The sequence below is a fragment of the Podarcis muralis genome, chromosome 5 (genome assembly GCF_964188315.1).
Source record: "Podarcis muralis chromosome 5, rPodMur119.hap1.1, whole genome shotgun sequence".
NCBI classification, from domain to species: Eukaryota; Metazoa; Chordata; class Lepidosauria; order Squamata; family Lacertidae; genus Podarcis; species Podarcis muralis.
Window position 1 is genome coordinate 65068738 of NC_135659.1, and position 72089 is coordinate 65140826.

The 72089-nt window shown below is 43.8% G+C and overlaps 2 protein-coding genes across 3 annotated transcripts in view; one reads left to right on the plus strand and one right to left on the minus strand.

Moving 5' to 3' along the window:
• Positions 1 to 14834: 14834 nt before the first annotated feature.
• Positions 14835 to 43004, minus strand: INKA2 (inka box actin regulator 2). 2 transcript variants are annotated; one of them, XM_028734486.2, is made up of 2 exons: positions 42277 to 43004; positions 14835 to 16791 (listed from the first exon to the last, which is right to left on the minus strand). In XM_028734486.2, the coding sequence occupies exons 1-2, from the start codon at positions 42343 to 42345 to the stop codon at positions 15745 to 15747; spliced, it is 1116 nt and encodes a 371-aa protein (XP_028590319.2). In that variant the 5' UTR covers positions 42346 to 43004; the 3' UTR covers positions 14835 to 15744. The 2 variants fall into 2 exon arrangements, with proteins under 2 accessions (XP_028590319.2, XP_077785187.1); XM_077929061.1 differs by lacking the exon at positions 42277 to 43004 and adding an exon at positions 18825 to 18907.
• A 23115-nt stretch (positions 43005 to 66119) lies between these two features.
• Positions 66120 to 72089, plus strand: part of DDX20 (DEAD-box helicase 20) — a 9091-nt gene continuing 3121 nt past the window's right edge. Inside the window, exons 1-8 of the mRNA XM_077929062.1 lie at positions 66120 to 66340; positions 68410 to 68504; positions 68975 to 69143; positions 69376 to 69490; positions 69599 to 69741; positions 70162 to 70300; positions 70793 to 70855; positions 71582 to 71660. Coding sequence (XP_077785188.1) covers positions 66151 to 66340; positions 68410 to 68504; positions 68975 to 69143; positions 69376 to 69490; positions 69599 to 69741; positions 70162 to 70300; positions 70793 to 70855; positions 71582 to 71660 — 993 coding nt within the window. The 5' untranslated portion in view covers positions 66120 to 66150. The remainder of the gene's footprint in view (positions 66341 to 68409; positions 68505 to 68974; positions 69144 to 69375; positions 69491 to 69598; positions 69742 to 70161; positions 70301 to 70792; positions 70856 to 71581; positions 71661 to 72089) is intronic.

Here is a 72089-nt window from a genome sequence, read left to right on the forward strand (position 1 = left end):
TAATTTATACCCCACCCATCTGGCTGGGTTTCCCCAGCCTCTGGGTGGCTCCCAATATAATAATAATAATAATAATAATAATAATAATAATAATAATAATAATAATAATAATGTGATAAAACATCAACATCGAACATTAAAAACTTCCCTAAACAGGGCTGCCATACATTTGAAGTACATTTAAAGTGCCTGGCTTTCCCCAAAGTATCCAGGAAACTGTGGTTTGTTAAGGTGCCGAGAACTGCAGTTCTGTGAGGTGTAAACGACAGCTCCCAGGATTCATTTTGGGAAGCTATGTGCCTTAAATGGATGCTTTGTATGCAGCCCAAGACAACAGTCATAATGGCGACAAGTAGCAGCATATAAAAACTATTTAAAAAACCAGGAAAATTTAGAACTTCTAGAATTTGGCAGGTCAAATGTCTGCCAAAACAGAAACATCTACATGAGGCAGAAGAGAACTATTAGGAACTGATGGGAGCTTGAAGCCCAACAATATCTGGAGGGTCATTGATGGTTTAGGGCTTTAAAAGTAGTAACTACCAGAATTTGTAACCAAGGCTATTGCAAATTAACTGCAGCATCCGGTAAGTAGAGATTGCTCAGCATTGTAGGTCAGTGTTGCAGGTGGTATGGTAGTAAAAGGTAAAGGACCCCTGACAGTTAAGTCCAGTCGCAAACGACTCTGGGGTTGTGGTGCTCATCTCGCTTTACAGGCCGAGGGAGCCAGCGTTTATCCGCGGACAGTTTTTCTGGATCATGTGGCCAGCATGACTAAGCCGCTTCTGACGAAACCAGAGCAGTGCACGGAAACGCCATTTATCTTCCTCCTGGAGCGGTATCTATTTATCACTTTTTGCTGTGCTTTCAAACTACTAGGTTGGCAGGAGCTGGGACCAAGCAATGGGAGCTCACCCCGTCACGGGGATTCGAACCGCCGACCTTCTGATCGGCAAGCCCAAGAGGCTCGGTGGTTTATGCTCTTTGGACTGATGAGAAAAGTTTTATGGGCGTCATTTTTGTGTCCCAATTTCCATCTGTAAAATGTTGATGGCATACAGATGCTCCTGAAATACCAGCTTCAGGACTTTCTGCAAGTCAAATGTTTGCTCATAGCCATGGTATTTGTTTATTCTTCCACTTCACAGGAACTTTTCTCCCACTGACTCATGTGGGATTCTAAAATATTCTCGTGGGTGCTGCTGTGCGGCTGCTCCCGTCGAGACAAAGTATGCTTTCTTGCTTGACTTCACTGCGTGAATAACGTTCAGCTGTGTGTGGGAAAATAAGAGGCAGAGGAGGCGAGAGAGATACATATATTGAGGATGTGGAAGGGGAAGGAGTGTCAGTGCTCTAGGGACTCTTAAGGGAGCAGGTGGGAATGACCTCAGAGAGCCAGGAAGATAGTTGGAAAAAGAAAAAACTCAAAACATAAAACCAAAACATGTTTTTTCTATGTAAAAATATAACTTGCTACAAATCAGATCGTCCATGAACTGTTTCCAAATAAACCACCCATTTTACTACAGTGGTACCTCGTGTTAAGTACTTAATTCGTTCCAGAGGTCCATTCTTAACCTGAAACTGTTCTTAACCTGAGGTACCACTTTAGCTAATGGGGCCTCCCGCTGCCGCTGTGCTGCCGCCACACGATTTCTGTTCTCATCCTGAAGCTCTTAACCCGAAGTACTACAGTGGTGCCTCGCAAGACGAAAAGAATCCGTTCCGCGATTCTCTTCGTCTAGCGGTTTTTTCGTCTTGCGAAGCAACCCTATTAGCGGCTAAGCGGATTAGCGCTATTAGCGGCTTAGCGGCTATTAAAGGATTAGCGGCTAAGCTGCTAAAAGGCTATTAGCGGCTTAGGGGCTTATAAAAAGGGCGGGGGGGGGAGCGAGAAAAAAATCGCAAGACTAGCAAGACGTTTCGTCTTGCGAAGCAAGCCCATAGGGGAAATCGTCTTGCGAAGCAACTCAGAAACGGAAAACCCTTTCGTCTAGCGGGTTTTCCGTCTTGCGAGGCATTCATCTTGCGGGGCACCACTGTATTTCTGGGTTAGCGGAATCTGTAACCTGAAGCATCTGTAACCTGAAGCGTCTGTAACCCGAGGTACCACTGTATTGGGGGGACGAGGGAAGTACCCAACATGTTGCTCTCCAGGCTCCATCAGCCCAAGTCAGGACAGCTCTGGGTTAAACTTTCCTTCCCTGTGTACTGCAGTGAAACGAAACCCAATGAAATGTGTCCTCTTATTATTAAACAGACAAAACGTGATTGCCAGTGAAACACTCAGCATCACGTGTAGACCCTCAGAAGGCTACGTGAGGATAAGCTCCAATTCTCCTGCATATGCTTGAAATCCTTCTTTCGTATCCAGCTTTGCCAAATGGTCAGTTCAACGTTACCTGCGTATTTATACGTAAACTATTTTGAACTCCCTTTTCTGCCGAGACTCGGTGGTTTTTCTGCTTTAGTGATCAAAGCACAGTGATGTGCAGCTTTACATGAAATGTTACGCTGGCAGAATGTACAGCCCATTACAATCTTGTTCCTTGGGAGCAAACATGTTAGCTGGCATAAGCTGTCGTCTGCAGCTCAAAGTGGCGTAAAGAATTATTGGGTTGGAAGCAAGGAGAAGCAGTCCTTGCCCTACATGCTACTAGAGGAAAACTCAGCCGTACACAAACCTCGCATGATGACTACCAGGCTGCCTGTCCTCCTGCCCAATGCTTTCAGGTTTTATAAGTCATAACACTGCCTTCGGGAACAGCTACTTCTAGTAATGTAAAAGGAGCTTTGCTGGGCCACACCAAGGATACATTTAGACCAGCATTATATTTCCAACAGTGGACAGACAGATGCTTTGGGAAATATACAAGCAGAGTATCAAAGCAGCCTCCCTCCCCACAAATACAAAACTGTGTTTTAACATTAAGCTATCTAATTCCTCTTTTAAAGTCATGCAAGCTAGCATTGCCACATCTAGTGGCAATGGATTTCTCTACTTTCATAATCTCCTTTACCTCAGCTGTTTCCACTCTACTTTGCTCAAAGTGCAGACTTCGGAGATCCTAAGCATTAAGGCCCTAAGAAGTTTCCTCCTTAGTGTGAATCCTTTCTTTCCTCCTGTACCTCTTTTTTGCCCCTTCACCATAATGACAACTAGGTTATGGGGACCTCTCTCAGTGAGGCTCAGTTCAAGACATTAGTAGTAGCATATAAAGACAGAAATGACTTTCAATCCAAGCACCTTAAGGTGCAAATCCCTCAATATCAACTATTTTGGGCTCCACGATCAGCAGGGGTACCCTCTATCGGTGGTATCGGTTGGTGGTGACCCATAACAGGGCCTACTTGGTGGTGGTTCCCTGGTTATGGAATGCTCCCTGATGAGATGTGTCTGTTTCATTACAAACATTTGGGGGGGAATTAAGCATTGCTGTTCACCCACGCATTTGGTGGCTGAATGACAATGTTCCTGGCAACCTTGAAATTATTAGCCATGAGGTTATGTGTCTATTTTTTTATGATGTGTTTAATATTTTAGGTTTTTAAGTAAAATACAAATATATTTAAAATATCTAATTTTTAGTTGCATTGTTTTTGGTTTTTTTGATGCCCTGGTCTCCTTCTGGGTTGAAATGGTAATGGTAATGCTAATAATAATAATATGTCATGACCCAGAATGGATTTTTTTAAAGTATTGCCACAAGCATTGATGCTGAATGAGACTGCTGGCATTCCCACCATGTAAGCAGAAGTCAACTGGAATGCAGGATGGAGAGCAGTGAAAAGAAGCAAGGAACTCGCTATGGCAAGAGTTAAACTCTGATGAAGTCCTACTTCTTTATATGCCAGAGAGCATGCAAAGCAAATTAATGGAATTGCTCAGTCTGGTGTAGTGCATGAATCCATTCTCCGCTAATGCATAAAGTAAAAAATAAAAAGTAGAGCATAGTACATGGCGTGCCAGAGGGGATGGGCTGTGCTTTACTGATCCTAAAAAGACATTTGAGAACTCATGAGCATGAGCTTGCTCCAGAGCAAGAACTAAAAGAAGAAGAATAAATAAATAACAGAAACAAAACAAAACCTTTTAGTGGTCCTGTGTTTGTGCAGATGCCGATGGAGATAATGGAGCAACCGCAGCCCAAAGAAGTAAAAAGCCACAGAAGCATTAAAAATCTCCATCTTGCAAATTGCTGGCTTCTTAAAAATGAGTTTAATGTAGTGCAGGCAATCCTGGATTTTGACCAAAGAGCAGGAGTATGGCAGTAGTATTGGTTGGTACTTAAGCATCCTGTCCTGTGGCAGGTGTGGTCAATGTGCAGAATCACCTGGCTGCCTACTAGCAACTAGTATTCAAGGTTCTGTTACCAAAATATATAGCCTAGAACAGGGGTCTGCAACCTTTAAGACAAAAAGAGCCACTTGGACCCGTTTCTGAAGGGGGGAAAAACTGGGAGCCGCAAAACCGGGAAGGTGACGTCGGGACGGTGCGTGACTAACGCATGCACCGCCCCCATGCGACGTCACAGCCAGGACAGCGCCCGCCACAGTGGGGAGTGTCGGGGCACACAATGCGCCTCCTCCCCTCGCTAGTATCCGCCCCAGAGCCGTGGCAAAGGTGTAAAAGAGCCACATGCGGCTCCGGAGCCATGGGTTGCAGACCCCTGGCCTAGAACAAGTTAGGATCAGGATAGATGTTAGGTTGCTTTCTTTGTACAGAACCAGTTGATCTTTATGGCCATTGGAGAAGGCCCACATGGTTGTACTGTGTCTGGCAGATTACTATCTAAAAACAACTCAGAAATGGGCTTTTTCCACAGTGGCACCGACTCTCTCGAACACCCTATCCTGTGCAGTCCAAGAGGCATAAACTGTGACATGTTTTAGATGCTTTAAAAAACCACACTTGTTTCTTCATTCAAATATCTTAATGTTTCAATTGCACTGCTCAGAATTTTGGTTTCTGGATTTTTACTGTGATATCGGCAGTGTGTATTTTGTTTATATGATTTTTATAATTGCAGGTATATGCAGGTTAATTCTGTGTCCAGGGCGGCTGCCTACCAGCTCCACCTGGTACGCAGGCTGAGACCCTACCTGCCCGCAGACTGTCTCGCCAGAGTGGTGCATGCTCTAGTTATCTCCCGCTTGGACTACTGCAATGCACCCTACGTGGGGCTACCTTTGAAGGTAACCCGGAAACTGCAATTAATCCAGAATGCGGCAGCAAGACTGGTGACTGTGAATGGCCGCCGGGACCACATAACACTGTTCTGAGAGATCTGCATTGGCTCCCAGTACGTTTCCGAGCACAATTCAGAGTGTTGGTGCTGACCTTTAAAACCCTAAATGGCCTTGGTCCTGAAGGAGTATCTCCACCCCCATCGTTCTGCCTGGACACTGAGATCCAGCGCCGAGCGCCTTCTGGCGGTTCCCTCATTGCGAGAAGTGAGGCTACAGGGAACCAGGCAGAGGGCCTTCTCAGTAGTGGTGCCCGCCCTGTGGAATGCCCTCCCTTCAGATGTGAAGGAAATAAGCAGCTATCTTATCTTTAGAAGACATCTGAAGGCAGCCCTGTTTAGGGAAGCTTTTAATATTTAATGCTGTATTGTTTTTAACACTCGATTGGGAGCCGCCCAGAGTGGCTGGGGAAACTCAGCTAGATGGGCTGAGTATAAATAATAATAATATATTATTATTATTATTATTATTATTATTATTATTATTATTATTATTTCACAAGCAGCTTCATGTTTTAATTTTAAGTCATCTATCAGCTAATTAAATAAATAATAAAGTAATATTGCCTGCTAATGCAGACACTGTTGTTTGTACACACATAGTTGCACACCCCTCTCTATCTTCCACCCAAAGGAAGCACTTTTGGGGGGCGGGGGTGAGCAGTGCTCTAATGTGAGAGCAGGGTGCCCCAAAATGTGCACTTTGGGACACCACACAAGATTGCCCCCCCCCCGCAAAGTGCTTTTTCAGTGTGGGATTGCGGCACCCAAAATAACTACCATGCTCTTGCATGAAGAAACAGGATGTCCCGGTTGAGGGGTATGGAAGTACTAGACAGTACTGTGGCAGCTGCATTCAGCCAGCCCTCAGCAACCCTATCATTTTGTTTTGCCAGAAAGGACATTTTACCATTAAAGTGTGCCTGTTGAATTGGGTGAGTTTTTCTCCTCCCTTGTTCGCTGTTGCTGTTGACCAGTTCTGCCATTGCCTCTGTAACAGAATATAGCTCCTTCCGATCCAGAGGCTGATAATCTGCCCCGAGAGTAAATGGGAAGGTGTCAGAGTTAATAAGGCAAAAAGGCAAATCAGGACAGAACTGCTGAGCCTTTTAAGTCCACATTTTGCTAGCCTTTGGCTCAAGGGGAAATCCCCGAGAGGGCACTGTCACCTGAGAAGATCTCTCAGTTTGCTTAAGTGCCTCCGACTAACCATTAAAGTCAATGCAGCATTGCGTAAAAGCAAAGTGCTGGCCTTGTGTGACCTGTGAAGGAAAAGCAGGAAGCCATGCCAGGCTGGTAATTACTGCATTTTATTGACTTGAAAAAAGGATAAAAAGGTCTGATTGAATGAGGCTTCCGTTGTCTCACAATGTCACCCATAAAAATTGAGCAAGCAAGAAAAAGCACAACTTTCCCTTTCCTTCAGCCAGAGTTTGCTTGAGGAGTTCCATTACAGTGCAAGAAAAGGAATTTTGTGTGAAATTGATTTGCAGATTACTATTCTTTTTTTAAAAAAAAAATGTTATAATTCCAAGTCTTTAGGAGACCATCTGTCTTAACATCAGATTCTGGATGTTGGAGAGTCTTTAGCTTCATTGGGATTGGTATGAAAATAAAGAGACTTTTATGTGTCCAATTGATCCAACATGCCCTGTAAGAAACACATTCTTTCAGACCTTGTGTGTGGAACATGGGATATGCCAGCCGAACCCACCTGCCTCCTCCTTTCCCCCTAGTGAGGCAGAAAGGCAGACCTGCCCTCTCTTTTTCTGATTAGCTCTATCATGCCCACATTGCAATTGCCAAGAGAAGCCATTTGCATTCACAAGTCTCCCAGGCACATTGTGCCGTTCAATTCAGTGGCCAGCGCTGTGCAGTTAAGTAGCTAAGCTGGGAAGAAATGCCATGTGGTAATAAGCATATTACATTTCTTCCCCAATTTGAAACACCTCCAGCTGTGTAAGAGCTAGTGATATGGACAGGTTCCAAGATTTGCCTTGTAGCCGGTATTTTTTTTTGGGGGGGGGGGGAGGGAATCTGATCTGATTCTGAGACCCTCTGGGCTCTGTCCGCTTTAATCTGTGATTTGGGTTCTGAGCCACTCTGTATAAAATGAAGTCTTGTTCCCACCCCGCACCCTACACTCACTCTTATGGAGAATAAAAACAGTTATAGCTTTTCCCCTTTTGCTAGAAGTAGCTGAAATTTGCAGGCATAGGAGATCTTTCAGAGTGGATTAAGCCTACAAAATTGCAAGCTGATGAGCTTTTTGGGGTGAGCAGAGGGAGCAATGGGAATCACTTTCCTTCATAATACATTAGACAAATGAAAAATTATAAATCCATATTATTATCATGTATTTGAATTGAGAGAAGTAGATATTTCTTGTTTGCTCTTTCTTCCCTTAAAATCAGTCCTATACTGAAGAGGCATTTCTGTGAGTTCAATCTATATTATCAGCCCCATTATCACCCACATTATGCTCTGGCCCCCAGTAGGCAGCCCTGTTAAGGGAAGCTTTTAATGTTTAATAGACTATTGTATTTTAATATTCTGTTGGAAGAGTGGCTGGGGAAACATTATTATTATAAATGATGATGATGATGATGATGATGATGATGATGATGATTACATGGGCTTAGCAGACTCATGCAACAGCAGCTATTGCATCACGTTAAAGTGTGTGTAAAAGAGCACCACAGTTTTCACTATAATGAAAGATATAAAGTTTTATATGACTGATTTCTCCATCACCCTCACATCACTTTGTCTATAATTCAGCATGTTGTCTATTCCTGCAGCAGAGCATTGTTCAGCATATAAATGCTGGACCTTTTGTTTCCATTTGAAACCAAATTGAATAGCATTACAGCTGTAGTTGCACTGCATTACTCCTGTGTGCAAAATTCACTGCAAATGCAGCCACCACTCCTGTCTGGCACCTTAATGCTCACATGTGTTCTAGGACAGCAGATGCATCATTTCGTCATGAACAGCAGAAATGGCTTTGATGGCATTTATTCTGATTTGCATCTTCTAATTCTGGCAAGAGGCTATGAGAGTAAAATGATGGGCTTGTAAAACTATGGCCAGCTGGCAATCCTACAAGGAGATACAAATTAAATTAATGAGAGGTGGCTCATGGGCCATACGTTGCCTCTATTTAGCAATATCTGTGAAGCACTATATTTATCATTGTCACACAGAGTTTCCATTTTGCACAAGTAAAATGGCAGCGCTCTTCTCTTTGCCCGCTGCAAAAAAAATTCCTAGGGCTTTATGTATCTGGGGAACCTGACTATTGACGTTCTAGTTGCCAGCTGCAAAGCCTCCTTCTTGCTATCTTGAGACTGAGTCACAGCAGAGCTGCTGTTCCTTGAGGCGTAATCCATAGGGAAGGCCTAAGGAAGCTGCCCATATAGTTACTATATTAGGACTGCTTCCAAGGCAACTCCCAGCACTGATGTTTCTCCGTGGCTGATACAGCTGAAGAAAGGAGAAGAAATACTTACTTCTGCCATGCACTTTATCTTACAATGTTAGGTTCAAATAAACCCAGGTACAAATCTCCACTGGTGCATCCAAGGTTGGGTAAATCACTGTCTCTAAGTCTAAGTTATCTTGCAGAGTTGTTGTGAGGAGAAATAAGATAAGAACTGGAAAGATATGTGCCTACCAATGACTGGTCCATCCTAAAAGTCAATTGACGAGTCAAAACCACAGCAGCTGGCTCTGGATTTCTGATGGATGGAATACGATGACAAGAAATGACAGTCTAGAACGAAAGGGGTGAAATTTTGATGAAAAGAGATAGTACTGTGTTTCATTAGAAGCTCCCAGAGACTGAATTCAAATCCAATGCTCCCCCCACCCTCCGCTGCCTGCCTCAGGATAAAATAGATGGCCCGGGCTGATTGATTAATATTGTGTTCCTCTGACTGCAGAGTTGATAGGACAGAAAGCTGGTGATGTCACAGTCACCGTGCTAGGACAATTCCAGGCCACGTGGATGGATTACTCCTGGCATTTATATAAATGTATACCCCACCTTTTATAAATATCTATCCCACCTTGACCCAAGGAGGTTAAGATGTCATTCATGGTTCTCCCCCCTTTCAGTTTATGTTCACAATAACACTGTGAAGTGGGCTAGGATGAGAGGCAATAACTGGCCCAAGGCCACCAAGTGAGTGGGGATTTGAACTCTGGTCTTTATACTATGGCACTATAAAACATGAAATGACCCTGGTGTGATAGAAAAGGGGCAAGAAGTCCTCTGAATGATTGCTTCCTGACCAGAGTATTCTGAACCCATTCACACAACCAGATCTCATGTGGAGAAAATGTTTAGAAATTCCTAGATCTATCTGCTTAAGCATCATTTGGTCTGCAGGCACCTCTGTGAAGCGTGCCTTGTTCACTCTTGCAGTCTGATTGTGGCACACTGTGCTTGGGATTATATGTGTTGATTTGAAGGCAGCTATTGTGTGGCAGGGGGTGCCAGTTTGGGGAGAGGTCCATAATGTTTCTCTGGGCCCCTGTAATCCTGCGATCCTAGAATTTTATTTGGGTGGGCACCATCAATACTAAAGGGATGTTCAAGCTCTTTTTATCATTTGTTCCTGTGGCAGCAAAAATGGGGGGATTCTAATACACCCGGAGGCCTGAGGTTCATTTATTATTCCTCACATAAACTGCGTGAAATAAGACAGGGGTGGGGGAATGTGCTGTAATTAACGGGGTGGGGTGAGAGGTAATGGTGCTATTGTGTCGTGTGCTTTGCATTTACAAATCCTAACCAAGATGCAGGAATCTGATGGTGCCTCATTAAATACTTCTGTCAGGCTAATTAGGCACGTCCCTTCCCCAACAATGCAAAATCATTTTATGGAAATAGCATCAGGCAAGGGAAAAGCCCTTTATTATTATTTCAGGGAAAGTCACGAAGGCAGTGAGACAGCAATTAATGATGCCTTCAAAATATTAAATAGGGGGCCCCCAGCCGAAATCGATCAAGACGGTCTGTGAGTTGAGATTAGATGGAATTTGCAGCCAAGCCTGTGCTTTCACATTGTTCCCTTCCTCGTTTGTCTCTCAGTCTGCACAACATTGTCAGTACTGACTCCCCTCTTGCAAGGCTTCTGCCAACTGTCTGACCCAGACTCTGCCAAAAAATATAGCTGTGACTCACAAATAATTCCTCCAGTATAAGCTCCATTTATTTCAGCAGTGCTTAGCCCTTCTTTTAGCTTGAGTTATTAGATTCCATCTCAAATTGTGGATCCCATCAATTTCAGGCTTGATTTTTGTGACCCCAAAATTGTACTTGAGCATGTGGCAAATTTAAAGAGTGTTACAGCAGCCCATCTCCGATTCCAGCCAGTTCAATTTTCTATGTGGGATGAGGTCAGAGGGGGAAATTCTTTAAATCCTTATAACAGACTTTTCTTGGTCCTGTAGTGTAGCAGACAGATGGCTGCTTCGGTTCACGACCATCTATGATGTGCAATGAAGTCGCACTTTGCTTTGGGGTTCATGAGAATTGGCTGTAAGTTGGCCAGTTAAGAGGAGTGCTGTGCTCAGGTAAAAGTGACTTCTGGCTACTTACTACTGTCCTAAATTCTGTTCAATACCCTTCCACCTTCCCTTCATTGTGTCACTATCCAAGACCAGCCCAAGATACTTTGCTTCCTGAAGAGAAGTACAAGATCGTGCCTCTCCCCATTCCAAGTACAGAACACAACTTGGCTGGCAGCTGGATCTTACCTCAGTACTGGTGAACAGACAACATTCTCCACTGTACCCGAGGGCCACAGGGCGTGCATGGCAGGACACATGGTGTACTAAATTCTAGCTTCTGACAGAAAGAAGCAGCCAGGGAGCTCCGGAGGAATGGCCAGGGGGGCTGCTGCCACTGCCCTCATTTTCCCCCACACCTGCTGCCTGAGGCAGCTGCCTCATTTTACCTAATGCTAGGGCAGGCGCTGTTGCCAGCTGTCCCTTGAGAACTAGTAGGGGGGAAATGCTTCACTCAAGGATTGTGTTGTGTATGATGTTCATGGCACAAGGTCTTGGGTAGAATACTAGAATGGGCACAATACACAGGCGAGTGCACACCTCAGAAAATTATGACTCTAGTCTAGACCACAGTGAGCCTCGAGTCCCATCAGATTAAAGCAGACCACCAACAAACTTCAGACAGTCCTGGTTAATAGGAGTTACCCAGTCAACAGCTGCAGGAGCTGTACAGTATCAAGGGAACAGACGTTCTGTGCAGTGTTGGAGCCGACCTGCGGGACGCTTGTGAACTTCTTCCCTCACAAGCTTTTAATATCTTCCCATAACCAGGGGAAATGTAATCAATATGGCTGTCTGAGGGTCTCTCAACTGCAACCTGGCGCAGGGTAGAGTTTCCATTGGCAATCTTTTCTCTCTCTTATATTTCCCCCCTCCCGTGGCCCCACCAATATCACATAAAAGGGAGAGTGTTCTGATGCTTTTCGTGCAGCTGTCAGGGAAAGGCAGGAGAGGCCAAAGGTCTCTTTCTCAGGAGGAGTTCCAGTTGGCTTCCTTGTCAGACAGGAGGGAAACAGTGCTTGCTGACAGCTGTTGTTATGGGGGCTTTTGCCATTTGCGAGGAACCACGTGGCACGGCAAAATCGGCTCACATTACCTTATTTATAAACCCTGGAGTCGCAGGGCCTGCGTGGAGTTCTGTTGGCTGTGTGTGAGCAAGCAGGCCGGGCAGTGGAGTTTAAAACCATGAGAGACAATGACAGAAAGCTGTCTTACATACCATGGGAGTGGCTCCCCATTTTCTTCCTGTTCCGTGTAATGCTCTGGAGGTCTCATCCTCTTATATACAAGGACCCTTTGTCCATAAACGTTGCTTACAGCAGATTTCCCTAACGTGGTGTCCTCTGGTCAGCTGATGGACTCCAGCACCCATCAGTTCCACCCACGGCTGCCTATGATGGAAGCTGTATTTCAACATCATCTGAAGGGCACCAGCCTGGGGAAGGTTGCTTCAGTATGTCTCTCAAAGTCCAACAGCCTCCAACTGTTAAGTATCTTTCCTGCTCACTTTATATCAGGGATGGGGAACCAATAGCTGTTGGATTACAACTCCCATCACTGACTTTTAGTTATGTCGGCTGAGACTGCTTTGAGTTGGGAGTCCAGGAACATCTACAGAGCCATAGGTTCCCTGTCTCTGCTCTCTAAACTGCTTGCAGGGTCCGACTACTTGAATCTCCTGGAATTTCACAAAGGCCACTATTTTTTTATTTATTTCACCATTATGCCTGCATATTGGTTTTTTACTGGGATAGGCTTGGCAGTCAGGATTTGCACCCTTGACACGTCTACTTTTGTCCTTCCTTCCTAGCCTTTAAAAAGCGGCTGAGGACATTTATATACTCCATGTTTCAATAGATCTACGTCTGGATTATTGTGTCTCTTCTCTTCCGATTTTAAAATGATTTTAAGATGGTATGGGACACAGAGTTCACCAGTGCTCCATTGATTTATATTGTCGTTGCTGGCATCCATCTGTCTCAAGAGACAAACCACTGTGAAAGCACAGAAATAGCCTCCCCGGGGTGCAATTCTGGGCAGTGTGTATGGAGGCCCTGCCTGCCCAGATGACAGGACCACCTCCCCTCCACCCGGCCTTGCGGATGTGGTCCAAGGGAAAGCAAAGCAATACATTTAGCACCAGCTTGACTGCAAGTTGCTGCAAGGAGGCGTACAAGGTGGTATCCAGTTGTCTTAGGGACTCCTACTTCAGATTTGTGTAGGGTTTACTCCTGAGCCTTTTCTTCTCCTGAAGATATCCCACAAGGTAGTGGAGATTTAGGATCAGAGTTTTCCTTCCCCTGCATGGGCTACCTTCCCAGGTTGATGAGCCCCACCTGCCCCTCACTTCCCTCTACAGCACATGCAGAAACCACCTTCTTGACCACTGGACCCACTACTGGTCTCATCCGCTCAATCCACCGGAGTCTGTCTTTGCATGCAGGGGAACTTCCTAACTCACCAAGGGTTTGAAATCCATTAGCTAGTCAAAGCTGTTTCTGAGGTGTGGCTGGTGTCGCATGGACAGTTTCTAGGAGCCACAGGTGAGAGCTGAGGACAAGGTGGGGACCAAAGGTGGACAAACTACCCCAGAAGGAGCACAATATGCCCCCCACCAGAGGTACTACCCCCTCCCCTAACAGCTCATACACTCCCGATTATATACACCCTGACCTTATATAATCTTTACTTAAAGCCGTAACACTCAAATTAGGCACCATGCAGATTTCTGTGATTCTTTCTGCCATAGTTTAGGGTTCAAAAAACAAAAACAAAAAGACTGGGCTGCTCCCTCCACCTCACAGGACTCCCTGTGTCTTCTCCCCATGGATGAAAACACAGGTTGATGAGTTTGAATGGGAAAATGACCAGAGGAGACAAACTTCAGCAAACTTCTTGTCTTCCTATTCAGACCTGCAGCCAGTTCAGCCTCCTTTGGGCTGAGGACAGAGTGGAAAAAAGAATCATGGGACTTCTGCGAGAAATGCATGTTGTGCCTGAGCTAGCAGTCATCCACTTATATTGACCTTAATGCAGCTGGGCATTTTCTTATGAAGTACTTGTACGTAGTAAGAAGACAGTAGGTAGTCACTTATTATCAGCATATGGTTATTAACTATTTGGGGCATGGAATGCATTATATATAACGAAATGATGTCCATTAATTCGGGAAAGCAAAGAATAAGAAAGGGTTGCAGTTGTTGGGAAAATGGAAAGTGTATCATGCCTGTGTGCCCATAGTAGATCCTTCACCAGCTTTTGATTCCTTGTAAGGGCAAAGAAATAGTGCTTGCCTTGTGCCTATGTTTAATTCATTTGTAAGCGGGGGGGGGGGGGAGGGGGGCTCTCAGTTATAGTACATATCCTGGTGGCTCCTCCAACTTGACTGTTTGTCTTAGTGGAACTGAAACAGGAACATAATTTTATTAGACAGCACTGACATTTTTTTAAAGAAACAAAACACGTTTCTGGCCCTCTCATTGCTTAGCAAAGTTTAAAGGAGTACATTAACTGCATAGTACTGTTTGGTTAAAATAAAATCAAGATTAGAACAACTCAAAATGTAGGTGTAAGTTCTGGCACAAACATCCAGGTTGTACGAGTCAAACTGACCCCTATTATAATCTTAGAAAGAAAAGAAACTTTGCTACACCCATTCAGCTTGCCAGGGTGTTATGCCTTCATTCTTTTTTTCCTAAAGTGTCACAAACCTGTGTTCTGTTTAAGTCATCTGCTCTTCATTTTACAGATGGAGAATGCAGGGCCCAAGAGAATCGGCCAAGTGTTAAGCAGTGGAGTTTGGGAATTCAGGGCCAGTCCCAACATCCAGTGAAACCATCACCACAGACTTACCACCCATTGTCACTTTTCCAGTTTTCTTTCTGAACCCTCAACTTCCTGCCATCAGAAACATGTGACACGCGGCTTCTTCTCTGCCTACAGAACCAAGGCATAATGAGAATTGTTCCACAAGTTTCTCACGATGCACAAACAGCCCCACCAAGCCATACGTGGAGAGAGGAACATCGCTTTATTAATAACAAACTCTTGGGAGAGCTGACCGCCGGAGAACTAATTTCTCACAAGACTAAACTCATACAGAATAAGAAATGCAAAATGAAACAATAAAGTCAAGGAAAGGTCTATTGCAACTTGGGACCTCAGTGTGGCATCAGAGTTTAAGGCTTTGAGGGCAAAATGAAGAGGTGAAGCGTGTTTGGTAACCCTAAAGTTGCAGCGATGGGTTGGCTACTCACTACATAGCACTCCTTAGACACATTCTAGTACAGTACAGATCATGAGGGGTGAGCCAGAAAAAACGCTTTAGAAAAAGAACAGTCAAAACGCAATGTGGTTGTACAAACTTCACTCAAATCATTTCCCACAGCCTCTCTTCTTCTTCTTACAAATCCAACCCTCACTCTTAATTTAATTATCAAGTGCTTATTCATTTGCCCGGAGTGTGATCCAGGATTTAGTGCACACAGGAAAAAAGCAGAGTTAAATTGTAAACACACACACACACCAGCTTGCACACACACACACACATACTGAGACGTAACATTCTCTTGCTACCTGAATCAGAGATGAACTGAAAATGTTTGGCAACCTTGAAGCCTATGAAAGTGGGAGTCTAGAGGAACAGCTAATTAAGACGCTGCTGTGCCCCGCTCCTTCCCCAAACTGTGAAAGATTCTCTTAAGCATTAGTGTGGGGAGTTTCTGCATACAAACTGACTCCCTTTATCCAATAGATGTTAGTTGGGAAGTGATTTGTGTCAATGTATGGAGATCAACTCCTTCTCCCTTTCCTCACCCCAGTCCATGCATGCCAGATCTCTTTTTCTTCCACCTTCCTCGCTGTTTTATCTCCCGATAGGGGCAGAACAGTGGAGGCAAAGGAGATAACAAGTTCTGGGAGTTCAGACCCATACAGCTGTGTTAAAATCAAACCCTGACTGAGTGTGTTCTATTGTGTTGTGGATCTTCTTGGTGCAATGTTTGGCCTTGGCCTTGCCTGTTTCCTTCTTTTGGCACCTTTCTGCTTTGTCGTGTGAGTTTGCTATGTTCCCATGGACCGGGAAGTAAAAGGTCCCTTTCTGTTTGCTTGCCTTTTTGGGCCTCTTTAAGATTTCGGCCTCTTTATCTTCTGTCGGCAGCCAGCAAGGCTTCTCCTTCAGCAACCTGTCTCGATCTGGCCGGACGCTCCTTAAGAACTTCTTAAAGATATTGGCTGTGAGGGAGAACTTCCTGCAAAACTCCTGGGACCTGCTGCTTGACAGGGTTGTCTCATTCTTCTCCACCTTTTTGTCTATCTCAGGCAAATCCAACCAGTTTCCAACCAAATCAGCAAAGATGTTGTCGCCCAAGATGAGAGGCTGTCGATTCCTGCTCTGAGACATTAGGGAGGAAGTCCAGTCATTAGTCTCATCAGAGAACTGACATTCCCTGCACCCCGATCTACTCTCAGACCAGCTGTTTGTGTCTTGGGAAAACCAGCTTCTCGTCATGTGCTCACTGGACGACTCAAACGTCCTCGGAGAATGGTACTCTGCCGTGCTCACTGTTGATGAATGTCCGCTCGCATGATAGTAGTCCTCACTGCTTATGCTGTTAAGGGAAGAAGCCATGTGCCCATGGCTACTGTCTGGCAAAGTAATGTGGTGAAGCGGGCTGGTGGATTGTGACCCCTGAGTAGAGCACGAAAAGGCTGAGGAACTGCAGTCCTGCAAGTAGCTTCTTCCCAGCAGCTTCTCGCCCTGTCTGCTGGCTTCACACCTTGCCCTTGGTGCCTCCTTATTGTTTTGACAATATTGGTGCTGGCCAATTCCTGGAACCTGGCTTGGATTGCTTGAGATCTCCAGCTGTTCCAAAGCTGTCTGGACCTGGAGGAGTTTCAGCTCCTGCAGAGCACCCATCATGCAGTTCATCTGTTCATGTAGCCCGTCCCCAACCTCCTTCATGGAAAGCTGTTAGGAGAGGGGGGAGAAAAAGAGGATTTCAGATTAGTGCAGAAGAAGCCAAATGACAACAGCAGGTCTCACTGAGACAACAGAGAAAGAGAAGTGAACTCTGTTCTCTTCCACTCGTCTGGCCTTATATAGAGATCTATAAATATCATGCATTACTAGGCTGGATTCTTTATATGTTTTCAGCAGGATACAGAACTGCAAAGAATTTGAAAGCTGTATAATCTGATCTGGTACAATTTTTATTCTATCATCTATCTATCTATCTATCTATCATCTATCTATCTATCTATCTATCTATCTATCTATCATCTATCTATCTATCATCTATCTATCTATCATCTATCTATCATCTATCTATCATCTATCTATCTATCATCTATCTATCATCTCCTATGTTTCAGCCAACCAGAATTTCATCAGTTTCTTTCTTCTTCAGTGTGCACAACAAACTACTTCAGTATTACAAGTCAGCTCCCTGGGCAATTCCCAGATAGTGAGTAAGTAGCACATAGTCCTCCACAGAGGTACTGTATGCCCATAATTTTTTTTTGCAGAACTGTGATCTTTCGTTTTGTATTTTTCTATGCTGCCCCAGGCTCCTTTTGGAGGAAGTGCAGGATATAAATTCAGTTTAAAAAAATAATAATCACATCATGCATGCAATCAAGCATCAAGATTCCTTATAAAAAATTAACCCTATTACCCTGAGAAAGTGGCCTAATTCTTACAAACAGCAGATGAAGTGGCAAATCTGGCTATGGGCAGTACCATTTCAAACTGTGGGCAGGGGCTCCCATGATTATATTCTCCATACAAAAAAAATCCATGCACAAAGGCGGCTAGTATGTCAGGAGGAAGACATGATGTGCAAAGTTCTGCATCTAAAGCGAATGTTTTTGTACGGAAGAACATTCAGTGATCTGAGCCTGTACCATAAATGTGAAATGGTGCAGTCCAGATACAGACTTACCACCTTATCTGCTGTTTGCAGAAACGCAAGTCATAGCTTCATATACTTCTAAGAAATGACAAAAATATATTATCAATGACAGTGATTATTATGATAATCATCACCAGTAAAGGGGATTATTACTTTAAACATGCACACAAGTTTATAAACTTAAACAAAAAAAGAGGGGAGGGGTCCCCCCACCCTCTCCTGGGTTGCTTCCAGACTAGACCTATCATTAGCACGGATTTCTTGCTACCTTCCTGCCATGCTAAACACGCCGGCTATTTTCTGCAGCTTCTAAATTCTCCACTCTGCCCTTTCACTGCACGCTTTCCCTTACAGAGGAACCAGATCTGATTCCCAACGCGGCATCATAAAACAAACAGCTGCCTGCCACTATACCCTCTTTTTCTATCTTGCACAGAGCTGCAGGAGAGAAGCTGGAACTCTTTTCAACCCGTTTCACGGGTGAACCTGCATCTACATGTCTGTTATCACCATGTGTTGTTCAAAAACTCACTGCATTTTCTTTAAGTGGGTTTTTTTTGGGGGGGGCTCTCTTGCTCTGCAGCTGCCCCTTTAACACCCATGCGCAAGGCTGGCAGACACATTGCCAGGCATTATCTGCCATCATTTCACTACATTAGCTCTGCTGCCTGCCAGTTCGGCTGTTTCCTTGGGAGCAGAGAATGCAAGATCTCGTCAGGATCAGAGAGGCTCGTACCGTGCTGAAACCGCTAAACGTACCCAGAAGCATGCAAGTGCCTCTCCAATAACTAAGGCTCAAAACTGGACCTAGAGAGGCAGCTGAAGAAGAAGCAAGAAACCCAGCTGCCTGCCAGCATATCAGAGCAAGGAGCTGCCAGGCTGAGAGGATGCTTCTCCTAACTTCTGATTAAATTTTAAAAGCCCTCTCCTTCTTGGCTAGCTCATAGCCAAAGCTGCAAAAAGCTCTGCCGACTTTCTACGCAAGTGATAAGCGTGTTCCTAGAAAAGAAAGAGCTCTTCTGTTACCCACATGCAGAACCTCCTGGGAGCCCATCTGTTCTCTAAGCCTCAGAGAAAACTATCACCTTACCTCTTTCCAGATTTGCTGTAATGCCTCTCGTCCTAACCTTTTCCTGCCTTATTAAGGGAAGCCCCCTTTTATCTGGGGCTTTGCAAAGCTGACTTTGGAAACAGCTTGGCCCCTCATTGGACACTTCCCATCAAATCCCCTCGCAGGCCAAGGGGTGTAATCAAGCAACGAGGAGTGACAATGGGTCCTGCAGTAATGACTGGGGCTGACAGGGGAAGCCGGCATATGCTGGATGGCTGTGCTGTTCACTTCATTGATTCAATTAACTCCCTCGTTTTTTGGAGGGGGGAAGGAAGGAGGGGTATCGTCACAAAGCACGCCTCATGTGACAAGGACCTATTAGGAATTATTAATATTTCAGGCGCGCTCATTCCCAGCGTCTGTCTCAAGAGAGGGAGATGATAACAAAGGAGCATAAGGGTTGAGTCCAATGGTCCAGATTTGGAACTCTCCCTACTATGGCGTGAGCTTAATTCCTAGCCAGGAAACATTTCTCTCCTTTCATTTTTTCCAAATTCCAGTGGCAAAATATATACCCAAATTTTACTTCTACCCCATTCAGCTAAAATATCTTAAATAACCAGGCTGGGAACAAAGCCTTTCATTGGAGGTCTTGGGCAACCATTGTCGGTCACGTCAAATGGTCCTGAGCATGACTGACGACTGATTGGGCTCAGTAGAAAGAACTTGTCTAAGAACTATTTGGGTTTTCTTTTATGGGCACACTGAGATGGATACACACCCACAGTGGGGTTTTTCGGGGGGCTCTCAAGGGTATGCAGTACCGGCACCTGTTTTTCATTGTTAAAAAGTGTGGCACTTACTATAACAACTTCATGGCGAGTACCAGCACCTATTTTTCTAGGGGGGAGGCACAGTGTGTGTGTGTGTGTGTGTGTGTGTGTGTGTGTGTGTGTGTGTGCATGCGCGCACACACATACAAACACACACACAGACTGGATCTAGCAGTTCCAAAAGGGGGCACTGAGTTTTGCAAACATTTTCACACACACCCTTCCAAACGAAGTGCATAGTTTTTGGGTAACTGTGCTAAGGATGCTCAGAGAGAAGACATGCCATTGTGCACCTGCAGCACAACAACTGGACACCTTCATCTGCCCCAGCTGCAACAAAACATGCCTCTCCTGTATCGGTCTCTACAGCCACAGTAGGTGCTATAACCTTCCAACAGTTTGACTTCACCCCCCAAAGGCGCAATCCTTTATTGTCTCCTGAGACAGACGGATGCCAGCTTTATAGTTCCACTCTGATGTTATGATTTATTTATTTATTTTAAAAAACCTAACTTCAAACTTCACTTGCATTTTGGCATAAATCCTCAGAGAGCGAGCCTGATGCTGCTGGAGGTGCTTTTAGCAGAAGTTATGCAAGGCTTGTTACATAAGGCATCCCACAGCAAAATGTCTTAAAGCACTGGAGATTCTGTGTGCCATTTTGAGGCAGGGTGTGCTGTGAAGTGAGCTAAAGCATCTCAGTTAAAGCTGCAAGGGAACTCAAAATAATGGCTAATTAACAACGGATCCCTAAACATGTCTTATTCATTGTTATGCACTTTTAACTAGCTGACTCCAGGAGTAATTGCTTCCAGCTGTTAAGATGAGACATTTAGGACCAGGATTTGGAGGCTCATCTCTTTGCCACAATCCTCCCTGCTTCTCACCATCTCATAAAGCCCAAGGAATGCGGAAGTTACTGCTCCTTTTCCTCGTTCTTCTCACTGCTTTTTTGCAAATCTGTCCACTTCTGCTTCTTTCCGTTTCTCATTTCCCCCCATCTTAAGTTCAGTTCCCCACATTCCAACATCAGTGTGTGGATTTTTTGAAACAAAAACCCTAATAAGTTCAGAAGAGAGTTTGGATTTTATATCCCGCTTTATCACTACCCTAAGGAGTCTCAAAGCGGCTGACATTCTCCTTTCTCTTCCTCCCCCAAAACAAACACTCTGTGAGGTGAGTGGGGCTGAGAGACTTCAAAGAAGTGTGACTGGCCCAAGGTCACCCAGCAGCTGCATGTGAAGGAGCAGGGAATCGAACCCGGTTCACCAGATTACGAGTCCACCGCTCTTAACCACTACACCACACTGGAGCCTGCTGGATCAGGCCAATGGTCCATCTAGTCCAACAAAGTGGGTTCTCCTTCATGGAGAGCACGTGTTGCGATGGGAGCAACCATGACACCCCCTGTTGTTTGGTGGGTTAGTTTGGATGGCCACAAATTTGATTGGGCACCCCCAATGTTGCTGGGGGAAATTGATGGTTGCAATTTTATTTGATTGATGGGGGTGCCATATAGGTCCCTGTGCAGAGTGTTGAGCTTCTTCTTTTCGCTGCGCACATCGGATTACCCGCCCACCCTCCCTTTATTTAGGGTTTGTTTGCGCTGACCTTGCTATGCCTGTCATGGGGTCGTTTGCTTTGGAGCAGGGGCCTGGTAGGAATTTTACCATTTGGCTGATTGGCTGGTGCCATTTGGGTTTTGCCTACTGCACAACTTGTAAGTTGCGGTTAGGCATTGGTTAATTTTTTGGTTGGTGGAGGGGATGAGGTTGGCTGTGCCTGCCCCTTCAATGCTGCTGCTGCAAGGGTATTCCGTTAAAGGAATCCAGAAGCTTGCCATGCTTTTGTCCGTATCCTTGACAAAGGGCTATGGCCACGCAAGAGCCCCAGGAAGCATTTGGGGAGAGGTGTGAGCACCCAGCTTTATTCAATCCCCAAAATTGTTTACCCTTACTGACTTCCGCATGGGTGTGGTTGTCAGTTCTGTTCCTACCTCCTAGTGGGAACAGATAGTCGCTAACCAATGCCTAAGCAACCACTCACATACTGTAATTCAATAAAGTTGTGGCCAAAATTATGCCAAAAACCAAAACAAAAATGATGTGTGAACCCTGTTTTTATTCAGGGGTGTCTTGGGGGTCCTTGACACGCAACCTGTTCTCACAGAGACCAACCAAATGCCTTTGGGAAGCCTGTGCACTGTGTGAATGCAGCCCTGAGACGATTGAGTCCAAGTGTTGTTTTTTGTTTGAGAGTTGGGATTTGGATGCTAGAAACAGTCCATGGCCTTTCTGCTATCTTGTTTTGCCCCTTGCTGCCCTGATCTGACCCTATTGCACAGCCTGACAGTGAGATCCAAAGACATTGGGCTGCAGACAGAAACTGAAAGCCCTGGGACCGTTTCTTCTACAACATCTTAGTGGTCATCTAAGGCAGAATCCATACTTGTGTTGTTCTCACTACCAACTTCTGTAGCCCAGGCCTGAATGCAAAGGTCATAATTAATTGAAGAGCTGGCATTTTTTATTTAGGTGAGCTTTATATAATCAGACACAATAGTTACATAAAGTGACCCGAAGATAAACTTCTCATCAAGCCAACTGACAGGTATATAGAGTGGCATCTCCTGAAAAATTTAACGGATTTACTTAACTAAAGGAATTTTCCTGTGCTACTTGCTCTGAAAATCTTACACATGGGAAATGTAAGAACCCTATATTCCATATGCTAGCTAAATATCTTTTGCAGGAACAAAACAAAGTTACAAAAGCAAAGACATAGAATATTCAGTTCTATACTCCTAAGGTCTATGCTAGTTTTAGGCGAGTCCTGGCCCATTTTGTTCCCAGTTGTGTAATTTTCTGAGGATGAGACCTGAGGCTACACAAACTGCAGAATGGCAATGGACTTAGATATTTGTGTATATAGGAAGAAAGTAGTTTCTACTTAAAAGTTGTTTTTCAGTTGACAAAAAAACCCCAAAACATTTTTCTTGCCTGTTGTTAGCTCTATTGATTTTGATTTACTTTCAGCTAAAAACCAGAGAAAAGGCACACAAATATGCTAAGCTTTTTTTTTTAATAGCTTACCATAAGGTTTTTTTGTTTTGTTTGCTTGGCAGCACTCAGTAGTCTTGTAAATGTTTACTGCTTCAACTTTTGATTCACCTTACAACTGTATAAACAAGTTATAGGTTGAGATGAATTCAGGCTCTGGTTTTGAGGTTCTCACGATAAATGGCTGTATCTAAACTGCTTTGCAAATTAATTCCATGAATTTTATGCTATGTATACTTACAAATCAAATAGGCTGTATCCAAAGCAATTGTGTTTTTGCACGACTGTAGCAATGAATTCTGCTTTGTGCAACCTAACTTCAGAAGAAATGGGAAAGGCAGGAAATGCAAAGGAAATAAAAAGGGAAGAGCTCAAGAGGATGTCATAGTGGAATTAGATGGCAGAGGTAGCCAATACAGTGCCCTTCAAATGTTGTTGGACAGCTCCCATCATCCATGAAGATCAGCCATACTTGCTGGGGTTGATGGGTGTTGAAGTCAAACAACATCTGGAGGACACCAGGTTGGTTACCCCGGCAAAGCCTGCACTTGAATATGCAGATATTATCCCATGCCTCCAGAATCAGGTGGGCCTATATTAATCTCAATGTAATATTTATTTAAACAAAACAAAACATGTCCTTTCTGAAGACATAAACACAACTAAGGTTAACATCTTGGTCCATTTCAATTGTCTTTTCCCACCTTAACCAACCACTTCAAGTCTTTGGAAATGAGCATAAAAGAGAATCTCATTTGAAACACTTGGTGTCTTATCTCTCTGCCGATCTATTTGTTTTTGTAAGAGAGCCAGCGTTTGCAATGCTTCCCTGGAATTCAGTGTCAGTCAATCCCCTTGAGACAAATTTGTTTTTGTTTCCAGCTTGTCACCACATCTGTGCTGCCCAGGACCGTGGTAATATTTTGGTACAGATGGAGGAAAAGAGGGATAACACGGCCCAGCTGAACTAGAAGCCAGAAGAAGCTTCTCATAATTGGAAGGAAGACAGATGTCCAGCCCCTGGATGAAAGAGGTGTTGTGAGAGGAAGTTATTGTTAAGTGAAACCCTGGGAACAGGAAAAGGGGGATTGCCATGGCAGCTTTTAATAAAGAGGGGGAGGAAACAGAACCCTCAGCGAACAATATTTGGATTATTCCAAAAGGATGCTATAATCAGCACAAAAGGATTTTACAGAAATGACATCAATTCCATGGGGGTGATGTTTCTTGGCAGTGGCGGGGTGGTGCTGCTGCATGGATAAAGTAATTGATGCAGGTGCTGCACTCAAGCAAATCTTCCAGTGAAGAAGTATGTATATTGGAATTTGCTAGTAGAAGACAAAAATTAAGAAAACAAAATGCACAATCCACTGAGACGTATTTCTGCATCAGCCAGCCCCTTTGAAATGAAAAAAACGAAGAGAAACATGTCTGAGGACCACCTTGATGATGAGCCTACCCACTCTCTGCACTGGTTTGGTGCGTTGTAAGTGCAAATGCAATATCAACAAAAACATGGACATCAGACTTGAAGCTGGGTGTTCTCAACTCTGACCCACTCGTCATCTATTAGCCTAGTCCACCACTCGGGTTCATTCTAGAGGTCATGGAGAAACTATACTTTGACCGTTGTGACTATGCTATGGACCCACTCACATCCTCCTTCCCCACATGTGTTTGGATTCCCTCTCGCTTCCTGGATTGTTATAGCTATAGCTATAGCTTGTAAAGGTAAAGGTACCCCTGCCCGTACGGGCCAGTCTTGACAGACTCTAGGGTTGTGCGCCCATCTCACTCAAGAGGCCGGGGGCCAGCGCTGTCCGGAGACACTTCCGGGTCACGTGGCCAGCGTGACATCGCTGCTCTGGCGAGCCAGAGCCGCACACGGAAACGCCGTTTACCTTCCCGCTAGTAAGCGGTCCCTATTTATCTACTTGCACCTGGAGGTGCTTTCGAACTGCTAGGTTGGCAGGCGCTGGGACCGAGCGACGGGAGCGCACCCCGCCACGGGGATTCGAACCTCCGACCTTTCGATCGGCAAGCCCTAGGCGCTGAGGCTTTTACCCACAGCGCCACCCGCGTCCCTGCTATAGCTTGTAGTTGCATTTAAATCAGGCAATCTTTGATTAATCTATGATTAATTTGGCTCCAGGCCAGAATTGGACCAGACAGCCCTACAAATTGAGGACTGCCTTTATACAATAGGAATGACCACCCTATTAGGGTTTTAGAATTACATGCAGTGAAAATTGTACACATTTTTAAAATAAAAAAGTATGATTCCTGATGCACATTTTTATCAGTTGAAAGGGATTTATTGAACTAACTGATGAAGTGCTGCAACTATATGTTTTAGTTAATTTCTAAACCTTTTAAAAGGCAAACATGCACACTTACACTCTTGGGTGCAGATCTGCAGATATCTGGAGGTGTTGAAGTCAGTGATGCTCTCACCCTGCAGCAAGGGTACCTCCTCATTATGTGTGATTAAGCTGATGAGTTGCTTCTGGGTTGCACTAGTGCTAGAAAGTCAGAACTTTCCCCCCTCTCACCTAAATTAATTCTACAATTAAGCTAAAAAATTGTGATGCAGCTCTATGCAGTCCCAGTTTTACATTTCCCCTGGCGTGGATTTACTGAGAAGTTATATCTTGCATGATTTGTGGAGTGTCAACAGAAAAGCTATTTCTTTAATGTGCGTCTCTCGAGTGACTCAGAGCTAACAACTAGTTTCAAACTGTTTGAGACTAAGTGTGTCTTGGGTAATTCTCTGTAGCTTTGTAACAGACCAAAGGGAATTTAGCCAAAGGGTGCTAATCCCATTTCCCTGCATGGTAATCCACCAGAGCTTTTACCTTTTAGTCATATGAGTCAAAGGTAGTTTAAGGTTGGCGCCACATGGATAAGCTACAAGCTGCATTTCCATGACCTAAGGAGGAATGGCGAAGGCAGGGTAGCTGACTCAGCTTTCTTCCTGGCCTTATCCAGACCTTATCTGACTAAGTATGCAAAGCTACTCCCTATCAACCCTTCTCAATGTCTGATACAATTGCCCCTAAGCACACACTAACAAGCAACAATTATCAACTTGTCTAGGTTTCCTGTTCATGGTTTCCAGTATGATACTGCATTCCACTCCCTGTCTCTCTTTCCAGGGTTGCCTCAGAAGAGGAGGAGTATCAGCACAAGGCTATCTGAATTTTATGAATAAAGAGTAGTGTGGAGTACTCCTGTTAAAAGTTTCAGGTAGCCATGCCCTTTCCAGTATCCTTCATTCCATTTCCTCTCCCCATCAATTTTTCATTCCATCCAAAGCAGTCAGCATTCCATACAACTGAGCATGCTTAGTTCGTAAGCTGCATTGACACCTTCTCCTAACCTCCCTGAAGGTATTTTGGGTATGGGGTGGTGGGTCTACTTCTACAAACCTGGGTCTGCTGATCAGTTTCTCTTGTGAGCCGATGGTGGCATTTTGACTACATATTTGGCCACATTTGGTGAATGAATTATCTGCTAGTAGACAGGATGCCAATAAAGGAGAGTCAACTGTGAGGGAGAAAGAGGTAACTTTACAGGGTTGGTGGTCTAGAACAGAGAGCTGGGGGTGCTGGGAGCCCCAACATCTCCCCAAGGCAGAAGAACGCTGATCATACAGTTTAAAGAATCAGGTTGCGGGCAATGGCTGAGAATTCTGCCTGAGAGCTTGGACTGAACCTTCCTTGGCCATGCAAATCCCAATAACATACACAACATTCACACCATACAATTGAAAACAGAAATAAAACAATGGCAAACCATAAAAAATTGTAAAAGCTGAAATTAAACCAGACACGGTTTTGGGTGCTCTGAATAAGCCCTGCCCCCTCGTGATCTGAGCAAATCTCTATATGGCAAAAACATCCCTAGGGGGTCTCTAGAGACGGTCCAACAAACATTTCCGATGTACCGCTTCATAATCTAACACCACCCAAGCATAAAAATAAGCAATGGCGCATTTATGAACAGTAGCAAACCATTTCTCGCTGAGAGACATTAATCCAAGTGTTTTCAAGAGCAAAGGTCTTTGTGCATGTTATGTGAGGCTGCATCCACAAGGAAAGAAGCCATTGCCTCTCACTGATCCCATTCTGGGCTGTCAACTTGTGAACCCAATTGCTCTTCAGCTGTGAATTCTGCCAGCAGAGGCAGAGACGGTAATGGGAGGTCAATAGGATAATGCACATTACTATAGCTGCATTTACACACTATTGCCTTGGTGGCTAATTGAGTTAACATCTAAATCTTACTGGAACGCCACCCAGACAGCCTCTCCTCAGGAAGTGTATTTTTCGAGCATGTGAAGTGTACATACAAATTGCTACATGGAAGCCAGTGAGTGTCACAGAAGCCAGGAGGAGGCAGCTGGCATACAAATAAAGGAGCTACACTTTCTCCATCACAAGGAATGTTCTTCTGTTATACTGTGATGTACAGGGCAGGGGTGGGCAGAACACTGCCAAGCTCTTGGATTTTCAGTCTCACACCTTCCATCACTGTTTATTTTGATGCAAAATTTGAGCTAAATACAACTCTGGGTGAGAAGGACAAATCCTCACTCTCCAATGTTTTGTAGAGGGGGTGATTTTAAACACGCACACATGCACACAGCCTTCTGCAGCTGCATGTTTTCATTACCTCACTCTAGTTGTAGATTTGATCTGGCACAAGGGCTCTGATGTGGCACTGCTGGCACATTGAATGGCTTTACCTAAGGCAAGTGAACAGTCACTTCTGGATATGACTAATTCTGGGCTATCTACAGCCCATCGCAGAGGCAACAGCTTACTTTGCTGTGCTTAGGTCTTGAGATATCCTAAAACAAGGACAAGGAAAGGTTTTCAGACTTGAGGGCCGCATTCCCTTCTAAACAACCTTCTGGGGGCCACATGACATTGGTGGGTGGTGTCAGAGATAATAGTGAACAAAGCAATGCATGTGAATTTCACTTTTGCATACCAAGGCTAGCTTCTACACAAACCTCTCTATCCTTCATTTAGGGAAGCAAGATGCATTATTGACGTTCAAGGACACATTTCAGCCAGGCCAAAACTTTCAAGGAGGGTTCAAAGCAGGGTTAGTGAAGGGTGTGAGAGGGAAGGGTGTGAGGCTTGGGGAGAGATTTGAGGGCCAGATAGTGTGATTTGGAGGGTCACATTGAGTCCCTAGGCCTGAAGTTCCCTTCCCCTTCCCTTGCCTTACTTTCTCCATGGGCTGGATTGCCCTAACCAGCCCTGTGCTGTGCAAGGACTTCCAATTGTACCATGGAGTTTCCTCTCCTCCCTCAAAATTCACTTGGCATGGGGAGGGGGTGGATAATCACCAGAACAAAACGCAGGGATGTATTGTTCCATATCTGAGGCTGCAATACATGCACAGATATAATGTTCGGAAGAAGAGTGATGTTGACTTCCATCCTGGGATTCTGCCTACCACTTCCACCACCCACACTTGCTCCTGTCTAATCTTCCACTAGACCACTCCTTCCTATTTATTAACACCACAACTAGAGACATTGGCATACCCGTCTCTGATTCTGCCTCTGTACTAAACAGACAATAGCTGCTGCCCGTGGCATATTCATGACATTGTTTTTGGCTACAATTTTCAGAAGGGACTCCTAGGCTGTTGATGTCCAGATTGCACCTTATTCCTGCTCTGCGGTGTTGTATCAACAACAGATGGTGGGCCAACAGGTTATAGGCTAACCGACTTCTACAAGTCATAACCAAAAGTATATATAAAAATCATGTCCAAGAAATGCATAGTTTAGGATAACGTATAACCAGGAATACTTTAGGTTTCTCAGTGCCTATATGTGAAGGGGAAATACTTCTAATTTTGGTGTGGTTTGAAGTGGGGTGGAATCAGATTGATGTGGAAATGGCTGCAGAACACTTTGAATGAATACCCGTGGAACTGACTTGGATTAGAAACAGAGTGATCTGTCTATCCCTACACCTGTGACCAAGAATAGCAATAAGCACAAGATAGAGGCTACCTGTGTCTGAGTGCCTGACCTAGTTCAGAAAGATGATAATTGCATTTCCATGCCTTTCCTTTACCTGGAAGAGATGTGCCTTCAGTAAAAGGAATACACAGGAGATAGCACTATGTGTGTGGCATATTCCAAACCTTTCCCTTGCATGAACAGCCTTTTGTCTCTGAAAGATCATTTTTTATGCAGGCTCCTTGCAAGTAAGTGATACTATCTTTTTCAGAGCCCGTAGATTTATATCAACGCCCAGCTGTGCCTGAGGATGCTGGCAGACTAACAGCACTCATTCTGTGTCAAAATCACGAAAGATTACTATTTGCAAAAGCTGCTCTGGGTTATGCATCCATGGGTGCCTGTGTCTCCAGGTCTCCCCAGGCCTATGCTGATGTAGGTCTTTGCCACTTCAGTTGAACTGATGAACAGGAAATTGGAAAGATACTGTCTCCAGCTCCCTCCTGGTCATTTGTTTTCTTTATCTGTGAGGCTGAAGAGCGATTTATTCCCTTCAGAGATTTTAAATCCATGGCAAAATTTATGAGCCGGAAATTAGATGAGCAGGATTTTATGTTTGACTATACTCAGCTCTGCCATGGTGCTGCTGTCAGGTGAGTTTCAAATGGGATTCTTATATTACGTGAGTGCATATAGTGGCACTAGTGCAATGGGTTAGGGCAGGGATGGAGGGTCTGTGGCTCTTCAGATGTTTATTATGTCCATTTTTATTATTTTTATTTAGAAAATACTGTATCCTCCAGTTAATCAAATAATCCTTAAGTGGTGCACATAAAGCAATTTAAATCAATATAAAAATATAACCAGCAGAATTGAAACCAGGTATTGTAGATGTTCTGGACTCCCATGGCCAGCAATGATCAGGCACGGGAGGAAGTGGGGTCAAACATCTGGGGAGGGAGGTGTCCCACATTGCCCCTTCCTGCCCTCTGCTTCAGAGTCCTCTTTCCCCAGCCTCCACCCCTTTATATGCTCAATTCTCGCAAAAAATAGGCAGAATGGAACCATATTGAAGAACAGCACAGTTATCTCCCCATAACAGATTGCCTGTCATTTTGTGAGCCCATCAATAAAGTATATCACTGTGTGAAAAAATTACTTTTTTAGCTCTCCAATCTAGGTCCTTAATAAACAACATGTTTACCTGGAGATAATCTATTCTGCAGTTTATCTGCTTTTAATCTACATTTTAGAGGTATGGCCCCTGATCCAGATCGCACCATTTCTGATCAAAATAACGCTCCTGCCCCACAACCTGCTACTTTCTTCCAAAGGCCTTTGGGCTATAAAGCATTCTGGATTTTCCCCTTGGGCCATCCTATACATGTCTACTCAGAACTAAGCCCCACAGAGTTCAAAGGGACTGACTCCCAAGTAAGCAAGTACAGTCTTACCTTAGAAGTTGAGCAGCCTAGTTCTCGAATGTTTTGGCTCCCGAATGATCGAAACCCGGAAGTGACTGTTCCGGTTTTCAAACATTCTTTTGGAAGCCGAACGTCTGACGGGGCTTCCGTGGTTTCCGGTTGGCTGCAGGAGCTTCCTGCAGAATCAGAAGCCACGCTTTGGTTTTCAAACATTTTGGAAGTCGAACGGACTTCTGGAACAGATTCCGTTTGACTTCCAAGGTACGACTGTATAGGCTTGCAACCTTATAACTGGTTTTTAACCTGCTTAAAGCTATCTTAACGAAAGTAGCTTGGGTAGCTGTTTTTACTCCTCCTCTCCCCTTTTATTCTGCTTTTCAGTATTTTGGTTTTATTTGTTATTATTATTTTAAAATACTTATAGGAAGTGTTTATGATTAATGCTTACTTGAGGTGACTTACAGAAGAACAGATAAAGAGAGAATTCCAAGCAATAATAAAATGGGTGGCAAGGGCAAAACCTCCCATAAATCTCATAGTCATAAAGCCAGCACTAATAGACAGCAGTGTACGGCGCTCACCTGACCTCCCAACAACAGCCAGTGCTGCTTACTAGCAAGGGAGAGGGGGCAAGATAGTGGGGAGGTCAGAGCAGTGCAAATGCACCAGTAGGAGTGCCAGACTGACTCTGCCAGTGTGTTTGCATCACCCCTCCGCTCCCAGTAAGAAGCAGCACCCCAGGTGTCAGGAGGTCAGGTGAGTGTTGCTACCCCACCATGTTGCCTGCTATCGGTGATAAATACACATCCAACCCCACATGATAGGTTTTATTTTATTTTTTGCAAAACTATCTGTCTGAAGGACAGCGTGCAGAATTACTTGCGAATATGCCTGTGAAAATAATTTTTTTATTTTTTAAAAAAACTTATGTAATCAACACTCCCTCATTAGTCTATTTCCAAGCAAACACTAAGCCAGATTTTTTTTTTGAATGCAGCAAACAGTAGCACAGCTATTAATCTGCAGCAGTGTTATTCTGTCTGCACCTCCTCCTGCCCCAGGAAGAATATAGCATCCAGTTGGGAGACTGCAGGATTGCCAATGGAAAGTCACTTTTGGGAACCTGGTGCAGTGGCTAAAATGGACTGGTTGTCCATCCACTGGACTGCTGTCGATCTAGCTGTGCCCTTTCTAATGAATGAAGGTGCCAGCTGAGAGGATCACAAGTTTCAAGCGCTTGTATTTGGACAATTCAAATTATCTGAATGAAAGCCATCTGGAAAGAAATCTGAGTGCACCAGCGGTTATCAGCTTCCATGGGAAAACCCCCTACCCGGACACAAAAAGGTATTCCATTCATTCAGTTCACATTTATTTTAGGGTAGCTGTGATCATGCAGACGTTTGGCCAGGCTTTGACTGTGAGTTGATGGGAAGCCCAGTTCCAGCATATTTATATTCAGAGTGTATTTATACAAGCAATATTTCACACAGCTCAGCACATGTTGGCAAAACTGTGTATCAACAGATGCTGCCTCTCAGCCACTGATCTGCATAGACAATGACTGCTCATGGGACACTCAGAGATGCTGAACGCATTGCAAGGATGTCAGACCGAAATGTACCAGGCTTTGTTCAGGTAATTATGTTGCTCAAGAACAGCAACAGCAAATGTGGAGTAAGCTTAGGGACACTCACACATGCAGTTTGCTACTCCAGAGCACTGCTCCCCAAAAGCCACAGGTATGTGATCACGTGTGCAAAACACAATGTGTGAACCAGTAGCATAGATGCTCAGGAACAATTCCTATGGTTGTGGCAGCACTTCTGGAGTTACCGCATTCGTGGAAAGTGCTTACAGCTAGATCATGAGCTATGTTTCTGCATGCTTTCTTATGCATGGGAATTCTTGCATGGGCAGCAAACAGGTACCAAGATGCATGTAAGTTTCATAGCATGTATATACAGTTGGTGGTAAGAACATAGTCCAGCATTTGAGGTACGGAAGGCCTGTTTTACACTTAGCATGTCTCACTCAATAGGATAGCTGTTCCTAGCCCCCATGTGCATCTGTGGAGCACATATAAGTACACTTCCCCCCGTTCCACCCCTTTTACTGATGTGTTTAGTGATGTTTTCAGGTCACTTCTGGGTTCGGCACCAAGCACGATCACATATCATTCAGACATGCGTTAATCAGTTGTTTCCTGTACATAACTCTGTGCTCCATACCAGCAATTCCTCACAGGGGTGTGAGCTGTTGTTGTTATGATGGTGTTTATATTTATTTCATTTTGCTAATGAATCACTTCTTATGAGGCACCCTCCAAAGTGATTTACAATACAACAACATATATAAAAGTTACATACGGTATATAAAAACAGGTAAAACAGTTGCATATATAAAAGCTTGCACCTGGAATAAGAAGTCTGTTCTACAGGGTGCTTAGAGATCAGAAGTTCTAAACCATCACCAGCATGCTATGGAGCAACGATTTATGATCTGTGTCTGCTTATACATATGTGCAGGGTTTGGTTTGCACCTCAAAAAGAGTACTTTGGGGGGAAAAGAACCATGTGCCAGTTCTAGTTTGGATACGGAAAGCCTATTTCTTTTTTTGTTTCTTCTTTTTATGTTTAAATTTGTTCATATATTATTCAGCACCAGATTTAGGGCAGTGTGAGCAGTTCCCCTGCAAAGGCACTGAGTCATGGGGGTGCAAAATTGAGAAGATCCAGAACTGAGAAGATCCATTTTGGGGCACCAAATTTTGGCCTCACACATGCCGCCATATTACAACAGATTACTCAAGTCCATGCCTGTATTATTTCATCTATATCCCATCTTTCTTCCAAGGAGCTCAAGTTAATGAATCTCCTCCTCTGAAACTTTTCCTCACAGCAACCATGTCAAGGTACATTAGTCTGTGAGACAGCGATGGTCCCCAAACCATCCAGCGTGCTTCACATCGCTTAGTGGTGATCTGAACTCTGATCTCCCTGATCCTAGCCCAAAACAGTTCCCCATACTATGGTGAACCCAACAAGAAAAAGGAAGGAAGAAAACCTTAAGCTGAGGCTGGCACTAAAGTGAGCTTTTTGATAGAATTAATTTCTCACATTAAGCCCTAACAATGTACGTTGTCATGATTACCAGCATCTATAAAGCAATAGGTTGAAACAGTCATCAAACAAAGCCAAGCTAAGTTCCTATCCTGCTGGCTGTCATTATCTTTCCCCTCCCTTACATTACCAACCATTAACAAGATTTGCTTCCTTAAGTGGGCCAGCCTTACAAGACCTCGCTGCAATCTGACATTTATTCTGCTCCTCTTGACACAGAAAACAAGTGCTTGTTGTGTCTGCATATTGCAGATCAGCATTTTACTCAATGCAAACTGGGAGCGTAAAAATGAACTCCTACTTAAACTGTGAAGAATACCATGTTTATTGTCCTTATCTGAGGATATAAAAAAGGCTCCTTTTGGTTCTGCTGCATTAATAACTCAAGTCATAACCTGGCTGGTAATGAACTAAGTGGTGGAAAAAGTCAGGGTCAACAGATTCACTTCCCAGCCCCAATGCGTCCAGATGGTTCTAGCTATCTGTTAAATTGCTTGCCTTTCGGAAAAATGAAATTTCATCTGTTTTAATTCAAGAGAGTATTGATTTGAAATATTTCACATCAGGAGAATGTAGGATGGCTTCTGTTAGGGTAGTTCTCTTGTCCCAGCAAATTTACTTTATTGCTCAGTTAGATGGTATATGAGATCATAAAGATGTGAGCCCAAATCAATGCAGCACCTAAATCAAAGACCAAATCTAAAACCATTTACACATGTGCTAAGGCTGGAGAATACACCCGCAAGCCTTCATCAGGATGCTCAAAGTATAGCACAGGGCTGGGTCAGACTTCCAGAGCTCTGGCTTCACTAGAGAGCAAGAATTTGTCAAGTTTATGCCGTAAGTATATTTAAATAGCACCCTCCCAGCTTACATGCATTCTCCTTATGTGTGACCGCCTATTCATGAGGCACTGGGGAATAAATAAATAAACAGATTCATACCAAGAAATAGAATAATTGAATTGCAGAGTTGGAGGAGATCACAAGTGTCAACTAGTCCAACCCCCTGCAATATAGGGATCTCAGTGAAAGCATCCATGACAGATGGCCATCCAACCTCTGCAGGAGATGAAGAGTCCTTGTGACTCGTGAGAAGACCCTCCCCAGAGCCCAAAGAAGACGTCAGCAAGGGCAGAGGAAGCTCTGAAGAGGCCAGAGGCACAGTGGGGCTTTGTTTAGGCTGCTCAGCCTCCCTGCATAGTAGCTAACATGTGGGGTAGCTCAGCTGCTGCCACTTTCCCATGCATCTTCCATCCTCCATCTGGTCCCAGAGCTTCAACTTCAGATATTTTGGACTGGATTGGGAAGAAAGCAGGAGAGAGAGCTGGAAAAATAGGCATTTAGAGGCTCCCCAATGTATGTGATTTCACTTATGCACGCAGTAGCCCGGAACATAACCCCCATGTAAGTGGGGAGATGACTTTTTATAGGGGGGGGCTGTTTTGGAGCTGGAGCCTGCAAAATCATATGCTGATTAACCCTGATGCTCAGGGATTGATCTTGCACTTTTGAAAATCAATCCAGTTCTCGAAAAAATTACTTCCAAGTCAATGTGCTTTTGATTCTGTGGTAAGAGTGTCATTCAGTTTCCATTAAAGCTATGGCAAAACTCCCACGGAATGTAATGATTCTGGCTTGCACTCTATGCAAGGCTGCCAATTTTTTCCCTTTTCTTTCCTGGCAGTACTGGGTACAATTTTTGCATTGCGTAACAGGTACAAAGTCAGTTAGGGAAGCTTTTTTTTAATCACTGCATCTCCGTGCTTCTTGTCTAGCCCTACCTGTCTAGCCTTATAATATTGGTAATCACATTCTCCAGGCTACATCTGCCACACTTGAGTACTTCTGTGCGCCTGTGCTTAATGGATGCATGAGGATATGACTCCAACCTGCGCCCTCTGAACCATGCCAGGCTCCCACGGCTCATGTTCTTGCACTTTGGGGCCAAGGCCTCAGGGTGGGGTGTGGTGCTGCCAGACAGTTATATTGCAGAAGATTTTATCTTTTCAAACGGGCACACATTTTTCTCCCGTCAATCACAGGGGAATTGAACATAAGCACAGACAGAACCTGAGCAAGTATCCACAAGCCGCTTCAGAATCTTATTTAAATCCTGATAAAATCCATGGGAAAACGCCAGAATTAATTGTGAAGAGAATGGTCTGTTTCATTTTCCAAAAAAAAGAAAGACGCTATTTACTTTCCTTGAGTTGTTGGATAACTATTTATACTTTGAAAACATGCTCTATATGTTTATTAATATACAGCGTGTGGCAGGGGGGTTATTGTTTCGTTCTAACTATTTATTTGTGCTTTTATCTTGTATTTTTATCTTGTGAACTACCCTGAGATCTGCGGACGAAGGGCATTACAGTCATACCTTGGCAGTCGAACAGAATCCGTTCGACGTCCAAAACGTTTGAAAACCAAATCGTGGCTTCTGATTGGCTGCAGGAAACTCCTGCAGAATCAGAAGCCGCAGAAGCTCCGTCGGACATTCGGGTTCTGAAAGAACGTTCGCAAACTGGAACAATCACTTCCGGGTTTGCGGCGTTCGGGAGCCAATACGTCCAAGTTCTAGGGTGTTCGACAACCAAGGTACAACTGTATATAAATATTATTATCCCCAGCAATTCCAGGTAGAGATGGGCAAGACCTGCCTGAAACCCTGAAGAGCTGCTGACAGTCAGTGTTGACAATACTAGGCCAGATGGACCAATAATCCAACCTGATATCAGGCATCTTCCCATGTTCCATATAAATGTGTTCAAGGGAAGTGTTGTGGCTGTGGGCTAGAGCACAGGCTTCACATGCCAAAGTTCTGGAGTTCAATCCCTGGAGGACTGGGACTGCCCCTTGCCTGAGCCCCAGCTGAGCTGCTGAAACTCAGTGTCGGCAATACAGAACTAGATGGACCAATGGTCTGACTCCGTAAATGGCAGGTTCCTTTGTTCTGGGCTGTATTGTGCTGTGTACTTCTAGGAGGCCGTTCTGGAAAAAAACACTCAGGTTTCTCTTCAAATCATATAAACTAACAGATCATGAATAAAACTCTGAGAATATCAGCTTTCTGTTTAGAAAGGGGATCTGACATCATGACCACAGAAGAAATTTTGGAAGTGGGGACAACAGCATAATGTCGTCTAGCAAATCAAAAGACGCGTTATATAGAAATGCATCTTCTTTCTAGAGATGTAATCTCAGCCTGGCCAATACAAAGCAACTGGGAGTCTCATTGGGTACAGCTGAGCCCCTCCCACCTTTCTCTTCTCCCATGATGTGGAATACAGAGCCTTTGTCCATCTGACTCCCTTGAAGTCAGCAGTGGCTGTTGTCTACTTGCATGGCTTGCTCATATGAAGGAGTACACTATACTCAACAGAGGAGCTATTCACAGGTTATCCAAGGTAGATTTACTAAAATCAACTGAACTGCTATAGAGCACAGATGGGGTGAATCTGTCACTTAAGTTTTTTCTCATCCCCTCAGTTTTCCATTCTCAAATTCAGTTCTCCACATTTCCCCAACAGTTCACAAAAAATAAAATTAAATGAATGACTAATAAATAACAACCTCATGAAAATCCACCAGCATTTTAGTGTGAATTTCTCCCATGAGACACATATTTGTATGCAATTTTTGCCTAATATAAACATTTTTGCAAAGCAATTTTCCATAAAATAATGCATTCTTGTATATCATTTTCACTTATATATGTATTATTATGGATGCTTTACACTAGTGTATGTGTTTTTGTACACATCCCTTGGCTGGAGAACTGCATTGCAAAATTCAGAGCAGTGTGAATTCTGAAGGAAGGCTGTGCTTCAGTTCTCATAATGTGTCAGAAATTGCAAACTAGGTAGTAAAGGTAAAGGTACCCCTGCCCGTACGGGCCAGTCGCAACCGACTCTAGGGTTGCGTGCTCATCTCGCTCAAGAGGCCGGGAGCCGGCGCCGTCCGAAGACACTTCCGGGTCACGTGGCCAGCGTGACAAAGCTGCATCTGGCGAACCAGCACCAGCGCAGCACACGGAAACGCCGTTTACCTTCCTGCTATGAAGCGGTACCTATTTATCTACTTGCACTTAGGGGTGCTTTCGAACTGCTAGGTGGGCAGGAGCTGGGACCGAACGACGGGAGCTCACCCCCGCCGCGGGGATTCGAACCGCCGACCTTACGATCAGCAAGTGCTAGGCACTGAGGTTTTACCCACAGCGCCACCCGCGTCCCGCAACTAGGTAGGCTGACCTTTAAATGCAAACTCAATCAAATTTCTCCCCCATTCCTACTCTAAAGTGAGCAGCAACCTGAAACTCATTGATGTACCAGTTAACTCCCCTGCCAATTGTTCTTTACAATAGTAACATCTATGTCATCCTTCCCAATCCTGATGTTTGGAACAACTCTCTCCAACTACAGCTGTACCTGCAAGGTACTTGCAAGAGTACTCAAGTTCAAGTGTATCTATAAGATTCTCATGAGATTGCTCCCAGGGCACAGATCCAGGGAAAAGAGCACCCCTCCTTGAAATTCAAATTTCAGAAGCCCCTTCAACAAGTTGTAAGATCTTTTTAATTATTTTTTTTTTAATAAAGTGTAAAGTTCATTTCACTGAAGCAGGCGCTTAGTGATTAGGCATAAGGATGCACATCTTTTATGGTCCGCAAGCATTAAATTTAGATGATTAAAGTACTTTGACTGTTTGCGTGTGTTTGTTTTGCATTATTTATACTTTGGATGGTTGTTATGCACCATGTGCCAAATAACAGATAGAACTTTGAAAATCTAAGTGAATAAAATATAAGCAGTTTTGAAACTGCTTGGAATGAATACTTTTGGTGGTGGAGGAGGGAATCTATATTTCAGAGTCTGCTTACAAAGGCACAATCCTAAAGTGAAGAGTTTCAAGACCCAGGAGGTCTGGGGCAGTGGTGCCTGAGGGCCTGTAGGGTTTAGCAGAAGCCCAATATGCTGATGGAAGGCAAGATATAGCACAAAAACACACTGGCAGAACACCATGGGCTTTCAGGATGAGGAGCCAGACCAAAAGGACTGTTTGGTCCATGCAGGGGCCATACTCTTGGTCCATGCTGCCCTCCTTCTGATTGGCTAGGGTGTGCCTACATGTAGGGTGCCATTTGCCACCTTTTCTATTGTGGGATTGTACTGTGGATTCAAACCTGGGTCCCCCTGCATATATAGAATGAATTGTTCTATCTGGCTACGTTTCCTGCTGCAACCCATATAAACAGGTCTTAAGGCAGTGGGGCAGATTCCCGTCCAATGTTGTGGCTAAGTGGTCGGGAAACTGCTCTATAGAGCTTCAAGTTCTGGGAGCCCTTTCTCTTTTGACCCTGACATAATTTCTTGCCAGGCATGTGAGAGGAAAGTCAGGCTGTATTTCTCCCCTTCCTCCTGGTGAGGCTTGGTCTCCAATCTCCTGCTTCCTAACCCCTTGCTTTTTGCAGGGAGGCCACAGAGGCTCCTATCCTGCGGCTACTTTCGTCGCATATTCCTGCCCATCTTCTGGACTGCTTGTCCCATGGGTGGCTCTGGACCCCATCCAAGGAGAGGGTCACCTGCTTGTATGTATCCTGCCCCAAGGAGATATGTGAGTGCTGTGTTGTGGGCCTTCTCCCCTTTAGGTGGATTGTGTGCAAGGTGATTCAAACCCACACATGGAAGGACACCCGAGGGACTGGCAGCAGGACCATTGTTGGCTGTGTCACTGGGGTAGACAGAACAGGGAGGCAAGTTGTGCATGTGATGATTTCTGAGGCATGCCCACGAGTTCACTGGCTGCCTCACAGACACCATCCTTGGCACATTCCCTGATTGGTGGGCTGCATTCTCAGGAACACTGTGGGCATGTCTGTCATTTTACACCTTATTTGTATTTTCTGCCTGCAGTTTTCTCCTCCTTGACCAAGCTGAGCACACACTGGATGCAGCAGCCTTCTGCTGGCAGTGCATCTTCAGTGCTTGTGCGAGTGCAGTTGTACCTTGGAAGTCGAACAGCTTAGTTCCCAAACATTTTGGCTCCCAAACCCGGAAGTTGACTGTTCTGGTTTGTGAACTATTTTTGGAAGCTGAATGACTGATGGGGCTTCTGCTGCTTCTGATTGGCTGCAGGAGCTTTCTGCAGCCAATTGGAAGCCGTGCTTTGGTTTTTGAACATTTTGGAAGTCCAACAGACTTCTGGAACGGATTCTGTTCGACTTCCAATGTACGACTGACCAGGATTGTAATCCTATATATTCCTATTTGGGTAAATATGCCTAGGACTGGGCTGTAAATGGGTTGTTGTTTAGTCATGTCCAACTCTTCGTGACCCCATGGACCAGAGCACACCAGGCACTCCTGTCTTCCACTGCCTCCCGCAGTTTGGTCAGACTCATGTTTGTAGCTTCGAGGACTCTGGCACTTTTGCACACCTCCACTAAAGCATCAATCCCATGCACATGACACTTGAGCAACATTCTGGCACTTAAAAATGTCTGCTTTTATGGTTCCAGTTAGAATTAAATCCCTGGCAGATCATGGTCTTAAGACACTGGAGCGCATTATGAATTCCAGTTTGGGCTGGCCCCACTTGGATTTTATTCACTAGTGTTGGTGGTAGTCATCTTTCGGATGTAAAGAAAGCTTTTGTATCCCGAAGCTCTTCATACCATTTTGACTCTTCCATGACCTTTCCCTCTCTCTCTCTCAGAACTGCAGTTGCTATTATTTATTCACATGTGACATGAACTTTCTTCTTCTTCTTTTCATAGCCCTGCTGAACAATTCCAGCGCTTTATTTAAAGACATCCCGATGCTTCATTACTAATCCATTAGAACAAAAAACTAGGGCATCAGATAGAAGCATCTGCTGGTGGGCAAGCCCAAACATGTCACGGCAAGAAACACTTGTGCCTGAGCCGTGGGGTGGAGGAAGGGCAGAATGTCAGTGCGAGGTGCTCAGTATCACACTCGTCAATCTCTGCCCAAAGGGCCGTTTACATCTAAGAGAGAGGTAACAACTCTGATCTCTTCTCCTTTTTGGAAGCAGTGCAGTCTAGTAATTAAGGTATTATATGTGGATCTGGGAGATAGGAACTTAAGCCACAACTCCACCCCACTTTATCACTAGGTGACAACATTTGTTTAGTCTGTAGATGGTAATATGCTGGCGGGGGGGGGGCATGCGCTACCTTACTGGGTAGCTGCGAAAGTGGCTAAGAAAAGGGGGTTGTAAAACAATACGCAGATTAGAAGAGTTGCAGAAATAGCATTCTTCTTGCATTTCTAAAGAAAATGTGCAGGATTCTGCAAAGCAGCTTGGCTATGTCCTTAAGGGGAAAAGTCTGGGTAGAAAAAAATTCTAGCTGACTGGCCTGCCTCCAGCACCATAAATTAGATTAAGTGTCTGTGGATGGAACAGGCAGTGACAAGACAGGGAAGGAACTGGAATTGATTGGGTGGGAGTCAGAATGTGCTGCAAGGTATAGTGGTGGATCTCCACTGCCAAGGTAGAAAGGAGGGAGACATGACAAAGCTCTTTGCATCTCATCACTTGAGCATCATCACCTTTACACTGAATTTTACCAGGATTCCAGTTTTCTTTTATTTGAATGCACAGCTAGAGTGATTCAATACGGGTCAATGCAAATCTTTCAGAGTCAGTAGTGGAGGGATTCGGCTGTAAAATGGAAACAGTCTAGCTGCACAGTTGGGGAGACTCAGGTTCGAATTGTATGAACTTTGCTGTGGATCTTCAGTTTTCCGTCTGTAAAATGGGAATAACAATAATGGCAACAGCTATCTGGTGTAGCTGGTGTGATGGGTAATGGACCTCAGATATTTCCAGAATGCCAGGCTCACATTCTATAGATGGAAATTGGATGTGAGGCTCAGCATTTCCTTTTAGGACACTGAACAAGTGGCGTTCGGCATCTTCCAGAACTGGATGTCGCTACTTTGCATGAAAATTAAAACGCTCCAGCAGGGCTATTAGCAAGACTGTACAATACCAAACAAAAAACGGAAGCTTAGGAGAGAAAGCCAATGGGAAATGATTGCCTTGTGGTATGCGCCTGCCTCTGAAGATTTGTAGGCACCCCTATAATTAAAAGAAGTGGCAGGCAACCAGAATGCCTAGAGAGATGATACGGCCACATCTGTGCTCTGGAAAAAAAAAATGTTTCAGAGCTGGGCTACCAGAGGAGAAAAATTGATGAGTTACGTTGGGAAGGAGCCCAAGGGTAAACCTGCCTGACAGGTCCAGGTTAGGAAGGAGAAAATGAATGGAGGTACGCAGTTAGGTCTTGGGAGAATGCAGTTTTGATGTGGGTGTGTGCGGCTTTCTATCCAGTTAGATGCTCACACTAACAGTGCAAGAACGTGGGGAAGGAAGACAGTAACAGGTTGTGATGCGATGCCAGTTTATAATCCCTTTCAGGGCTCATGATAAAGGGCTCGGTGTCTGAACTGATTACAAAGTTCACCGCTCCCTGTCACAGTTAAACAAACAGAAGGCGATGCCTTTGCAGGAAGAGCAAAGGAGTGCGGGGTGAGGGGGGTGGCTGTCGGTGCCAGCGCTCCCAGCCAGAAAAGAGAAGAGGTTCCTTCTTTCGTGTTGAGCGTAAGACACAAACACACATAGAGAGAAGGGTTAAACACCTATTACTGTCAACGGGATTTAGCCACCGTGTCAGCGGGAAAAGCTAAACTGTGCAAACAGATTTGGAAACCACTTTCCGTGATGTGGGGGGTGGGGGTGGGAGAGGACTGTGGAGTCTTCCTCTTTATCCCATCTCATCCCAGGGGCTTGGAAGGAAACAAAAAATCCCCCGTGGGGAAATTGGAGGCCACACAGCTGCAAAGGAAGGACACGGCGAGATCTCTAAACAAAGCCCGGGAAATAAGCGCTGTGCAGGAAGGAGAGCGGGAGAGAGGGAACATTCATTGACTGACACCCCCTAGCCGGGAAGTTGCAAACGGAGCAGGAGACAGATCCGAAAGGCAGACTCTATTTCCTCCTACCCAGTCCCCCAGTCCCTTCTTTTCCCGGGCATTTCTTACCAACTCCTGCTTCAGACGGCGTAGGTAATGATCCATGTTTTTCTTTTCCATCCTCACATCCAAGTCCATCGGGTAGCTCTGGAGTAATTCAGCTGCTGCAGGGATTCCGGCTCTTCCACCATACAAGTCCGGCCAGGCAATCTTGAGAGGTGCTTTCCTCGCCAGCGCCAACTTAATCCAGCGGCCCCTTTAAATGCCCATTCGTCACTTCAGCTCTGGATAAGAATATCGCTCTCGCCAAATGAAGAAGGTTGAAAGTTTGCCTTCTCTTATTCACTTCACCAAGGAAAACCAGAAGCCCGATCTCCCCTTAGGAAAGAGATAAAAAGTTGAAATGGCACATGCACGCCGCGCGCGCTGAATCTCAAGCTTGCAGCGCGCGGAAAGCCTGCAAACACGGGCTGCAAACAGGCGTGCGCCCCGCGCGCAGTTGCCTCTTGCAGAAGCTGGCAAGAGAATGTGCTCGATGCGCGAGCAGCGGAGCAGCAGCAGCAAACTGGAGAGCCAGAGAGAGGCAAGAGAGATCTCGACGCGCGGAGCGCGCGGGTCGAGCGTTGCTGGTGATTGGCAGCTCGGAGCCGCTTCGGCAGCAGGCGGCAGAGACGAGGCTTAAGGAGAGAGCCGGCTCCCAAGTTTGCGAGGGTGTCTTCTGTCTGCGCACCGGTAGGGAGGTCCCGCCCGAGGGGGTGGGCCTGGCTTCTCAAGTCAGCGCAACCACAGACCCTCTGGGCTGCCTGCTTGGCTCCAGTGCGTTCCCGCTCTGCGTGTCAGAACATAAGACGAGCCTGCTGGATCAGGCCAAGCAATGGGCTATCTAGTACAGCATCATGTTCTCCTGTTCTCTCACCTAGTAGATGTTAGCCTTGTCGTCCATGAATTTGTCTAAAGCTCTTTTGAAGCCACCCAAATTGTTTGGTGGCCATCCCTGCCTCCTGTTCCATTGTTTCTCTGTGCGCTGTCTGGCGAGAACCTTCTTTGTTGGAGGATCACAAATTCTAGTTTTATGTGAAAGGGAGAAAAACTTTTCTCTATTCACTTTTATCTAACGTTGAGCATAATTTTATAAACTTCTATCATGTCACCTCTTTGTCCCCTTTTCTCTAAACTAAAAAGCCTCGAACGCTGCAACCTTTCTTCATGGGGAAATTTATTGTTTATTTGATTATTCACAGTATTTACGTGCTACTTTTCAGGCAGACCTCACAATTTAGTTTACATAAGATTATGGCAACAGTAAGCACCACTTTAAAAAACAACAACAAAAAGTTACAATAAAACAGATAAGACAACTTGTTTGTTTAGAAAAAGCCACTAGTGCTGATTCTCCTCTCCCCTCAGGACAAGGCAGTTATTCAGACACCCCAGTGGTGGCAGTTGCAGAGAGGGAGAGGCCGCAATTGGAGGTGGATGGTGACAGTCCCTCAAGCTTCTTTCTTCTCTCTGTGATCATTCTGGTGGCCCTTTTATGAACCTTTTCCAACTCTATGGTATCCTATTTGAGGTGAGATGACCAGAACCGTACACAGTATTCCTAATGTGGTTGCACCATAGATTTCTGTGTCTGTGGTGCTCTTCCTTTCTGTTAAAAAGCTATTTAACGTTAGGAAGTTAAACTTAAAACTATTTATTTAACAAACCAACGAAGGGGGAGGACCCATTTTTTAAAAATAATAATAGTACATCATGCAGTACATTATACTTTCAGATTTGACAGAGATCATAGAATAATGTCTGTACAATGGTACCTCAGAAGTTGAATGGAATCCATTCTGGAAGTCCGTTAACTTCCAAAACGTTTGAAAACCAAGATGCGGCTTCCGATTGGCTTCAGAAAGCTCCTGCAGCCAATTGGAAGCCGCGTTGGACGTTTGGGTTCCAAAGAACATTCGCAAACCGGAACACTCACTTCCAGGTTTGCGGCATTCGGGAGCCAAAGCGTTCGACTCGCAAGGCGTTCGGGATCCAATGTACAACTGTTTAAAGCTTTTTTCTTCTTCACCCCAACAGGTCATTGCCACAGTGAGACATATGTATGGAGGGAGCTATCACAGCCTCATATATCTATTCACCCATTAACTAAATCCACACCATTGGCCCACAAAATCACCCCCATAGTCTGGCCATCTCAGTGCTCGAACTTGCTTGGTGGGCTTCTCGGCTAGTGCATAATTCCAAGCATAGTTGCACCATTATTGCATCATGAATTCATCCTTCCAATATTTTGTTATTAGCCCACTTGCTTCTCTATTCCACCAGCCACCACAGAATGAGGGTCCACCACATGGAACAAGGTTGGGTGCCTTACACAGGCAGGGCCAACACTTGGTGTGCACTGCAGCTTCAAGTGACGACTTGTGCATGTGTTAGGAGAAGCAGGTTTCGGGACAGGCCTACCCATGTTAGGGAATCTCCAGCACCTTAAACTGAACTGAAAATAGGAGCACTCTTGGGTGTTTGTGTTCCTTCGTTGGTGGAAAAAAATAAAAAAGTATCAGAGGGCAGAACCAAGGGGATAGAACATATTTTGTTTTTGTTTGGGAGACTGAGTTAATTAGTGGCTATCTTACATTTGTTATTAGCAGGACTGTATGCACTTTGCACACAAACACACACACACTCCAAACTTTGAGCCAAACAATAAAAAAATTCCTCCCTTCTGCTTCCAAGTGGTTTTCAAACACTTTGATTGTGGGACTGGGAGAGCAAAGGGCAATAGAAGCACGGGTCTTGGTAAAACAGCAGTGGGAGACAGGCAAATGCCAGCCCTGTGGCTGTGGGAGCCCTGCTTAGGTACCTGAGATGTCTCAACACGTATCATCCTTGTGTTCTCAAGCTTTGTTGTTCCTGTTAGAAGAATTGATTTTTAAAAAAATATTTAAATAGGTTCGGACATGCGTGGACACCATTTAATTCCTCATCACTCAGTTGATCAGCCTTCCATGGATCTGATGAAGTACACTTGAGCCCATCAAAGCTTATGTCATAATAAATTTATCAGTCTTTAAGGTGCCACAATATTTTTGTTTTTTAAGCTGCAAAGGACAAACATGGCTACTCTTCTGGAAATTGCTTGATCCTTGCTCACCTGTAGCTTAATGCATGAGCAGGCCACTGTTGATCTGGCAGAAGGAAGGAAAACAGGCCGCTGTTTGAGGCAATGTGAAGTGATTAGGTGCAAGGTCTGTGTAATCTACAGTAGCTGATCACACAGCAGCCCAGATTACTATTTTACCAAGACATTTTTACTTAAAAACATAGAATTTTCTCTGGGAATTTCCCATTCCCCTCACTGCAACTCTTATCCAAGTTTGCACTCTACATACCCCAAGGGCTGGAGACATTTTTTGAGAAGCCTGCCTTTTTATGATCTGTAAAGGGAGGGAGGGAAACACACACACACACACCCCATGCCCGCCCGCCCAACCACCCTTCCAGCAAGTGTTTTCTTTACCAGCTGCTTCCAAGCAGGAGCATGCTGAGTGAAAGCCTTCTCTCCCTGGGTCATGGAAAAATAGATTTTGATATCCAAGCTGTCTCTTTGGCCCTTTCCTCTTAAATCTTAACAGCAACGATAACTCATTGATTTACAGCATGATATACTCTGCAGAGACTGTTGCCACAGTTGAACAATATTCAATCATTGGTGCTTCAGTGGAAGGTAATATTTGTTTTCGGGTACTCTGTAAAGCTTTCCTTCCCCCTGATATATGGAGTTCATTGCAAGATGGATAGGGCAGAACAAGAGTACAGTTGCAATTTCATAAATCGCAAGGCGTGTGATCCAGTGGAAAACAACCTTTTTTCATTTTTTGTTGAAATAGTTTTAAAACAACACGAGCCAGATGCAAGATTCCATATGTGAAAATTAACACAAATGCATCCTAATGTTTATGCTCATAAATCTCTCCAGTGCCCCTTTTGATGGGAAGAAACCCAGTGATTAACATACAAAAGGAAAAGCTCAGTACTAGTAGGCAAGCTAATAGGCACTGCTCTAGGAGTTAGCTCATTCTAGAATGATGGACACTTCTTTTAGTGTGCAACTCCAGCAAACCGCCCAGTATGGCTGTATATTTGAGCTACCTGTTGTCTGAATGGGGACAGCTGAATCATTTGCGACTCTTGAAAAGGTCTTCCTTTGAGAAGCAGCACCTGGGAATTTTCATACATTGTTTTATTTCTCAAGGGCATACAGTTTCTTTCATTGCCTTTATCTGGCCAACATATGGATTATGTTCCTGCTAATATTACTGTGTTTCAAAGAAGCAGCTGCTCTTTGAAACAGCTCTGTAGTTTATAGAGGGGATAAGGGCGAATGCTGACACAGACACCACCAAGAGATGGTATAAAAGGGTAACTTTTCCATCTTTTGGAGTAGTGAGCTTTTTACGTGTGCAAGTTCCATAATAGCATGTTTACACAAGGGACATGCGTTGAAAGATTCTGAAAATGTTTTAACCAGTAACATTTCCAAGCCTCCGGGTAATATATGTTTAAATTTGTACTGGGTGAAGTCATATCTTGCATAAAGGGCAGTCTGCAGAAAAGTGTGCTAGCCTCCATGCATGTGAATTGTTTGTTTTTTTAAAAAAATATTAAGTTACTATGAATGCTTTTCATAAGTGAGTCTGTACCTTTTTATCTCTTAACTTGAACATGTGAATATGATACTGTGTAAGCTTGCAAGCTCTGCAAGTAAGGAAGCAACACATATATAAATATTAAAAGGGCTGACTTAATGCCTTCGTATATTTGTAGCTGGTGTGTTACGTTAGCTTACAGATTGGTGGAATGGGGAACATTTAAACTGGCAAAGACCATAGCTCAGTGGCAGAGTGCTTGCTTTGCATGCAGAATGTCCCAGGGTCAAGTCTTAGCATCTCCAGGAAAGGCTGGGAAAGAATCTTGCCTGTAACCCTGGGAAGCCCCTCTCTCTGGCTGTTATATTTTGCTTGGAGCAAAGAGTTACATATTCCACACTGAAGACAACCCTGTCCTAACCTTCCAGTATATTAGCATATGATTTCTTCTCATTTATTAATTCCAAAAATATACCTTCCGTGCTAGTGATGTATAAAAATCTGGAGAGAGTTTTAAGGAAATCTCAACATCATGCTATTCATGAACTGCCCAAGAAGCAACATATTAGCACCAGTTTTTAAATTCAAGCAATAAGCTTTTATTATAGGAAAGTGGCTATTTAATTAAGAAGTGGTGCTCCAGTGTTTTCTAGTCTCTGTGAACAGATGCAGCCTGAAACATGGAAGTTGTCCCAATGAACTCAGTGACACCTACTTGCAATTACATGTACTTGGCCTGATACCTTTATTGTGACACTATTTAAAATGAAGTCAAAACTCCAAAGCCTTATAGCGAGACTTCCCCTTGGCTCCTGCTTAATTCATCACTAATCTTTTCACATCACCCCTTTATCTTATTTTTTTAGCCCTCTTGCTGTTCTTTTTTTATTTTAGAATTTCCATTATCTAATCGATTAAAAAAAAGGCAAGAAACCAAATCTCTTGATTGCACGAGACTTTGTATAACTCTGAGCTGTAAGCTTCATATATCACTGAAAGGATCTTTTAAAACACACACACACACACACACACAAAACAAATGAAGTCCCCTAGGGTTCCTTCCACCTTGCAAGTGGGAGATTTGCCAGTCTCAACTGTTGTCTAACAATCTAAGCCAAGAAGCCACGGCCTCACTGCACACTTTTATCGTGAAATCTGTCTGCTCTTCTTGGCCAGCTGGACTCTCCCTATAGACTGTACAGATTAGGATATATATTTTCCTGGCTTTGCAAGGCTATCAAATGTCACATGGCAGCTTTGAAAAGCCACTTGCTTTCAGAAGACGCACACACATCGCAACATTATATTAAGTACAGTGGTACCTCAGGTTACATACGCTTCAGGTTACAGACTCCGCTAACCCAGAAATAGTACCTCGGGTTAAGAACTTTTCTTCAGGATGAGAACAGAAATCGTGCTCTGGCGGCGCAGCGGCAGCAGGAGGCCCCATTAGCTAAAGTGGTGCTTCAGGTTAAGAACAGTTTCAGGTTAAGTACGGACCTCTGGAACGAATTAAGTACTTAACCTGAGGTACCACTGTAGATGAATGGAAAAATCTGTTTTCTGGTACAGGTTTCCAAGACTGAAACCAATAGTGTTAAAAAGACTGAAGCCACCATCCTGCCAATATTTTGTGTTGGAGGATGACTTTGTATGCATGCATGGCTATGTGTTCTATTTTACAGACCTCAGTTTGAAGGCATCCCTATATCTGAAGGACTGTTTGGTCAAAGTCCAGTTTAAAGATAAAGAACTAGAGAACTATCAAGCAGGGGCCACATAAACCTGAACAGCAAAGGAGCTAACATCACTCTGTCACTATGATGAGATGCATTGTGTTTCTATTTAAATAATGGCAATTCTTTCTAAATTTGCATAGCCTATGCACATTTCATGTATATCTACATCTTCTTTGGTCCTGGTGTTTTTTTTGTGTGATACTGTTAAGTGCCTCCACCTTAATAGTTTGTGTTCCTGGCTTTACAGAGCAGCCAACATGGAAGGTTGAAGGCAACTCAATGTTAGCCTCCAAGCCAAAGGATTACCCTTTCAAGCGTCTTCACTGTTCAGAAAGGGAGTGGAGCCCAGGAGGGGTGAGTCTGTCCAAAGAGGGACAAATAGCTTCATTTGAGGGCTCATACACACTTCCACTTGACTCATCCCTAGAAAGTACAGGTCTGAGTGGTTTTCTGTTTGTCCTGAACTTTTTGCCTCTGCTCTGCTGCTTTCCCTCAGAAAACCCACTCTTTAGTGCTAAATTGGAACAAACAGCAATCCACGGAAAATCCAACTGCCATTTGCTCTGATTCAGTGGTAAACCGTGGTCTTCTCGGGGGGGAGGGGAGGGGAGGAAGCAATGGGGCAAATGGGGGTGTGGATAAGCCCTGGGTTCCAGACTGGAATGGAAAAAGCTATCTGCTTGGAGCTCTCCAAGGTCCAGCAACTTCAACCCAACCCAACCCACCTGACAAAACCACCCTCACATGTCCATGGATAGGAAAAGACATCAAGAGATCATTGACTAGATCAAGGGAAGTAATAGTGCCACTGTATTCTGCTCTGGTCAGACCTCACCTGGAGTACTGTGTCCAGTTCTGGGCACCACAGTTCAAGAAGGACACTGACAAACTGGAACGTGTCCAGAGGAGGGCAACCAAAATGGTCAAAGGCCTGGAAACGATGCCTTATGAGGAATGGCTAAGGGAGCTGGGCATGTTTAGCCTGGAGAAGAGGAGGTTAAGGGGTGATATGATAGCCATGTTCAAATATATAAAAGGATGTCACATAGAGGAGGGAGAAAGGTTGTTTTCTGCTGCTCCAGAGAAGCGGACACGGAGCAATGGATCCAAACTACAAGAAAGAAGATTCCACCTAAACATTAGGAAGAACTTCCTGACAGTAAGAGCTGTTCGACAGTGGAATTTGCTGCCAAGGAGTGTGGTGGAGTCTCCGTCTTTGGAGGTCTTTAAGCAGAGGCTTTACAACCATATGTCAGGAGTGCTCTGATGGTGTTTCCTGCTTGGCAGGGGGTTGGACTCGATGGCCCTTGTGGTCTCTTCCAACTCTATGATTCTATGACTTCTGTGTTTCCCGAGGGTCCATCAGCCATGACCACAAGTAGCAAGTGTGAGAGTATGATTTCCAAAATGACTCACAGCTCAGAAAAAGTACCCTAGCAGTGAGCTAGGGTGAGCAGTGAGCAATGTCTTCTATGTTGCCCCAATAAATGTGTTTATAAAGCACACCAGCCTTCTTTTTAAAAATAAAAATCAGATGCTTCAAAAAGTATATGTGCTCTTTCAAGTGTTAAAATCTGCATTGAGCAAATATTAAGCTGTCCAGCGTGTTCACAAATGCCCACAGGAAATGGCTTCACCTGGCAACTGGCAAGAGCATCGTTCTGAGGCCCTCATGCATAATTTGCAGAACCAGTGAGCTGTGTGATCCATGAGCAGGAAAAACATTTTCCTCCTTTGCTTTTGTTTGATTTGGTTTGGGACGCAGACGCTGGGGCTAGTGTTGATTCAACCCAGATCACGCCTGCTAGAACTGCAGAGGGGAAAGAGCAATCTTTGTGTCAATTCATAACAGCTGCTGTCCCCCAACCCCAAATTATCGTAGTACTTTTTAGCACCACTTCCTTTCATCTGGTATCCTTTAGCACATCTCCAGTGTCCTCGGCTGCAGCAGACCCTGAGTCATCAGATGAACACTGATTATACAATGCTCTTCATAAACCTATCCATCTCAGTTTTAAAACTTGTGAGAATGACTATTCCTGGGAGACAATGCCACATTTTTCAAAGTGTTCTTTTCACCTAGCATGACTCAGCTATTTCTATCGGAATAAAGTGCATCTCTCAGCTGCTAGAAGTGTTGTTTTGCATTTTTGTGCCTTCTGATTCATTGCACAGCCTTCCCAGGGCTCTCATTTGTTAAGTTGCCAGCAGTTAAGTTGCCAGCACTCTGGGTGTGTGTCCAGGATAGATCGTGTGTACACAAATTAAAACTTTTAATGTGCTTTTGCTTATATAATTGCTTCCACACTAGTCCACTTTCCTTGGAACCGCCATCCTTCATTCAATCTTGAGGTTGTTGCCAGCCTGTTGCGTTTAAGTGTTTCTTACATTTTTCCAGGGCATTTATGGTGATGGTCGTGAGGAGGGCTTAATAGGATGCTGATTGCAGCATCAGCATGTCTAGTGTAGACAAGCAATGTGACCCAGGATTTTGTGGCTCTGGTGACTTTATTGAAGTCTTTTCAGAATGTCCCAGTGATTGCTGATGAGCATGAGTTTGTTGTACATCTCTTGGAGACTATTGCAATGAAGCAGTATATAAATTGCCTTAATTAATTAATTAAATGTCTGGTAGGAGATTAGCAAGGAATAGCCTTGCTAGAGTCCAAAGAACACATTGGACCTCTCGGCCAGATGTTTCCCAGTTTTAGTGCAATACAGTGGTACCTCGGGTTACATACACTTCAGGTTACATACGCTTCAGGTTACAGACTCCGCTAACCCAAAAATAGTGCTTCAGGTTAAGAACTTTGCTTCAGGATAAGAACAGAAATCAGGCTTCGGCGGCATGGTGGCAGTGGGAGGCCCCATTAGCTAAAGTGGTGCTTCAGGTTAAGAACAGTTTCAGGTTAAGAATGGACCTCCAGAATGAATGAAGTACTTAACCCGTGGTACCACTGTAGTACTAGAAATGTAAAGAAAAATATGACCCCTTATACTCAAGTCCTCTGAGTATGATCCCACAGCTTCTTGTAGGAGTGAGGTAGTCCTTAAGGTACCCAGGTCCGCAGCTATGTAGATTCCAAACAGTTAAGGCTGTGCAGCTGAGAAAAGTTACCAAAAGGTGACAAAATACTAACCATAATTTCTATAGTTCAGTGTTATGTCTCCTGAACTATTTTGGCTGCCACAATCTGACTAGTGATTTAATTAACTGAGTAATTTGGCTGACCATGTTAATGCAAACAAGTTGACCTTCTTTAATGTTTTGGGGGAAAAATTACCAAGTCTTTTTTTTAAAGAGCATCATCGGAAGTTTACTGCTTTGGGAGAATTTTGTTCGTTGATGTTTGCCTTGGAAATAAAGATGTTCTGTTTCACTACAGAATTCATTCTGCTTTAATTGTTTTGAGAAATGTTCAGGATGTAACCTGGTGGGAACCACATGGCCTTAATCCAACTCTGTTGCATGCATGTAAACATTAGTAGGCCCTGAATTAGTAGGCACATCCACCTCTACACCAGAAGTTCTATGGGACCACCAAGACTAATATTGCAAGACCACACCCTGTGGACAGAAACCTGATTCTGCTCATGGATCTCCTTTGCTGGATTGACCAAGAATACATTATTGACTTTTCTGTGAGCAGCTTTTTTCCCTGGAAAGGTGGCTAATAAAGTATAGGAAAGTAAAAACCAGAAGTTCAGATGTCAGAGACCCTGATAGATAGTCAAAGTCAAAACATTCTTATGTCCCAGGCATCTGGGGTCAAGCCGTGAGGCCACTGTCTGTTCTCAGTACTTTTTGGCTGCTTTTTATGTATTTTTGTAACAAGATAGTTTAATTCTGGAAACCGCTCCACAATAAGTGACAAAAGGGGTCAAGAAATTTTGATAATGAATAAAAATGATTTATAAAATGTAGCATTTACTGATGCGAACGCCATCACTTCCCATTTGGTTGTGTTACATTGACAATATTTTTATTCTATAGCGATAAGATGTAGATTCATGGGCAGGGCAATCTGAGGTGGGCAGGAGAGGAGGAATCTGAGGTGCAGGAATCACCAAATACAAATTTCTGCTGGGCTTGTGATGGCAGAAGAGGGGAGGTCAAAGGCATTTCTCCTTTTCTTAACCTCTTATTTCCCTTCAATTTTGTTTGGGGTGGGGGACACCTTTACTCCCATACAAATATACCAGCTTATGCGAATACCAGATAAAGACATTTATAAACTACGTGCAACATTTTCGGCATTATTTATCATGTTACCTAAATTTATCTACATTTATCTGTGTGTTCTTGTGTGTGTAAAACTTAAGGATTATGAAGCCTATCCACCCCCAGCTATTTATATAAACAAAATTATCACAAGATATTTTCTGTGCTTTCCCTTTATTATTGATATTTTAATGATAATTGGTTTTTCCTATAGATTGTATAATGACTATTAATGACATCTGACACTATAAATAATGTTCATTGTTCTTATTGGTAGTGCCCCTGAAGAATTTTAATTTGAAACGTGTTGGGCCAATAAATTCTTTATTCTTGAGCACTCTTGAGATTTCATCCCCTCCCTTTCCCCTGCTGTCAATGGAAGAGGCACATTGCAAATGGAGGCACTACACCCTTTTTATACCATCATCTGTAACAGCTCCTTATATTAGTCCTGCTGGGAAAAATGAAACACTTTGCCAATTGTCAGAGCAACTGGGATGTTAAGTGCTGCCCTAAAACCTTGTCAACTGATGGGCAAATTACAGTGCCTTTCTCATAAAGAAAATGGATGCCAGAGATGCTCTGAGACATTCGTTTTGATGATGAATATGGAGGACACGTTCATGTCAGACTCAATGGCCTCTTTTCATTCTAGTGCTTTGATTCTGGAGAAGTGAAAATAGTCACCATGGAGATATTAAAACACGCACACTTATATACTGCTGCCCTGTAAATGAATCCTAGATGACACCAAAGAGGACTCAATAGTTTCAAGCTAAGATTCAGGGGAGTAGGAGATGATTATCTCATTTAAAAAAGAGAAATGCCTATCAATAACCTAAACCAAAGACATATGAAAGGGATGCTATCGCATGAGGAAATCAATTGGGAATGGCAAAGATCCAGGGCCCTTGCCCTCAGCAGCTCTGCAGTTCCAAAAGCAATGTATTTCAAAGCGAAGACAATTGTGGGCACCAATAATAGTAGTAGTAGTAGTAGTAGTAGTAATAATAATAATAATAATAATAATAATAATAATAATAATATATTTATATCCCGCCCATCTGACAGGTTTCCCCAGCCACTCTGGGCGGCTTCCAACAAAACATTAAAATACAATAATTCACCAGATATTAAAAGCTTCCCTAAACAGGGCTGCCTTCAGATGTCTTCTATTTATTTAAAGCACCCCCCAGCAACATGGGAGCTGTAGATTAAGGCTGCTGGGAATTGTACTTCTGTGAAGGGCAAACTATAGTTCCCAGGATTTTTTTAAGGGTGTGTGTGCTGGAGTCTGCTTCCCCAGCACATTCACTTCAGGCAACACACTGGCAGAGCAGCCCCATGCCTCTAGCAAGAATGCACTTTCGACTCACCATCTGGAGAAGGGAGGGTTCAATTCAGCTCAGTATGAATGCACACGTGTGTGTTCTTTTGCTGGGAACAAGCACATCAAAAGTGCAGTGCAGGGCTGTTCAAAAGCAGAGGTTGCCTATCTGTCCTTCCCACCCAGTGCCCCCCACCTAACAGCCCAGGAGAGCTTCAGGTGGCTCAACATGGGATGACAATATCTTAAGAGGCATCAAAATCAGTGTATTCTGGAACACTTCGGTCCACCATCTAGATTCAAAATGGCGCCCACCCCATCCAAACATGGATAAAAATGGGCTCCTCCAAAAACAGGAACCATCATGTCAAACTGGGTGATGATATGGATAGAATGCATAGAAAATAGGCAGACTGATAGACAAACCACTTTCAAAAATATATGGTAGGCAGTGTGTGTGAGTTTCCAGCAAGGGTTAAAAGCCTGGGGAAATAACAATTAAAGGAATCTAATCACCTTTCTAGCACATCAAACCATAGGTCAACACTGGAAAACTGCAAATTATTTCATTTTGGAACATTGGGTGCAAAAGGTCTGGTATATAGCCTTAATGGGGGGGGGGGAATCACTCAGTGTTTAAAAAGACTCAAAGAAACAAACAGTTTCAGACAACTTTGTCAACACTTAGTATTGTTTTATTCAATATATAAAGGTGCTGATGGCCTGGGAGACCCACCATCTACATATAACTTATGAAAAGAAAGGCAAAATAAACATTGTGACCTGACATCGTTTAAGTAGTATAAAAGATAAAACATGGTATAGGTTATTTGATACTTGGGGGCTGGGTTTTTTAGAGGGGTTATTGATTTAATTTTCCTTGGAGACCACTGTAAGAGTGACACATGTAAAGTTTGTTCTGTGACTATTATATCATGTATTTGTAATGAAAGAAACTCTCTCTCTCTTGCTCTCTCCCTCTATATATATATATATGAATGCATTATTTTTATCATTATCATTGCCTTCCACACACACGTCTCAGGTAAGGTGGTTTACAAAATGCAATAAAAGAGCTAAAATGGTTTTGAAACAACACAGAAAAAAGGGATAAATTTTAAAACAATACAAAATAGACCCCTGTGATAGAGACCTAGCCAAACACCTGGGAAAGCTTGTTGAAAGAAAAATGTCTTCAGTTGCTTCTGAAAAGTGTGGATACTGGCTGCCTGCCTATCTTGACAGGAATACTGTATCTCTGGAATACTCTGAATTACTGTGGATCTTCCTCTTGTTGCTGAATTCTGAATGAAATGCAATTTTAAACTCTTCAAAGGCAGCTCCACATGTTACACATTAAACTGGAAGTTTAAACGTGGATAACCGAAGATGCACTATCTCTCCAGGTAAGTATCTCTGCCCTGGTAAGGATTCAGAAGATGTGAGGGATTGAACCTGATATCTTTTGCCTTCAAAGTGGATGCTCTGCCCCGGTCTATGACCCTTCCCTGTACTTTAAAGGTAGTGGCCTCAGCAGCTTGATCAAGGTCACAAGAGAGACAGCAGCAGGAAAGCGAACCTTCATCCCAGCGTGTGCACAAGTCCAGTCGAGTAACCTGATCTGAGCTCCTGCATGCTTTCTGCAGCCTTCCTGTGTCAATATGTTGCCTAATTGACTTTAATGGAGCTCTCTGCTCATGTAGATTTGTGTAAGCATAGATCAGACAGATGGGCTTGGGGAATCAGCAAGGACGCAGCAACAACCCCATTGCTGTCCCTTCTCACTGTGGAACAGAGAGAAGAATCTCTGCTTTGTTTACATGTCTGATTATTTTATTTTAAAAGCATGCAAAACAATCTCACGGTTGGCACATTTCCACTAAATATGAGTATTTTGGCAGCATTCATAAATATTTGGCGTTTTTGGTAGAAATATGAACCCTGTATTCCATTGTGGAATAAAGTTTATGCCGTTCATTCTTTTTAAGCTTTCTATGATTATTATGGTTATCCCAGATTGCCACCAGAGTATTATTAGTGGGAGGAACCAGCTGGGGAACCACTAAGGGGAAAAGGCTCAGAGCCCAGGATACTGGTGGTGGGACAGCGATGAGTGGTCACATGGAGAAGACTGGGAAGAGGAGGTGTCGGAAGTGGAAGAGATAACAAGGTTCAGTGAGCTGGGAGAGTCGGTGGCAGAGACAAGTCCAGAATCAGATGCAGAGGCTGAAGCAGGTGACTGGGAGGAAGGAGGTCGAGGCAGAGATGAGTCAGGCTGGTGAAGAGTCATGTGCTGCGACAAGCTCATCTCCCATCCTGTGTCCCAGAACCAAGAGAGGCATGAAAAGGACAGAGGACAAATTGGCTGCACACAGGCACAGTCTCCTATTGTTTGGGGAAAGCCCTGGAGAGGAGGGGACTTAGATGACTCTGGGGAGGAGTGGACTGACTTTCAGTCTCGGCAACTGATTTCATGGAGAAAGACCCACCAGGAATGAGCTGCTGTGCTCTTTAGGCCATGTCTGTGGAGACCGTGTTTTTGCTAATCAAGAGTTAACTCCAACTTTGAATGGTGTGATTTACTGCTGGCTCATTCTTTGTACTGCCTTGTAGTCCAGCATTTTTCTGGTTATTCTGGTGCTGTGGTTGTGATGCTTCTAAGAAACATTTGGCAATACAAAAGGGAGTGTGTGAAGACTGTGCCTGGGTCCCTCATTTATAGGGAAGGGGAGATCGAAGAGGGTCCAGGAGCACACAGTGAGCACACACTGTCTTGAACATGATGGAGAATAGAGTAGAGGGGGGGGGCAATGGAGTTTGAAACTGTAAATAGCAACCTTCCCAACCATTTACAGAGGTTGTACAGATTTTTTTTTTAAAAAAACCCAACAACAACTCAGTAAGTACATTGGTGAGACAGAATATGCAATGTTTTGTGAACAGAAATATAATTGGGATAATACAAGATGCAGCATACAAGAAAAGGCACATAGTCAAAAAATGGGAGCAGAAATTTAATTGCATTATAAATAGCTACTAAAGGCTAAAATGTCTCAGGGTAACATTTTCAAAAGGTGAAGACTCTAAAGCAGATACAAAAACAGGCTCATCAACCCTCAGGATTGATTCTTAGGTTACACAGAATAAAAGAAATCAGCAAAAAAGAGCCATAGGGAGGTAGTGAGGAGAGAGAATAATGGTCTGGCATGATGGCTATGCACTTATGAATTTCTTCTCCACTGCAAATGGTCTGTTTGGACATGAGGGCCCTACAGTCCTGGATTTCATGCAATCTAAAAGATTGATCTTAGTTGGCTTGAGATGTTTTATTCTGTACGAGAGAATGAAATCTCTCAAGAGTACCCGAATCGTAAATGGCGTAATTATGACTGGCAGGGTCTACAAAACTAGGAGTATATTTTTCAATCTTTTGAAGCAACAAATATGAGACTGTGGTATCTTACCGATCTAGTCTATTTCTATTCCGCCTTTTTGCCTGACGGGAACTCTAGGGTGCTTACAGAGAAGAACAAGAACCACTAAAAACATAGAAAGAACAATTGTTAAAAAACAAATAAACACTGGTAGTATTAAAACTATCTCTCTATCTCACTATCTATTTATCTATCTAGTATTAAAAACATACAATCACAACAAACACAGCACGGTACCAGCCCTTTCATCAAATGATAGAGTTGGAACAAGAATGTCTTCACTTGCCAGCAGAAGGACAGTAAGGAGGGAGGCAGTTTAGCCTCTCTAGGGAGGGAGTTCCAAAGTTGTCTGGGAGAAGCCACCACCAAAAAGCCCCTCTCTTGCATCTCTGCCAAGCGTGCCTGTGAAGGTGGTGGGAGCGAGAGAAGAGAATCCCCTGAATATTTCAAAACACGGACACGTTTGTATGAGGAAATACAGTCTTTTAGGTAGCTTGGATGTAAGACACGTAGGGCTTTATAGGTCATAACCCGCATTTGAACTGTGCATGGAAACTGGTAGTCAGTGGAGCAGTTGTAGCAAGAGTCATCTACTCCCTATAACCAGCCCTGGTTAACAATCTGGCTGGAGCTCTTTGAGCCAGTTGAAGTTTCTGAGCATTTTTCAAAGGCAGCCCCACGTAGAGCTCATTACAGTAATCCAAATGGGGTGTAACAAAGGCATCTGTCATTGTGGCCAATAAGGATGCCATCTTGACACCCTTATTTAGTGTTAATTTAATAAAACAGTTGTGTTACTATACATGCCTCCTCCCGTTCAGTGGGATGTGTATCACTACTTCTGTTCTGGGGTGCCAACAGGATTTTCTAGGCCTACTATATGTGGATTGGGTCCTTCAATCACTCACACATGAGGACACAAGATTTGCATAGGCTTTGTATCATATGCAATTTGTATCTTCTTTTGCAGATGGAGTGGAGGGTTCAAAAACAAATAAGCGTCCACATGCATAATAAAATATCTGACAGAAAAAATGTGTAAAGCTAGAACTTTCCCCATAATTGCATTTCCAGTCTTAAACTGTAGAATTTCTGCCTGCTACACAGTTGTTAAAGGCTCCAGTATGCTCCCTGCATACTGTATCACAGGTGACTGTCAGGAGGCTCTGTAAACATGTGACTATAGTTCCACTGGGATGCTCTGCTTTCCTTCGAAGAGGCCAACAGCACTTCCAGACTGCCACATGAAGGCTTGGCCACAATACTGTATGCCTGGTAGACTAGGGATTTGTTCTACATCGGATGTGGGGAACCTTTGTCTCCTCAAATGTTGCTGAACTACAACTCCCATTGGCCCCAGCAAGCATGACTAATGGCCAGGCATGATGGGAGTTGTAGTTCAGCAACATCCAGTAGACCTAAAGTTCCCCACACCTGTTCTATATGAGCAGAATTTTAAAGACACTTCAACCTTGTGGTTTTTAAAAATAATAACAAAAAACCTTAAAGAGGATTTAAAGATACACAGCCTCACGGAATTAGTCTTGATTTCTTGGATATTTAAATGACAGTTATGAAACTAGACTGGTGAGTCCTCAAACATGAAACACCGTGGCTAAGGATTTCAAAGCCATCTACTAGAGGATTTGAATGCATAAGTTGAGGGACCTATGCTTTTAAATCCCCAGAGCTGGTTTGCAAATATCAACCTGTATGAGTGCTACATGGATACTAGCAATGGAGGCAAAATCTACTGGAGCATATTCATCCTCCTATTAAATCATGGATGCATGCTACGATTCGGGAATGTATTGAATTTGTTGGTGCTGAAGGCATATATATATATATATATATATATATGCTTTCGTAGATTTTCACGGGTACAGGAATGCAGGTTTTGGTGTCCTCGGGTATCTTCCCGTGTAAAAGTTGGGGTGTCTAGGCGACGTTTCGACGAGGTCTCACTCATCATCTTCAGGCTGGTGCTTTCGGCTTCTTGTTGCTATATATATGCCTTCAGCACACATATATATATATGTGTGTGTGAGTGTGTGCGTGTGTTATCTATCCATTATTTGTTATCGATCCACTATCCATTATAAAATGGAACAATTGTATCGGAACAATGCCAATACAATACAAATAAAACACAATAAAGCCATACAGTTGTCCATCAGTAAACAATAAAACAGGGACAGAGCAACCCTCCCAGACTGGATCTGAAGGTTGCATTAGGCAGAGGTGCCCCTCCACCCAGCTCTCCCAAATCAGCTGGCCTCTTGCCAGCTGCCAAATGTGTGAGTGGGCAAGAATCCATTCACGGCATCTTTTGCCAGTGGGAACAGTGAAAACAGCAAAAATGGGAAACTGCAAGCGCAGGTGCAGGGCTGAGTTGGCCCAGGATCTCCTGGATCCCAGGCTAGCCTGCCAGTCATTGTACAATAGCGTCAAGCCTGAATCTGATTGTCTTGCTTCCCTTTTGTTGTAACCACCAAGAGAAGTAGTTCGCCTGAGTAGGTAACAGAGGATACTGCGTTACACCTCTCAGTTCATGTGTGATGTTAGTAATGCCAGGTAGACAAGAGGTAGCATCTGGAAAGACTGCTTCTGGTGTTGCTGGAGCAGTTTATGAGGTCAGAAATATGCATATGTGCCCTAGCTGAATATACCCTGTTTTATTTCTGACAGGCCAACTGTGAGCATAAACAGGCATTAAACAACAAAACAGGTTAAAGCATATTTCACTTCTGCTTTTCTCACAGCTTGTAGTATTTGGTGGAAGTGGAACGAATCAGTCCGAATAAGTTATGCAAATCAGACAGATTAATTTTGTACATAATGCATGATTAGGGCACTTGGAGTGCATATTATGCAAATGGTGTCAACTGCGTTTGAGGGGTTAGGGTTTGGCAAACCCTGTTTAAGGAGGAAGCAATTACTTGAACAACCCCCTCTAGGAAGCTTGCAGGGTTGCCAAGTTGACATCCGTGACACCTCCAACAGAATATCAGTTACTAAATTAGCTGTAATATCACATGTCTGTGAGAGGAATGATTATCTTTCCCAGTGCTTGCTCTGGTTGCCACTTTTCTATTGGTGTGTCACGATTTCCACTGCAGACACAAATCCATAGGCGGAAATATCTGGGTTTGATTTTTTAAACTATTTCCTCAAACAAGTCTCGCCCAAAAGTCAAAGCCAAAATTTGCTTTTTATGCGGTTTTGAAGTGCCAGATTATTATGACAACTTGCAAAAGTGGAACCAATTATCTTTATTGCTGCTTAACAGAACACACAATATATATATATCCCAAGCTAATGTAATCCATACTTAATTTTGCAGTTAGCAACCCTGAATGGCTAATTCTATAAAATGCCACAATGAAATGAAAGAATGGCCTGAAGATACAAAACAGTTACTGGTACTTTCAACAGTCTAATGGGTAAAGATGGCTTAGGTTGCCTCCAATCCCACTGGAGATGCCAGGGACAGAAAATAGGACTTCTTGCATGCATTGATTACTTCTAAGGCCAGGGCTGAACTGATACTACCCTTGCTGGTGCCTTTCCCGGGAAAGTCAGAGGCTCACTATGTCAGGTTCCTACTGGAAGACCGGACAAAAGCTAGACCATTGGCAGTGGCAAAAATTTTATCGGTGGTTGCAAGAACAAATGAGCCCTATATTCCAAACAAAGTGCTTGATTAACCTGGAGGTAGGCTGTATGAACTCTGTATTGATTTGTAATGTTTTGTTGGGCCTCTGGACCATAATAAAGATAGTTGTTGTTGTTGTACTTCTAAGTAAGTATACGCTGCATAGCAGCCAAAGTCTACCAAATTTCTAATCAAAATATTTAAAAAAACATAAACAGTATAACTGGTATACATTTGGCCTCATATAACTCCCTGAATGGTATCTGACTAAGTTTTACTAGGGACGCTGGTGGCACTGTGGGTTAAACCACAGAGCCTAGGACTTGCTGATTAGAAGGTCAGCGGTTCGAATCCCCACAACAGGGTGAGCTCCCGTTGCTCAGTCCCTGCTCCTGCCAACCTAGCAGTTCGAAAGCACGTCAAAGTTCAAGTAGATAAATAGGTACCGCTCTGGCGGGAAGGTAAACGGCGTTTCCGTGCACTGCTCTGGTTCACCAGAAGCAGTTGTGTCATGCTGGCCACATGGCCCGGAAGCTGTATGCCGGCTCCCTCGGCCAATAAAGCGAGATGAGCGCCGCAACCCCCGAGTCGGCCACAACTGGACCTAAGGGTCAGGGGTCCCTTTACCTTTTACTAAGTTTTACTCAGAGTAGACCTACTGAAATCAATGGACATAATATTGTCATGTTCATTCATTTCAGTGGGTCTATTCAGAATAAAACTCCATATATAGCCAATATGGCACCACTCATGTGCAAGGTGAAGGTATTAGCAAGCTTGGATGAACTCCAAGATTTGTAGACACACAACAAAACAGGGAGGATAATCCCTATGAGGGACCCCAAAACATCCTAATGAAGACAGAATATGCTCTTGTGGTCACACAATGCTGAGTGCCTATTGTGGAGCAAGAAGGTGGGAGGAGAAATGCAATGGAGTGCCCTGGAAATGGGCACAGCCAGCTAGCACCCTGAACACTCCACGCTGCAGCATTTTATTGCAGGTTTCTCTTGTCCGCTAACCAAGAGCAAAGGGTTTCCCCCTCCCTGCAATCACTGATATGAATGGCAGTTGCATTCACTATGTCAATTAAAACCTACCTCCTTGCTTTTGAAGCCATAGCACAATTTCCCTAGCTAACAGATCACACTGTTTGCATCAGTGTTAAATTACGTATCGGGCTGTATGTAACACTGTATGCCAAATAGGCAAGGTTATTTATTGCATTGCCTTGGAGCAGAATGAACAGAGGTTGTTTTCATAAAGAACACTATAAACCGGGTCCGCTACCCTGAGGGATCACGCCCTTTTGCTAAAAGGTATAACTAATCATTTCAGCTGCTCAGAGAGGGTTTCTCCCTCCCCATTCCATTTGTGGAATTTCAATTACAGGGGAGTGCTTTTATGTCCCAGTCATACATGACTGCAGTTACTCCTGACCAGGAAAATTTGCAAATCAAATGTTCCTTGTAGTTTACTGAAGGGATATATGTGTTCGCCCTTTTTTGGCAGATGCAGCAGAATGTAAGGGTATGTTTTCTGAACACTTTCACCTCATCTTCCACATAAAAAATGGATCTTATTCCAAACTGAGAATTTGACAGGAATGAATGAATGAACAACTGATGTTCTGGTAGCAGCAAATGTTTTTTGTTTGTTGGTTGGTTATTCCTGGTAATGAAACCAACTATTAATTTCAAAAGCACTTTGACAGCCTTGTGACGCTAAGCTAGATGCTAAGAGATTTGTAGTTCATGCACGCCACATACGAAGGCAATTCTGCAAGCAGCCCGGACTAACATAAGAATGTAAGAGAAGTCCTGGTTGTTGTTGTTTACTCATTTAGTCGTTTAGTCGTGTCCGACTCTTCGTGGCCCCATGGACCAGAGCACGCCAGGCACTCCTGTCTTCCACTGCCTCCCCCAGTTTCGTCAAACTCATGCTGGTAGCTTCGAGAACACTGTACAACCATCTCGCCCTCTGTCGTCCCCTTCTCCTTGTGCCCTCAATCTTTCCCAACATCAGGGTCTTTTCCAGGGAGTCTTCTCTTCTCACGAGGTGGCCAAAGTATTGGAGCCTCAGCTTCAGGATCTGGTAGCTCAGGCCAAAGGACTGCCCAGTCTAGAGTCCTGCTTTCTGCAGCAACAAGCCAAATTCTTATGGGAAGCACACAAGCAGGACATGACCAGAACAGTCCTCTTCTGCTGTTGATCCCTAAAAACTGGTATTATTTCAGAGGTATGTGGCCTGTGATCCTAGAGTTAGCACATAGCCATTATGACATGGGCTGTGCAGCTCCATCCATGGAGGTGAAAACATGAAGGCATATGCACACTTACCTGGGATTAAGCCCCGCTGTACTGAATGGGACTTACTACTGAACAGATTGCATTGTTAAGAACTTAGGTCTGTTAGTTTTTTCCTCCACAGCCAATACCAGGACCACCACCAACAAAAGATATAGGTACACAAGAATTGTGCCTGGCAAAAATTTTCTTTCTTCACTTCTCAGCTCACCCATAACTTTAAATATGAGCTGACATCACAGAGCGGCTGCTCATTACATTAAGTGAAACAGGAGAAAGAAACTGTGCAAACCCCAAAACAGCTGTTTCAAACTTTTCTGTTAACAACATTGGATGGTTTATGGGGAAAGGAGGCTATATAGATTTTTCCTAGGAGTGCACTTGTGTTTCACTCTCTGGAAAAACAGGTTGCGCATATTTATTAAAAAACCAAGCAAAATTGTTTTTTTAATCCACTGTACATCCATATTCAGTGTGCATAACAAAATTGTAAGTTAGATTTTAAATAAGTTTTTAAAATATATATCTTTCAAAAAGAATCCTTTCTCTTCCCTGTTCATGACATGCTTGCCCAATGCATACAAGTAACAGTCTATACTATGTAAATTTCACTTGTATAAATATATCCAAATCAAAAGGAATGAGAAAGAGAAATAAAAATATGGAAGAAGTGTCCACTGCTAACAACCACCTCCATATACAAGGGGCAAACTACACAGTACATAGCATGGTGTGACACAACTTGAGTTTGTTTAAAAGACTAACCACACAATCCTATAATGTGCACACAAAAGTAAGTCTAATTAAAGTCAATGGGACTTGCTCCTAGGTATGCAGGTATGGGATTGCAGCCTAACTTAAAACTATGGTTTGACAATCCAGGATCATCAATCTTTTTGTTGTTGTTTAAATTAACTATAGTTTCCAGGTTTTGGCTTCATACCAGGAAGGCTTTTCAAGGAGTGGGGAGGATTTGAAATCCTGTACAGTGGTACCTTGGGTTAAGTACTTAATTCGTTCCGGAGGTCCGTACTTAACCTGAAACTGTTCTTAACCTGAAGCACCACTTTAGCTAATGGGGCCTCCTGCTGCTGCCGCGCCACCGGAGCATGATTTCTGTTCTCATCCTGAAGCAAAGTTCTTAACCTGAAGCTCTATTTCTGGGTTAGCGAAGTCTGTAACCTGAAGCGTATGTAACCCGAGGTACCACTGTAGAACTTCAAAGTGGGGAGGCTCCAAAAGCCCACTCAGCACCAATCCCTTTCAACACAGAGATCAGTTCAGGGTAGGTTTTCCAAGACTCCCCACACCCACCCCTTTCAAGCCCTGATTGTGGAGCCTAAAAGGAGGGTTATGGGAGACTTGGAATTCTGCCCCACGTTCATCCTTGCAAACTTTTGCCCCACCCCACCTGGCAAAGTTGAGTGTCTGTGCACACAGGAGTGGGCACGACAAGCCGATAATTTTGCTGCCCCACTTCCCAACCTGCTGCTTGGGACACATGCCAGCTCTCTCCCACCTGCTTGGTCCAGGCCTGCATCCATGATGAGAAGTCTTCTATGACTTTTGAAGTAAGAATGCAGTTTCTTTGCTCATAAATTGATACAGAAGGGATGTTGTGTTGCTGCAGAGCTTTAGAAAAGACACGTTTCTGAGCAGGGTGCACCCTCTTCTGGTAAGAAACAGCATGTGCAATTGTTATTGAACAAACAAAATTATGACGTGGATTTTGTCAACAAAGAGTTCTGTTGAGCCATATTGACTACTCGCAAATGGTGATCAATCATCACCATGTATATCACTCCTTGCAAAAGTTAATCATATCCTATACAACTTTACACATGAGTCCCATTTACTTGTAGGTTTTACTCCCAAGTAATTTTAGGATCGGTACCCAATCCGATTCATCTTTACACAGAAGTAATTCCCAACTTCTCAATGGATCTTCTACCCAGCATTCCCAAACTATGTGTGCTTAAAATGTAGAAGCCTCTAGCTGATATATATTTATCACTGAATTTTATGTATGATTGTTATTAATCGAGGGCCAAATGTTCGTTTTATTAACATACTGATCCCGCCCTTTATTATCAAATTCCAATTCAGCTTACAAAAAAATATATATATATAATAAAAGCTAGATCCCATTCAGGTAGAAGGTGCTTAAGAAATAAAGAGAACAGGTCTCTGCCCGCAGGAGCTTCCAATCGAGAAAAAGACACACTGGAAATAGATGGAAGCAGCCCGCGATCGTCTCCTCCTCCTCCTTTGCCACCCATCTTGAGTCCGGACGCTGCTTAGGTGCAGCCTCCTCGGTCCCCCCCCCCCAAAGAATGGCTGTTTGGTTCCGCCCACAGCCTAAAGTACCTATGCTCACTCTACCCCCACCCCTGTCTCAATGGTTCGGTCCTCTTTCAGCCATCCAATTATCTTCCCCCCCTCAACCCGCTTCCTCCCTCAAACACTTCTCTGAAGCGATTCTCTCTCTCCCCCGCCCTCCGCGCGCGCGTGTGTGTGTTCGGCGCGCGCACCTCTGCCGTCACATCCGCAAGGGCTCGTCGCCCCTCGTTTCTCGCGACGCTTTCCCAGGGTTCCCGCTCTCTTTTCCAAGATGGCGGCTCCCGAGGTGGCTCCGGCTGAGAGCTGGCTCCGTACCCGGGACGTGCATCTGCACGAAGGGCCCGAAGACTTCGGGTCGCTGCTGCTGTCGGCCCCGGTCCTGGAGGGGCTGAAAGCTGCCGGGTTCCTGAGGCCTTCCCCAGTGCAGCTCAAAGCCATCCCGCTGGGGCGCTGCGGCCTTGGTGAGGCGGGATGAGGGATTGGGATGAGGGGTGTGGGCTGTCGCCTTGTGCGGCAGGATCCCCAGGGTCAGCAGATCCCGATATGGATCTTTCTTTCTCCTCGCCATTGTTCCTTGTGTAGATCTCCACTCCTTCCCTGGCAGGGAATGGACTGCCATTGGGGTTTGAGCTTCGGGTGCCAAAATGTCTTGGGCCGGCCCTGGGTGCCAAAGGATAGGAGAGTGCCAAAAACTTGCGTTGGGAAGAAAAATGCTGAGGCATGTGGGTTGTAGAAGGTACAGTGGTACCTTGGTTCCCAAACTTAATCCGTTCCAGAAGTCTGTTCCAAAACCAAGGCTCGCTTTCCCATAGAAAGTAACGCAGAATGGATTATTCCATTCCAGGCTTTTAAAAGCAACCCTTAAAACAGCAATTTAACATGAATTTTACTATCTAACGAGACAATTGATTCATAAAAAGAAAGCAATAAACAATGTACCGCAGTCACACAATCAGTCAGTAGCTGAACTGGGTTCCACACAGTCAAAAAAACAAAAGAGAGAGCCACAAAAATACAAAATAAATAGCAAAAACAGGCAGACCTCAGCGTAACACTCAAAACGGAAGTGTGGCACTCAAATAGGAAGCATAACACTCAAAACGGAGCACGTTTGGCTTCTGAAAAAAGTTTGCAGACCAGAACACTTCTGGGTTTGCAGTGTTTGGGTTCCAAGTTGTTTGAGTACCAAGGCGTTTGAGAACCAAGGTACCACTGTAACAGCCATTTTACCTTTCGGAGGGTGATGTGCCAGAGCTTTGTGCTTTCATTCAAAGCATGTTTAAGGAGGCCTTTCTGAGGCAATGAGCCTTTTGCATATTGCAGTAGGCTCCTTAGCTAAGTGGTTAATATGCAAAACTGGGCTGTAGGTTGCAGGGCAGCCAAACTAAAGTGGCATGTGCCACAGATGCAACCATTGTCTTCTTTTGTCTTTGTGGATTTTTTTTAAAGGTGTAAAGAGAGGGCATGGAGGGAGATGGACTATGAAAAACAGACAATAAAACATTTACCGTATTTTTCGTCCCATAGGACGCACCTAGTTTTTTTGGGGGGAAATAAAGGAAATTCCCCCCCCCCTTTACTTCCCCCCCCCCAAACCAGGTCGGGGAAACCAAACCAGGTCGGGGAACAGCGGGATGGGGCGCTGCGCCTCCCCGCTGTCCCCCGAGTTTGTGGGGCTGGCCGATGTCTGCCCTGCACGAGGGGCGCTCTGGAGCCGGGTGGCAGGCTGCTATCCGCAGCGCGGGGAGCCCTGCAGGAACTCCCGCAGGGCTCCCCACGCTGCAGATGTCTGCCCGGCGGGAGGGGCGCTCTGCTTCAGGGCGCATCGCGCGCCGGGCGGCAGGCTGCGCACCGACCCCTCTCGCTCTCCAAGCTTCAGCGAAAGCCTGTATTCGCCCCATAGGACGCACACAGATTTCCCTTCCATTTTTGGAGGGGAAGAAGTGCGTCCTATAGGGCGAAAAATACGGTAAGTTGGGTCTGTGCAGGACTTTTGGATTAAAATTGATGTTTTGAGAGTCTTATTATTGATTGATTTGGTGAATACTCTGTATATGTCCTGGTATGCAGTGAGATGAGAAATCAAGCACACACATAGCATTTTACATCCACCTGCATATTGTAGAGAAAGATCAGAAGTGAAGGGCAAGTTGCCTTCAAGAAAATTGCTATTACAAGAAGACCCACTCCTGGTGCCCCTTTTGTGCTTGTACCAGCATAGGAGCTTTGTGTTATGTGTTTGTTTGTATGTCACTTGGAAGACACAAAATTGCCAGATGAAGCTAATAATACTGATGAAACACCTAGTGTCAATTTTAATATATATTAATGTGATTGGTGTACTGTAAATATTTATTCGCTATTAGATGGCTGACTGTTGGATGGTTTTAGCTTTGGAGCGATATTCCATTGAAAGTGAATTGGTTGCTGATGACGTGACTGGCCTTATTTACTTGATTCTTTTGTCCTGGATTTTTGGTGGTGATCTTTTGGCTGCTTCTTGACATTTTTCTATTTGTTTTCTTTTCAGATCTCATTGTACAAGCAAAATCTGGCACTGGTAAAACCTGTGTCTTCTCTACTATTGCACTTGATTCCCTTATTTTGGAAAGCCTGGTTACGCAGGTGAGCATGATAGTTTTGTGTAAAGTTTTGAGAGAAGTGATGTCAGTAATCAATAACAAGATTATTTACAAGGGCAGTGCTATTCAGTGAGAGTTTCATTCTAGCTCCCTCATAGGTAAGCTTTATTATAACGATATAGGTAGGTAGCCGTGTTGGTCTGCCGTAGTCAAAACAAAATAAAAACATTCCTTCCACTGGCACCTTAGAGACCAACTAAGTTTGCTATTGGTATCAGTTTATTATAACTATTACATATGGATTTATGCTGATATTTAAGGATGCTTTGTAAGTGTGATTGACACTTATTGAGGGGATATCTGGCTTCTAGCTGACTAAAACTGCCATCAAAGAAGTGTCACTTATTGGTCCCTCAACTGTTACGGGAGCAGAGGGGTTAATAATCTAGGAAATATGATGTATTCATTTTTTGTTTGTTCTTCTAGTCTATTCACAGCTTGACCTTTTTTCAGATTTTGATCTTGGCCCCTACCAGAGAGATTGCTGTTCAGATTCATGCAGTTATTACAACTATTGGGATCAAGATGGAAGGTTTGGAATGTCATGTCTTCATTGGAGGAACCCCTTTAAACCAAGATAAAATGAGGCTGAAAAAGTGTCACATAGCAGTTGGCTCTCCTGGTGAGACAAATAAAATGATACATGTTTATCAAATCTTGTATTGTGCTACAAAAACTAGTGGATGCTATCTGTGCAAACATATTTACAGAGCAGAATTTGAAAACTGCACATAGAGAGTTAATCAGTCATATTTATCAAGGTGCTATGTTTATTATTCTTTTGCAAAAGTATATTTATTTCAGTTAGATGTGTTGTATGCTTAAGATCCTAATGCAATTTTTATTGTTGCCAGGGCGCATAAAGCAACTCATAGAACTGAACTATCTGAATACAGCCAGCATTCGTCTCTTCATTCTTGATGAGGCAGATAAGCTTCTGGAAGAAGGTAGTTTCCAGGATCAAATCAAGTAAGAGTAGCCTACCAGTAATCATTATAATCTTTTTGTTTCTGAAACATATTTGGTTTGAAGTGTTTGTTCTAAATGGTGCTTTTCCTCCCCTCCCTCTCTCTTTAGTTGGATTTATTCTTCTCTACCAGCCAATAAGCAAATGTTGGCTGTGTCGGCCACCTATCCTGAATCCTTGGCTAATTCTTTGACTAGGTACATGAGAGATCCCACCTTTGTGAGATTGAATCCCACGGACCCAAGTCTCATTGGTATGTACGATGTGCTCTTTGCATTTCTGCACAACCCTCCAAATACGTTGAGAGTTGTATGCTTGAGTCTAAGGTAGTAGTGGGGAACCTATGACCTTTCAGTTGTTGCTGGCCTTTAATTCCCATCATCCTTGATGCTGGATGCTGGGGCTGATGGAAGCCAGCCCCATGCTGGCTGGGGCTGATGGAAGTTGAGAGTCCAACAGTTTCTGGAAGGCCATACAATCACCACCCCAGTTATAGACTTTGCCACCTTGATAAATATGTGGTTTGAATTTATTGTCTGCCATGTTAATGCTCTATATAACAACTTAGCCAGAAATATTGGGACAACCATTTATTATTGTTACATTTGTATCCTTTCCTCAAATGAGTTTTTGTTTGTACAAATGTTATATAAGCCCATCCTGTTTTGGTTAGGGTTGAAGCAGTACTTCAAAGTTGTGAAATCTCACCCGTTACCTCATAAGACTTTTGAGGAGAAGGCTGAGCATTTACAGGAGCTGTTCAGCAAGATTCCTTTCAACCAGGCCTTGGTCTTCTCGAATCTACATAGCCGGTATTTTATGTTTTTAAAAAAATCTAGATTAGCTAAAATAACAATGAATTATTTGGGGTTTTATAGCAATGCTCCTGTTTCTGTAAGTGAAAGCCAATGCACATTAAAGTGGGTGAAGCTAGTGAGTTTCTAGGGCTGTAAGATTGGTCATCTATTGTTTAGTGTGTCATGCAGTATTGAATTGAATTAAAACAGTAGGATTTATTTTTAAAAATCTCATGCTTTTAAAACACACACCATATTTTTATGACTTAAAGACCAAGAGTTCATCATATATACAGTGGATGAAATAATCAAGGGGAAATGATTCCAGATTAAATCAACTGTTCTTGCATCTTACTGTGCCAGGAACAATATGCTGCTAAGTTTAGCTGTTTATTAAATATTTGTTATACACTCCTGTCAAACAGTTTTGAGGAGCTGGCAAGTGCGGCAGTCATGAAGTGTTATGCTATAAATACATTTACTGTATTTTCTTTTTCACTGTTTCAGAGCTCAACACCTAGCAGATTTACTGACTTCCAAAGGATTTCCTGCTGAGTGCATTTCAGGCAAGTTTGCAGGCCTATTGATAATTTTTTCTTATATTGATTTCAGCAATGTTGTATGTGGAATTTGTTGTTTTCACGCACATGTGTAAGTAAGTATGTTGTTTTAAGTTGCAGTTGTATAAATATTAATTTAGGAGTAAGGCCCATTTGAGCTTGGTAGGAATTAATAATAATAATAATAAATTTTATTTATATCCCGCCCTCCCCAGCCGAAGCCAGGCTCATGTATATACAATGTATATACTATGCTTTCGTAGATTTTCACGGGTACAGGAATGCAGGTTTTGGTGTCCTCGGGTGTCTTCCCGTGTAAAAGTTGGGGTGTCTAGGCGACGTTTCGACGAGGTCTCACTCGTCATCTTCAGGCTGGTGCTTTCGGCTTCTTGTTACTGGAACAGAGCAGGATCTCAGTGTTTGAGTTCCTATAAATACTGTTGAGGGGTGTGGTGTATAGCCTCCAATGTTCTGGGCAGAGAGGAAGTTCCCAGGCTAGTGTGCCTTTTCTTCTTTTGTTCCTTAATTGCTTGAGGGATATCTTGAGTGATTTCTTGAGTGATATCCTGAGTACCACTGAGTACCATAGTATAATGTATATACTATGTATATACAATAGATAAATTAGACAAAAGTGTCTGTGGAGGAGACGTGGTAGCAAACTACCCTAATGATTCTGCTAGTACTTTTGTTGTCTGGTCTTCATTTCTCCATTTGTTCGTCTTTCTCTAGGCAGTATGAATCAGAACCAACGACTTGATGCTATGGCTAAACTCAAGCAGTTTCATTGCAGAGTCTTGATTTCAACTGATTTGGTGAGGTTCCCCCCACTCCACCCTGATGTCGAATTTTTAAAAAGTGTAATGGTTTATAGATGTACTTCATATAGATCTGACTTTAAGGAACTAGAAACTCAACCAAGCTAGTGCGCCCATGTCTCTGGGAAATGTGCTAGTACATACAAATGCAGTAGTATTTGAAACAGTTCATTCTTTTCACTAAAATATGTTGTAAATCAATCTTGAGAAGAGGAAAATACTAACCACTATTTGATGCTCTTGTCTTTCCAAAGTTTAGTCTACTTCCAGCATATTTCTATTAAGGTTTGTATAGACAGTTGTGAGCAAGAATGAAAGCATAGTATTTTCAGAGTAGTCTCCTTGAGGAAGACCCAGAGAAGTGTCATTTAGATGGCTTTGAAATTAGTATGGTTTAAATTGCAAAATTACATTAATGCATCCCAG

Bases quoted from the DNA above. Each gene is read 5' to 3' on its own strand.
- INKA2 (XM_028734486.2), bottom strand. From the start codon at position 42,345: ATGGACTTGGATGTGAGGATGGAAAAGAAAAACATGGATCATTACCTA. The intron at 16,792-42,276 runs GTAAGAAATGCC...CTCTCCTAACAG, and splicing joins GCCGTCTGAAGCAGGAGTTG to CTTTCCATGAAGGAGGTTGG.